General features: G+C 41.5%; 4 protein-coding genes and 1 pseudogene across 8 annotated transcripts; 4 read left to right on the forward strand and 1 right to left on the reverse strand.

Moving 5' to 3' along the window:
- Positions 1–10,552: 10,552 nt before the first annotated feature.
- On the forward strand, positions 10,553–25,445 carry LOC129727881 (prosaposin). Of its 2 annotated transcripts, none has more exons than XM_055686141.1 (7): positions 10,553–10,748; positions 11,670–11,772; positions 21,842–22,513; positions 22,572–24,019; positions 24,085–24,444; positions 24,538–24,923; positions 24,991–25,445. In XM_055686141.1, exons 1-7 carry the CDS (start codon positions 10,709–10,711, stop codon positions 25,036–25,038), a joined length of 3,057 nt encoding a protein of 1,018 aa, XP_055542116.1. In that variant the 5' UTR covers positions 10,553–10,708; the 3' UTR covers positions 25,039–25,445. The 2 variants fall into 2 exon arrangements, with proteins under 2 accessions (XP_055542116.1, XP_055542123.1); XM_055686148.1 differs by having other exon boundaries at positions 11,673–11,772.
- Positions 25,446–26,072: 627 nt separating this feature from the next.
- On the forward strand, positions 26,073–26,839 carry LOC129718432 (nucleoside diphosphate kinase homolog 5). Its single transcript, XM_055669215.1, has one exon. The coding sequence runs from the start codon at positions 26,149–26,151 to the stop codon at positions 26,773–26,775; it is 627 nt and encodes a 208-aa protein (XP_055525190.1). The 5' UTR covers positions 26,073–26,148; the 3' UTR covers positions 26,776–26,839.
- Positions 26,840–29,542: 2,703 nt separating this feature from the next.
- Positions 29,543–34,901, reverse strand: LOC129718431 (uncharacterized). The gene is made up of 2 exons (XM_055669214.1): positions 29,952–34,901; positions 29,543–29,713 (listed from the first exon to the last, which is right to left on the reverse strand). The coding sequence occupies exons 1-2, from the start codon at positions 34,799–34,801 to the stop codon at positions 29,659–29,661; spliced, it is 4,905 nt and encodes a 1,634-aa protein (XP_055525189.1). The 5' UTR covers positions 34,802–34,901; the 3' UTR covers positions 29,543–29,658.
- Positions 34,902–41,883: 6,982 nt separating this feature from the next.
- On the forward strand, positions 41,884–63,798 carry LOC129721229 (probable serine/threonine-protein kinase yakA). Of its 4 annotated transcripts, none has more exons than XM_055673550.1 (7): positions 41,884–43,103; positions 54,273–54,431; positions 54,515–55,095; positions 55,176–55,597; positions 55,669–56,003; positions 56,120–56,236; positions 63,025–63,798. In XM_055673550.1, exons 1-6 carry the CDS (start codon positions 42,924–42,926, stop codon positions 56,123–56,125), a joined length of 1,683 nt encoding a protein of 560 aa, XP_055529525.1. In that variant the 5' UTR covers positions 41,884–42,923; the 3' UTR covers positions 56,126–56,236; positions 63,025–63,798. The 4 variants fall into 4 exon arrangements, with proteins under 4 accessions (XP_055529525.1, XP_055529534.1, XP_055529542.1 ...); XM_055673559.1 differs by having other exon boundaries at positions 55,176–55,588; XM_055673567.1 differs by having other exon boundaries at positions 55,176–55,573.
- On the forward strand, positions 58,990–60,990 carry LOC129721251 (ataxin-8-like; annotated as a pseudogene).
- Positions 63,799–72,089: the final 8,291 nt, after the last annotated feature.

Here is a 72,089-nt window from a genome sequence, read left to right on the forward strand (position 1 = left end):
GGAAGTTGGATGAATGGAAGAAAACCATACCATTAAATATGGAGGATTGGAGTACAAACGAGATATTTGGGAGTATCAATAAGGCACTAGAAATACCGATAAGAATATGGAAAAAAGGTGGATGGTTCAATGAGACGGGAAATGCGACAAAAACAGGAGATAGATGTTTGCACCTCTACTTCAACGGAATTAGCTACGACAGTTTTATAACTAATAATCAAATGAACTTACTGAAAAAAAATCCAGATATCAAATTGGATGTAGCAAACAAAATTGGAAGATTAAAAGAGAGAGAAAAAACGGAGGGTAACAAAAGAAGCGAGGATAATAGACTATATGCAGTAACAGAATTCCGCTCCGATAACATCTTAAGAATAAAGAAAATAGATAAAGATGCATATTGCTTGATCAGAGCAATTTTTGATCAATTTACTAAAAATAGCCCGTCAGAAATGAGTTTGGATGATATTCGGATGTTTAGGGAGTTGATCGTTAGTTATATTCGAGAAAATAGACAAAGGTTTGAACTGTTTTTAGTGGAAAGTCTTGAGCAAGGAGGATTCGAGAAATTTTTAGAAGAAGCTAGGCAAATGGGAACTTGGCTGGGACATGAAACATTAGTAGCAGTATCCGAAATTTTCGAGAAATATATAATTGTATACCAAGAAGATAATCAAAATATATATATTGGTTCCGAAAAGACAGAGGAAAGTGATATTATAAGAATTTTCTATACGGGTCACGGAGTGAAATATCATTACTGATATGAACAATAACACGATAGAGGAGATGACATGGTCGCCGGAAGGTAAAGATAAATGCTTGAGGAAAGGAAAAAATACTGAATAAATTATGGTAAATGAAATAGTTGGCTAATGAGAGGTGAGATAATGAGAAAAGGAAACAAGAAACACCAAAAGCACTCGAAAAAAGAAAAGGAGACATGAGTATAGAGGAAGAGAATAACAAATCACAACACACAGGTAGCATAGAAAATACGAATGAGAAGGAAATTAGTGCGAAAGTAGGAAAACATGTAGGCGTTAAAAGGAACTTGTCCATTGAATTAGGAAATAGTAAGAAGCATAATAGAGCAGGATCGCTAAATGTCAGGGGATGCAAGAAAGAAGAGAAAAGGAAGGAGATAGATGAGGTATTGAAGAGCATGGAAGTGGACATAGCTGCATTACAGGAAGTCAATACAGATGGAGAGCTAATTGATACCAAAAACTATAATTGGATTGTGGAAAGGGAAGGTCAAAATAAAGCAAGAGGACTAGCAGAATTGATTAGGAAAGAGACAGGATTCGAGATATCAAGACATAGAAGGATAGGAAAGGGAGCGATGTTAACTTACATAACGTGCAAGGGAGAATTAAAAATCATACTGATGAACGTACATGGACCGAACAAAAAAGCATATAATTTCTTATCACAAGTAGGGGCTACAGCAGATAAAACATGGATAAGAGAAAGATTAATATTAGTAGGAGACTGGAATGCACAAATTGGGAAGGAAGCAGTAACAGAAGAAGACAAGACAGTATTAGGAGATGAACTTGGATTTGATAAGTGCAATGAAAATGGAGAACAATTCAAACAATTTTTACATATTCACAAACTGCAGAATACGTCTTCTAAAATTGGAGATAACATCAAAGTAACATGGAAATGCGGAAACAAAAAAAGTCAAATAGATCATATACTCAAACCAGTGGATGGGAGAATTTATATAAGACGCATCACAGTTATCTGGACGAGTATTGACACAGATCATAAATCGATAGTTGCCGATATAAGAATGTCAATGGTTGAAAGCGAAAAAGAAACAAAACGGAAAACTACCCTATTGGATCCATCGGTTCTGGATAATAGAGAAGTGCAAAAGAAATACCATGATGCTCTCAAGAGGCATAAGTTGGAAATTAAAATGGAGGATTGCAGCGTTAACGAAGCATATGAAGCAGTAAGAGAGAAAATGCAAAAAGCAGCGAATGAAACATTGAAAGGAAATAAAATTCCAAAAAAAAAGCAGAAGAAAAGCAGCTTTGAACCGGCTAAACAAAGCATTGAAAACTGCGGATAAATTTCCAGATGTACAGCCTCTTAAATGGAAAGTAAGGACCTTAAAGAATGAGTTTTCAGTAGCGGTAAGACAAAATTAAGAAAGAATGATTCGAAATTTTTATAACAAGATGAATGATTATGATGTGAATGTACGAATAAGAAAATCATACCAGTTTTTAAAGAAATTAAAATCGAAGAAAAATTATAAACAGGCGTATATTTCGACGAGAACGTGGGAAGAAATTTTGAAGGAGAGCGAAGGACCTGAATTAGACTTTATAGAGGAAGGAGATACTTGTCCACTGACGGAGCCTCCGACGGTAGAGGAAATGAGAGAGATTATCCAGAGATCATGTAACGGGAAATCTGCAGGTCCAGATGGGTTAAGAATGGAATTAATCAAATACGCGGACAAGGAAACAGTACAGCAACTAAGGGAAATATGGAGGAAAATTTGGGTGACAAATGTACTACCAAAAAACATGGAAGAATCTATCCAAGTACCCATCCCAAAAACAAGCAGACCCAGAGAAGCGGATCACTTCAGAAGAATCAGTTTATGTTGCGTCGGATACAAGCCATATGCGAAATGGATTAAAACCGACTTAAAAGGTTCACTGGAGAATTGGACAAATGTCAAGCAGCGTTTACTGAAGGAAGGTCTACCGAGGATCAAATTTTCATAGCTAGACGAATAATGGAGGAGTATTGAAACTCAGGAAAAAAGCTGGTGACAGTTGCACTAGATATAAAAAAAGCATTCGATAATGTAAAGTTAGAGCACCTGAAAGACGTATTATTACGGTTGGAGGTACCAACTCACATCATAAACCGGACACTGAGGTGCATTAAGGAAGAAAGGACTAGAGTGAGGTGGCAAAATCAACTATCGAAGGAGGTCAAAAGGGGCAAGGGTATCAAGCAAGGATGCCCATCGTCCCCATTCTTGTTCAATTTGATTATGCAAAGCGTGCTTAGGAAAGAAGCAGAAAAAGTGCCAAGTTTAAAACCTATTAGTACAGGAAGCTCGAGCTTCCTTGTATACTGGCATTTGCGGATGACCTTTTAATACTAGCGAAAAAACAAGAGGATCTGGAACGAATAATTGAAGCAATTGAACAATGCTTAGGAGAAGTGGGACTAGAGATTAATAACAATAAAAGCCAAGTCTTATTAAGGATCCCAAAAAGGACAGGAAACGACGAACAGGAAATGATGCTTAATGGTAAACCATACAAAGTGTGTGATATTATCAAGTACCTGGGAATATATCTAACTGACAAACTAAATCGACCGGCAGCGACAAGGCAGAGATGCGTTAATGCAACAAGAGCATCGAAGACAGTAGTCGAATTCTGCAGAAAATTCAATCCACCTTGGGATATTGGCAAACTAATATACAATACGGTCATAGCACCAGCAATGGAATATGGAACTAAAGTAACAACCTTGACGAAAAGGAATAGGCAACAACTGGCAAGATACGAAAAAATTTTAAGGGATATTTGGAAGCACTGCAGAAAGGAAAAAGTAAGCGAACTAAATATGAGAAAGGCATTATCAGGTAGAACAATAAATCGAAGGATTAGAGTGGGTCGTTTCAAATACTATGGTCACATTCAAAGGAGAGAAAACAACCATCCACTAAAGTTAGCATACAAACTAAACTTCAGAAAGAAAAAAAAAGGGAGACCGAGTTTTACATTGAAAAACTCACTAGAACATGATTTGCAGCAATACAGCAGTGACACAGAATGGCACCAACTGATAACAAACAAGGAGAGACTAAAAAATGAAGCAGAGGAAATATATGGGAATGAAAATCTCGAAATTTCAGACGGAGAGTTAGACACGGACGAGATTGCAGGAATGTGAGAAGTGAGTTCAGCAGCAAGGGAAAAATACATGTATAAAGTACATTCGTCTACATACATAACAAAAAAAAAAGAAACAAAAAAACAGTAACACACTAGGCCCGCAAAACGTGCACATACAGACAAGAACCTAAGCATTGCATACATACATTCATATACGGGACACATATATAATACATTCAGAAGCATACATTCACACAAACGCGTACAATCACAGACCTTAACACAAAACATTAGTAGAGATGCGTTTCGCGATTGGAAATTACAATAACGGAGTTTAGAAGTCGACTTGGGAAATAATAAGGAAAAAAACAGATTAGTATAGAGTTACTGGAATAGAGATCAGCACTGGTCGGTCGACGTAAACTCGATTACAATAAGTGTCTTGACGCTGGCTCAACATAATAAGAAAAATAAATGTAATATTTGAACAAAAAGAATAAAAAAAAATACACAGCAAAATATAATGTAAATATTGGAAAAAAATCAGATTAATGATCATAAAAAAACAGTTTTCAACTACAAAACATTTAAAGTAGATGTAAAAAGTAATAGGCAACTGTCGTAGAAAAGAAATACTTTAATTTATTATAAAAGATGAAAAAAAAATAATTAGAAATTAAAACCAAAAAGTATAAATAATCAGTAAGCAAAAGTTAAAAAAATAATAGTTAAAAAAAATTAACAGAAATAATGTTCAAAGTTAAAAATTCAATATAAAAGTAAAAAGTAAAAGGTAAACCTAAGAAATTAAAAAAAAATCAAAACTAAAAATCCGAAAATGAAGATTTAAAGGCAAAAATTAAAAGTTAAAAGATAAAAGTTAAGCTTTGAAATGAAAAATTGAACAAAAAAAAAGCTAGAGCTCAAAATAAAAAAAAATTAAAGTTGCAATCTAAAGCTAAAAGCAAATAGTTAAACGCAAAGAATGCAAGTCAAAAGTGAAAGCTAAAAGTTCAAAGTAAATCAAATTAATACTATTAAAAGGCATATCCTTGTATATTTACATGAGAAGTGAGCATCGGAATCATAAAAGGCCAAGACAGCGGAGGATAAGTGTAGAAGAAGTTAAAGGAGGGAACTAAAACAAGGCGAGATTGGTGAGTAGTATGGATACGGAAACCTATGAAATACACGGAGCGTAGGATTCATGCAAGTAATTAATGATATTTCAATACTAAGGTATGTTGTTCTCGCTGAATTATCAATTTATTATACTATATTATATTGTATAAAGCTTAAACATATTTCATACATCATATAACACGGTTGGGAGGGGCATCAGGGTATTAATCAAATTGATGGCTGGAGGACGGAGGTGGTGTGACAGCCCGAATCACCTGGGAGAAACTGTTTTTCTCCCTAGAGGCCTGAGAAATGTTTAATGCACCCTTCTAACAAACAAACCATCAGGCAAGTTCAGTTTGTACGGCGAAGTTGTTGATTAGGTAACTGGATGTTTATGTTGGAGGGGAAGTCTTCACTAACCGTGGAAAGCGCGTAAGAGAATTTGCTTACGGGTCCACCCAATCCTTTTTGGCCCTTCGGAACAACATAAACGTGAAGGTTGCCAGATTAGCAAATTCGATTCTACAGTCAATCTTCTTAGGGACGCTGCAATACCGTTAAACATCGATACTTAGGATCGATACCTGTATCGAAAGCACGTACTGATATTCCGATAGTATCGAGGCTAACGTATCGATACCTGAATGTATCGTTGTGCGATACCAGTTCATTCAAAATATAAGTCATAATTTTTTTTGATTATTTATTCCTCAAATCGTTTAATTCAATGAAACCATTTATATAGACCATTTCACGAGACGTTTCTGAACTCAATCTATGAATGAAATTTTGACAGAAAGCTCGGAACCGCTGACATAACGCACTTAAAAGCAACATCATCAACAGCAGAATACGTGACACCTGTCAGTTCGTAAAATGGTCTATAAATTTACTGAATCTAGAAACACCAGCTTCTGCAGAAACTTAGTCGAAAGTCGATTACTCTTTTCCTTAATAATTGATCCTGTTTTCGGAACGAGCCGCTTGCATGGCTCTGTAGATTTTACCTTCGGATCTGCATGACCGTAGAAAAGGATCGTTCCCGTGGGTTAATCTACAGAAATTTCTGTTAAATGGGCATTACCGATGAGATGGCATGCATGCATACGATACATCAAAATGGCACAGGATACAACATATTTTCTGCTTCGTTCGTTCTTCTTTACAGGGTTGTTTGGAGTCTTTTCGATACTGAGAGGTTTGTATCGATATTGATAAAGCATCGTTGGTAAAACATCGATACGAAATATCCGAGTATCGGAAGTAGAAGGATCGATACTGTATTAGTATCGGTGGTATCGCAACGTCCCTAAATCTTCTTGCATCCGTAGGCATAGCCTTGAACTGATGGTGGCTACTACTTACATACATACATACATACATACATTTTCGAATTTTCGATAAAAAAATAAAGCCAAATGGCGAACTTTATATTAATCATCACTAGCAATTCAAACAACACACTCGAGTTTCTTAAAAAAATATAAGAAAAACATTCAACTTTTTTTGTGTAAGTCAAAATTTAGTGTTCGTTTGAAATTTTTTGCGCTGAAAAAAAATCTCCAGCGTGTGTAATTTTTTACAAAGTTTATACACTTTTGCGCCACCGTCATAAGCTAGGACAAAAATTGTTTATACAAAAGTTAGTTAGCAGGTAGTAAGCTCACATGGTGGCGCATAGGTGTAACGTTTTTATACAACCCAAGAAACATTTTTTGGCTAAATAAGTGCTTTTATAACTAATTTTATCCAGCTGACGGCTGAACATAGGTCGAATAATGTATTTCAACGATTAAACACTCTTAATCAGTCGGTTTCGGAGAACTAAACCAGCTATTTGTTACATTCGACTTCCTAAAAAGCCGAACAAGGGCTTGATAAGAAATAATTCAGCCATTTGAAAAACTTTTATACATGCTGGTCGATTCTGTAGAAGCGATTATTCATACGTTGTATAGCTTGTAGAAAAACTCTTTTACAGCCAGTCTAAACAAGCGCCTATATGGCAGTTCCATGACTAAAATTGTACATTCTGTCTTTCTGAAAAAGTGCTTTTTCAACTTCAGCAGCCAACTAAATGTTCTTGTTCATGATGTCCTGGCAAACCATCTTTAATACCATTGAAGTTCCTACTTAGAAGGTACATTTTATTTGCTCAAGGATTCAATTTTGAACGCATACGAAAATACATTAGAACGCTGCAAAATTTATTCTTTAGCTTCTGAAGTTGCTGCACAAATTATCGAATAATTTTTAAGATAAGTTTGTTTTCAAGTTTTAAGGTAACATTTAAAACCGAATGTTACGAGGGAGTAAGCTGGGGGAGGGGAGGCGATTAGGTAGTGTGAACATCGCTCAATTTCTAAGATGGTAAGAGATGGTAAGAATTCCTGCTGATACATCCAATTTTGAAATACATTAACATTCGTGTGAGTATTTTTCTAGCTAAGATTTTGCGGCAATTGTTGGCCACAGTTTTAGTACGATTGCTGTCGGAATATTTTCCTCATTTATTCCGTTTGTTTTCTTTGCTACCAACAATTCGCAGCAGTCGACTACCTCGCCTGGCAACTCAGGTGAAGCTTCTGATGTTCTAAGTTTAATTCCCTAATGTTTGAATATTGATGATGAAATTTAATTCCGCTGTCTTCAGGCATTTATTTTATTACAAATATTTTTACAACACCAATCGATTCCAGCCGACTCAAAGTAGATTGGAAATTGCTCGAAACCAAATTTATTCAGTTCGAAAGTCAGAGATCGCAATCTGATAATAAAAATAAAATAAAAACGAATAAAAAAATTGCTTTTATTTTCAATATTCGTTACCGATCATCAGATCAGAAATCAACTTATCGGCCATATTGAATTTTTGATTTTTACCATAGGAAATTCACGTACCTAAACTTTATTAATCTTTTTCTCTCAACTGTCACTTCTTGTTAAAAGTACACGTTAAAAATGTAGTTTTCATGAGATGAGATGAGATGGGGAGATGAGATGAGATGAAATCAAAATATGCGATTACCCTTTCCATCTTCTTTCTATTGATAGGTTGGTTTAGGAAGTTTTACAAAAAACATCATGTGTTAGAGCAATTTTATTGAGGTGTAACACAACAAAAAACAAACGGTCAAATCAAACAAGTCTTGATCATTTTTATATAACTCTTGTTTTAGACTACATGCAGGGGGTAGACAAAATGATTGAGACAGGCAAAATTTTGTCAATTTTCAAATAGCTAAAACCTCACGAAAACTGAATCAATTTTGATTAAACCGGCTTCATTTTAATGGAAAACTATCCTGGTTTCCTAGTATTACTTGAGAACTGACGTTACCAATGGGCACCGGAAATGTTCCGGATTTGAGGACTATGTATCAAAATGTGCATTTTTGTAACGGGTAGAACTTTTTCTGACATCTTGTTTCTTGTGGGTTTATATATTTCCAATAAACTAGAACTCATTCTGAGTTCATTGGTATCCAAAGGTTAAAAATCTGTCAAGGAACCATCGAGATATGAATTTATTAAGTATGGCTGTTATTTTTGGCAGTTTTTTCTCTCATTAGATACAACTTTCCACGAGCACCCTAGCAGATGTCAATGAAACTTTGTAGATGTGTAGGCCTTATTAAACCAAGCAACTTTGCAAACTTAAAGTATGTCTGACAGGGAGATTACGGGTTCAAGTCCCGTCGGGATGCGGTATATTTTTCTAAATCTGTATCATATTTCCAGTTCGCTTATTTTTCGCTCTCTTAACTTCACAACTTGCGTGTTAACGGGAAAAAGCCGTTGTTAAAAATAGAAATTTAGTTCGAAAAATAAGAAGATTTTTAGATAGACAATTTAGTTGCCTAAAACTCTTCAGAACAAACCACAGTGGAAACTCTTGAAGAAAAATAGTTTTTTCAACAAAAACTTTTTCGTGTACTTTGTAAAGCAAAACAAAGCCTTGGTGCTACATTCCGATTCGGAACTTGACCTTCTGTTTATTTATACACAGACTTCGTAGCCGACTGTTTAGTGTACAGGACGATTGCTGGGCTAGCGCTATGATCCTACTGACACTAACAGTCTCTCCCGAGCAGAGACTCGAACCTACGACGACTGGCTTGTTAGGTCACCATCTCGGAGATCATGTACTATGTACCCAACAGCAAAAAAAACTGCAACAAAACATAACTAATTCATATCTCGATGGTTCCTCGACGGATTTCCAACCTTTGGGTACCAATGAACTCGGAATGAACTCTAATTTATTCGAAACATATAAACACATACATAAGACATACGTAACACTGGCATTTTTTCTGGTACACGTTGCCCCATAGTACTCCGTACCTCGTCCTGTCCAACTGCTCGACAAATAATGAACAAAATGAATTTTCTTTTTCTCGGCTTTATCGAGCTCCAAAGAAAATCCCATAAGGAACTGTCAAAAAGTTATTTACAAAATCAATGCAGCATTTTTCGAGTAGGAACGAGACAAATGCAGGACTGCGCAGGTACACTGCCTCTAAAAACAACTCAAACAGTGATATAATTTAGAGTGTGGTACCATTCGAGTAGTTCATTTTGAACCAACTTTTTTGTAAAATTTCTTCCTGAGTCTTATGTATGGGATATGAATCTAATAGAAACTAGATGTCAGAAAAAGTTATTTGCGTTGCAAGAACGCACATTTTGACACACACGCCTAAAATCCGGAACATTTCCGGTGTCCGTTGGTCCCGTCAAATTCCTTGATATCTTTTGGAAACTACAATATATTTTTCCAGTAAAATGAAACCTTTTTAGTCAAAATTGATTCATTTTTCGTTAAGTTCTGATTACATATTTAAAAATTGACAACATTTTGCCTGTCTCAATCATTTTGTTGTATATCTCTGATTTCAACATATTTATCAGCTAGCTGGCATCTCTATCTTATTTGCTTTGCTCCGTTAGGAGCTAACATCACTGCGGATCCGCAATTTGCGGGCCCCATTGACAGATGCTATGTTATGCGTATGAAAAGTGGCGGTGATATGCTATCTCGTTTACACACACGCTGAGATGTTAATCCTCGAAACATGGCGGGATGCCAGCTAGCTGATATTAATGTTAAAAGCCAAGGAGTTGATTACCTTGATAGCTCAGCCTAACAGCAAAACTAATCTAAAACTGGTTCAATTCGAATAAAAACCTGTAAACCTAGATTTTTGTATTGGAAACAATAAAAAGCAAAGCTCAAATATTTCACTTTTATTTGAAAGTTCAAGCTTTCGCTAACTCAATTCGAGTTATTCGCGTTGAAAGAGATTTTGAAGGCTGTTCGCACCTATGTGAATACTCATATGTAATTGTCACAATGTGCGTGATGACAAAAGCAAAAATATTTCCTTCCTTCTTTTTCGCATGCAATAACTAAACAAATATCAGCAACACCGTCAACGCGAATACAGCGTGACAGTGGTGACAGGTTGTAATCAAAGCTTCTGCAACCCCCTCGGTGTGTAGACTTTCTAGCGACTTTGTTCGTTCGGTCAGCTAAAAACGGAAAACTCCCGTCATTCGTTGTTAAACAATACACGAACTCGGTCGCTTGTTGGTTTTTGTGTGTGCAGTGCATTCATAAATCCAAAAAATAGTTTTAATTAAATTACTGATCCAAAAGGTGGATTACGTGATAGTGTTCGCGGTCTGATTTCGTCATGAATGGCCTACTGTTCGCCCTGGCCAGCGTTCTGCTGGGTAAGTTTCACCGCAGGATAATGCATTGGTTCCGGGTAGAAAATCGCCCCATTACCCAAGGTTGATGGAAGCAAAACAAAGACTATCAGAGTTTCTCCATCTTTCTCGACTGATGGCGATTTGCTTTGGCTGTCGCTTCTGTCGAACGCTGATAATGCGTCTTAACGTCCTGTGAGTCATACGGGTGACGAAAAATATGTCGTTCCGTTGACACATCCATTCTAACTCGCAGAGAATTTTTCATTTTCGTGGTCTTAGCTGCTAGTTTTGGTTAAATAGTAAGTGTATCTACCTGCCAGACTAAAAATGTCTAGGACGATACGACTCAAGGTCTGTCGTGACCAGCGTTGCCAGGGCATTTTTTCAAAAATCTGGAAAAGGCAAAATAAAAATCTGGAAAAAATCTGGCAGTCATTTCGTGGGGTGAAAGGTTAATTTTTCGAATAAAAGTCTTGGGGTACGCAAAATTTGAGGTGACAAAATTGCAAAATTTCGCGAGAAAATAAAATCTGGATAAAATCTGGATCATCCATGAAAAATCTGGATAATTGGACATCAAAGCTGTCTACCTGGATACATGTTCAAAAATCTGGATAATCGGGATAATCCAGCTAAATCTGGATACCTGGCAACGCTGGTCGTGACATGTTAGGATAAAAAATACTGTCATGAGTAGACGCTATTCATTTGAGCACTCGCTGTAATTGAAACGATTTATTAGAGAAATTTTAAAAGAAAAAGCGTGTAAAATAATAAAATTATTACAATTGCGTTTCAATGCATTCAACAAATGCGAAAGTAAATAGTTAGACTCTGTACCAATAAGTCGTATGAGTTAAACAGTGTGTTTCACTTTCCTCTGTTAGTATACACCTTTTACTAATGTTGGACGTTTATGTATTTTTTTTCTTTTCATGGCAGTAGCGGCTTCGGTTTGGGCATCTCCGGTCGAAACGAGTGGACAACAGCAGCTTGGCGCCAAGGAATGCACATGGGGTCCAAGCTACTGGTGCTCTAATTTGAAGTGAGTGTTTATTGATGCTAGGAATTTTTATTTGCAAAATAGTTGTTCTAAGCGTATGTGGTTTGTATTGAATTGTTCCTACATGGCAATTACAATGCAAGCGTAGTTTTCTGCCGCAAAAATTGTAGCATTTGATAGTGCAATCATATATTCTAACGACATCGTATTAACACCATTAGGACCGACCGAAGTTGATTGAACATCTGATTCTGGTTCCGTGAGTCTGTTCTCTACGCTGATTACAGCAATAACTCAAACGATCAGATCGTATCGTCACTAATTTCCATTTACGATGAAATGCCGGGCTAGTAAAAAAGCTACAGTTGTTTCTTGTGGAATGTAACACACGAACTAAGCACAGGCTCGCATGTGAATTTGATGAATGTGCGAACATGTGATGCGTTTCGCAGTTGTTTCTGATGTAGGTTCAAATTAAAGTGCCTTTTGCGGTGTTCTTGGTGATATGGCTAGCGAACATGTTGTGAAAATATATGATTTCTGACCTAGATTTTTGTGATTTTCGTGCGGTTTAATGCGAAGCCCTGTAAATGTCCATCGCAGTCGGGTTGATTACACATAAAATGCTATTTTCGTGCTGTATTGCTGATATTTACAAACAAAGAGAGTGATAGAACACGACCGCTACAGTGATAAGTTACGTCTGTAGATGTGATTGTGCATATAGAGAAAAGTAGCAACATATAAAGTCGTTTCAGTGAGGTTATCTTGCTTAAAAAACAATATTGATGTTTTCTACTTATTGAGGAGTGACGCATATAATGAAATGCGAGAAGCAGAACAATGATTCATAAGCGTTCTGATTATAGCCATTCTAGGTCGCATGCTAGTGAAACTGGAATTGAATAAAAACAAGCTCGAGTCAGTATCTTGTAGGTATTATTTGCTTTGCTTCTGTCCAGCATGTGATAAATTTATAGAAAAATATATTCTAATACAGGTTCAAGCCTAGAATGTCTTCAATAAGAGCTTGATGTGCGTCTAATGATCTCTTCTCTCATTAAATTGACTAAGCAAGAAGTTCGGGAGCAAACAGTCGGTATGTTGGGCATCTTGCATCTTGATATGTAAACAAGAAATTGTCTGACATGCACTTATTTGATTTTGTATGATTACTCACTCTTGCACTCTTTTGCAAAGTTTATTTCGCCAATTCAATCTAGAGCAATTGATGCTAAACGATCCAGCTGACATGGAATGATAATTTTTGGTTGTCTCGTTGCTATGGGCAAAGCTTAGCAGTTAAAACTTCTGAGGTTCATGGTTGTAACATAACAGAAATTGAGCATTGTTAACGCTTCAAAGTTCCCTATCCACTGAGTCAGTGATTTATCTTAATTAGCTAAATCTAATTCTATACATTTAATTGGTTTAATTCTAATTGCTGTAATTTGTATCGGTTGCAGTTTGTCATTTGATAGCTTGAATAAATCGGACAAATATTCTGCTGGCAGTTTCGTAACTGGTTTTGAACGAAATGTTCTATCAGTCTGTGTTGGGTTTTCTCAGAAATGGAAAGCATAATTGAATAAACCACGATAAGATAATTCGTATTTGAAATCGTTCTGCGTACAGACCCTTTCGCGTTGAATTCGCTTTCACTATCACTTTGTATAGCGAATTCAGCACCGCAAGTGGTCAAAATTACCGCTGGCTAAAGTGACTTGGTGTGGTTAACTGTCCTATCAGCACGAAATGCATTTGAACGTTTTCTTTGTTCAAAGTTGACGGTACAGTCAGCGTGTGGAGTGGAAGAGGAACGGTAATTTATTGCTCTCTATGACTGAACAAATTTCGAAGTAAAGTTCAGATATGTGTCGAATTCGTCACAATTCTTAAATGTGAGGATTTCGACTTCATCAATATACAAATTGTATCAATATTACGAAAGTTCGTGAATATACAAAAATGGTTGTGTTCTAAGATCCTATTGGTGACATCATGATGGCGTAATTAGTATTGTTATTGTTATGGCTGATTAGGTACGGATGGCATTAATCTTTCATTCCATATGCGGGATTCGGATACGCATTGATGCTTGTTTAAGAATGTCTAGTGATTGACTGCAACGATGAACCAGCATATATAAAAAGCGATAACTCTGGTTGATGAAATGGAAATATTCTCTTATAATTGATTGTGCCATTGTTAAGATTTGAGGGACTAACACTTTCGAGATTGTTAACAAGTTTCTAATGACAAGAGCAAAAACATTTCTTTCCCTTCCCCTCCCTGGGTTAGGGTTTTTATAGTGCAGCTTCTGTTTTGATGAAAATCTCATCATTAGATAGATGCTTGAAAAATGCAACGATTCCGTTGCATTACCGAGGCGAATGTCTGAATGAATCGGATACTATACTGTAGCCAGTTTGAATATTGCAGCACCCCTTAAAAAGTTCAGCATCACTTGCTATGGGTAGATATCTTGTGTTTCCGACGACCTGAAAAGTTACGGTCTTCAGAAAATTTGTTCAGAAGGTTAATGAACAGCTCAGTGCAGAGTTGTGTCACTGCAGGGCGTTACTGTGAACGCAATTTTTCATATTTTTACTCTTTAAATCATCCTGAACAACTTTTCTGAAGACCACAACTCTCTAGGTTTCCGGTATCCGAAAAAGAGTTATTGTATAAGTTTCGATTTTTATACTAGGTGATGACAAACTTTTCGGAGGGCAATATTCAAACTAGGAAGAGGGTATTTGAAGATAGATTCTACTTTGCCATCATCGTCAGAGGTTAGTCGAGCCTACGAAGAACAGCTCCCGAGTTTAAGAAACAGATTGGAATACATGGATCACAACGCATGGTGGAATCATGCATTTAAGGCTAAAGTTCGCAGTTTGTACATATCTGAATTCTGGCGTTATCGTTATCAAGTTTATCAGAATAGTAAATATATACTTTTTTTTGGGATTCCAGAGTTGCGTTAATCTGCGTTGCACTTTTTTGTGCGGAATGCTGAAAAATATCAGGGAAATTAATGTTCAGGAAATATCAGGGAAAATCAGGGAATTTCATCTTGAAAATTTTTTTGCCACCCAATCAATAACATCACCCCAAACCCAATCAATAACATCACCAATACAATCGAAGATGAGGATGCGATTAGATTAGTTCAACCGATCACCGAGGAAGAAGTTCATCTTACTCTCAAGAAGTGTTCGAGGAAAAAATCTCCGGGGCTAGGCGGCCTGATATATGAGTTCTTCAGGTTCAGGTTCTGATACACGGCAGCTCGTGTGATATACTTGTTTACGGAAAGTTTATCAAAGTCGTAGCATATGCCGATGACATCATTTGTCGAAGACCAGAATGAGCTCGATTGGGTCATGCAAATCTTTGATTCGTTCACTAAATATGCTGAAAAAAGAGAAAATTTAAAAAAGTCATCGTTTCTGAGGCTTAATACTCCAATGTCGGGTCTACAAAAAATTCCGGAGGTTGATGAACTTACAGTTTTAGGTGTTGTTATTACTGGGTGTTGCCGAAGATTATAGACAAGAACTACTCGAATCTTATCTGGAGTATAAATTTGGGTATGGGTTCTTGACACATTCATATTATTCAAATTTTGGTACGTCGCGCAGGTTTTCCCTCTTAAAAATTGTCACTTGGCCAAATCAAAAGTATCGAAATTTTTCTTTGGTTGGATCTATATTTAAAGTTGCAAGGAAACCAGCTGTGTTCAAATCACAATACAGGGGGTTTACGTTTGGTTGACCCAGAATTAAAGTGCAAAGCACTGTTTCTAAAAAATATTTTATGTTCACTTATTATTAGAAACAATAGTGGAGAAAGAGCATCTACTTCATTTTCCGAATAGTGCACGACTCACTAGGAACGCAAAAAAACGAACTGGAGATGCGCGAGTTATTATACAAGAGACAGATGATGGACCTCAAACATCCAAACATTTGTACAACAAATTTTTGAATGACGCTGCAGTTTTAGTTCAAGTGGAAAAAAGATTACCCAGATGAAAACTGGCCGACAATTTGGCAAAACATACATTTTAATTTTCTATGCCTGAAGATAGATCTAATGTTTTTCTACTGCTCAATGATGTTATTTCTAAGAAAGAAAGGTTGATAGCATACTACGTTGGAAGGCTTGTAGATGAAAATTGTGAGAAATGTAAGCAACCGGATACAAATTCACGGAACTAAGGAACCTCGTGGTTGGACAGAAAAAATATTGAAAATGCGGGGGCCTAGGGTGGTTGGTAATATCTCCACCAACCACGCTCGACGCCTGGGTTCGAATCCCACCGCCGACATAGGTGTCGATGGTTGTGAGGTGGTGTGATCCACTCACAACCAACCAAACTGGTCTAGATTTAATCCTAGCCGATACCGGGAGATTTTCTGAGGCGAAAAATATCTGGGATCACGCCTTCCATTGCATAAGGGACGATCCATTAATGATGTCACGCAAAATTTAGAAAAAAATAACTCCCTCCTCCCCCTTGTCACAAGGTGTCACAACTTCCTTGACCCTCCCCCTTAATTACGTCACGTTTTTATATCCCCCTCCCCCTTCTTTGGTAATAATTGATTGAAAATCGAGAAATTTGTTAGGAATGCATTTTTTCCTAATAAGAACGATTTTACTGAAAGAAAAACTGAAACTCAGAGGAAAAGATTATAGAAGATAACTAGAAAAGGCGTTTAGTTCTTGGTCCAAGGATGCTGCTGATGGAGTCGCATATCGACGACATAGAAAGCCGACACAGTAACTTCAGCATCATGGCTAATTTTTGAAAGACCATCAATATTTAGTTCCTCTTCTTCAATCAATTCGCAATCCAAATCTTCTCCACATGTTAGGGGCCATCCACATACCATGTGGACAGCTTGGGGGGGGGGGGATGTGGAATGTCCACGGTCCTTACAAAAAAAAAAAAAGAATTTATATTGGCATTTGTCCACGGGGGGGGGGGAGTAATAATCGTTAAAAATCTGTCCACGTGGTATGTAGATGACCCCTCATAATAGCCAAGCATTGTTATTTACGTTTTGTCACAATTTGTTTATTGATTGGATTGAGAGACACTAAAAATTAATGAAATTGCGCTGTCCATCATAAATGAACATGCACGGAAAAACAGAATTAACGAACATTATGCTTTTTTAGCGAGAAAAAAATTGTCATTTATTTTATCTAAAGCAAATCTTAAGCAAAAAAGGGATCATAGAACTATAAATGAATGATGCAAATATCATAAATAGTTCTGAGTTGATCTCTGTGGTTAGGTACAGTCATGCAGCAAATAATAAATACACTTGCAGTGTTGGATAATTTTTCATATTTGCGCAGTGGTTTTAATTGTTGTATGATGTTATGTCACGTCATTACGATCTGCAGACACTCTTTTCAAAAGAGCAACGAAGATATAACTGGAGAAATTTCTTTGTCGGTGGCTCCGAAATTTTTTTGCGTGAGTTAGTGTTTTAACGTGGTGACAAAAAAAAAAATACACTATTGAAACATATACACAAAACAATCTAAAAAAGCTTTATTTCTCTACATATCATTAGCAAAGTGACCTTTTACAAAACTCACTTTTTATATTTTGTGGCTTGCCCTTTATTTTGTAAAACCATATTCAATCCTAGTGGTATGTTTACCACCAGGTTTTTCACGAGCAGAAGCTGGACTAGCATTTCACGCTGCCTGTACGACGTTCCATAAGTCTGTTTTATTCTTTAGATGATGCCTTGCAACCTAGACTTTCCCAATTTTCCATTGAATTTCTAATGGTTTTACATTAGGAGACTGCACTGGCCAAACTAATAATTTTATATTTTTGTTTGAAAATTATCTTCTTGTTTTCAATACTGTATGTTTAGAATCGTTATACTGCTAAAGATTCAGCTAAGTGGCATGTTTTCTTCGGCATACAAAAGCGACACATTTTGGCAAGAACTGAATTTTCAAAAAAGTTCTTAGACTAAGGTTCAACTAAATAGCACATCGTGTTCTGGTCGGATGAGTTGGAATTTAACCTTTTTGGTTCAAACGGATAGCAGCTGGTGAGGAGACCGATGAATACTGCCTTCAACGCACAATTAACCAAGAAAGTAGTAAAATTTGGAAGTGACCACAAATGGGTGTGACGCTGTTTTCTGATGCTGGTGTGGAACCCATTCATTTTATAATATAGACTATGAATACTAACGACTATGTAGAAATTTTACGTAGCGTAATGCTTCCGTATGCCAAAGAAAACATGGTTCTTCGTTGGAGGGTAACAATCCTAAACATACAGCATTGAAAACTTGAAGATGATTTTCAGAGGAAAATATAAAATTGTTGGATTGGCCAGCATAGTCTCCTAACTTAAGCCGTATCAAAAATCTATGGAAGATTGTTAGGTCATACATTGCAAAGCATCATCTAAGGAATGAAACAGACTTATGGAACGACGTACAGGCAGCGTGAAATGCTAGTCCAGCTTCTGCTCGTGAAAAACCTGGTGTTCAACATACCACTAGGATTGAATATGGTTTTACAAAACAAAGGACAAGCCACGAAATACTGAAAATGAGTTTTGTAACGTAAAAGGTCACTTTGCTACCGATATGTAGAGAAATAAAGCTAATTCGGATAGTTTTGTATATATATTTCAGTAGTGTATTTATTTTATTCGCCACTTTAAAAACACTTAGTCACGCTCAAAATTTTGGAATCATCGACAAAGAAATTTCTCCAGTTATTTCTCTGTTCCTCTTTCAAGAAGAGTGTCTGCAGATCATAATGACGTAACATAACATCATTACAACATATAAAATCACTGCACAAATACGAAAAATTATCCAACACTAGAAATGTATTTATTATTTTCTCCATGACTGTATGTGACTTTTTTATTTATTTTTTTTTTTAGTTGAAATGTGATGTCACACTCAAGCTAACCCCCCCTACCCCATATGTCACAAAATGTCACAATGATTGAAACCCCCTCCCCCCCTAAACGCGTGACATCATTAATGAATGGCCCCTAAGTAAGTAAAGCCGTTGGAGCCGGTCCGTTAATCAACGGGTCGTGAGTTGGGGTCCTGGGTGGAGTCGCCTTCCGGGCGTCGGTGATTGGTACAACAACAGTGGCGGAACTAGACCGACGGAAAACAAGCGAGAATAAAAAAAAATATTAAGGGAAAGGTTGAATGTGAACTCCAGTATTGATGAGATATTAAGCAGACCCATTAATGAAAACGATCCAAAGCAGAAAGCTGCATTATGGTTAGCGATTCATTATATAAGCTGAAAAAAAGTTGAAAACTGGTAGTCTATTTTGTTATCACAGGAGCATTTGAGAAATTCGGTGGGCAAATAAGAAATATTTTGTAAAGCATTTTGATCACAATTAAAATATTTGTTAAAAAGTAAGTTCATTTGAATATGTAATAATAAAAAACGATGTTGCAATATTCAGTGAAGCGATTCCTAACTTATAACGGGTAGTGAATATGTTATTAAAAAATACAGAAATAGTCATGAGAAAATCACTACATCAATAGTTCTAAAAATATGTTATTGATTTTTAATATGTTGCATTAAGCTTCGATTTGTTAAGTTGACTGTGCGAAAAGCCTGGAAGCAGCGTTGTCATATGAGAGAGAGCTGACTAAAGCGCCTCTGGAGGACTGTGAAAACAGCCATAAACATCGCAGCGGAAGGTGCTGTTGGATTCATCGAGAGAAATCGACGTAACGGCAGGTTCAATGAAGAGTGTCAAACGGTTCTAGACGAGAAGAATGCACCGCGGGCATTGATGCTGCAACCTGCAGCAAAGGACTGTTATAACGTGAGTCGATAAAACCAAAAACGAAGACAGCAGACTCATTTTTTTCGGGACAAAAAGTCCCACCTGGGAGAGCTGGAGTGTGAGGAAATGAAGCAGTTGTATCGATTTCAAGAAACACGTAGATTCTACAAGAAACTAATCGCATCCCGCACAGGCTTTGTGCCGCAAACTGAAATGTGTCGGGATAAAAATGGAGGAATCTTGATCTGGTGTTTGGCGAGCTACAGGTGGAAGCAGAGGCAGAGGACCAAGACGGTGGGAGGAACGACTTCGTCAGTACAGCGGATCATCAAGCAGCTCAAGAACAACAAATCAGCTGGAAAGGATGGATTCGCAGCGGAGCTTATCAAGCTGGGCCCGGATAGGTTTGGTTCCTGCCTGCATCAGCTGATAGTCAGGATCTGGGATAAAGAACAGCTACTAGAGGAGCGGAAGAAGGGGGTGATATGCCCAATATACAAAAAGGCGAGTTGGAATTGGAATACCAAGGGATCACGATTCTCAACGCACCCTACAAAGTGCGCTCCTAGATCCTTAAAAAGTGTCACGCATACCAAGTCCCCACGCACAACCTATTCATTGATTTTAAGACCGTTTACGATACTATCGACCACGTAGAGCTCTGGAAAGTTAGGGACGAAAATGGCTGCCAAATGTCGATGTCGATTTGATATTGATGGAATGAGAAACCCAGAGGCTTAAGCATTTTGAAAAATCGTGAAAGTATTGGGCAAATCATAATTGTCTACATCACGGGTTCTATACCTCTTTCTTAAGGTCAAACGGTATTGAATCAACAAATGGTCGACTCCGAGCCACCAGCTCGAATTTTCAGAAGCACAAGACTCGATTACAGTTGATGCGCCACCTGTGAAAACACTATTTGCTGCGGTGAAGTAAACATAAAATAACATTTTCACAGGGAACGCAGTCTTGTGCTTCTGTAAAAGCGAAGTGCTGGCTCGAAGTCGACCGTTTGTGGCTTCAATACCGTTTCACCTTAAATGAGGAACTACTTCCGCGGACACATGAACTGTTAAGACTAAATAAAGAACAACTGATGCTTTCACATCGACATGGTCGTAGCATGAAGATAGCTGACGGCTCTTTTTATTTAATCCAGACGACCAACTCCTACTCCTCATTCTCTGCTATAGCAGGAAATAGTTCGGTTCCTCCTTTTATGTTACTTGTCCCTTGTAGGTCGAAGGATTCTCTTCTCTATAGATACTCTTCCGGAAGTAGGTTTACGAACAAGAGGTCTTTGGCCGATTTCATTTAAACCTGATCGTCTTCGGAATAACTTTTCTGCCGTGGAGCTTTCGAATTTTAAGGCATCTGAAAATGAAAAGATCGGGTTTATAGCGGCTTTTGTTGGCATTTCGGGTACTGGAAAAAGCGTATAGAGCCCGAATATAGATATTTTCGGTATCTGGATAGTGCTCAGAAGCACTCAGAATCAACTCCAGATGTATGAAAAGCCACTCCCAGGTTTTGAAATACAACCTAGAATGGCAAAATTTTATGGGGGGCTCGTAGACTCAAGTTCAAGTCTGCTTTGACAAGAGAATGGTCATGAGTTAGAATTTTAGCAGAATTAGACCTTTCGATGTCAGAAGAACTGTTACGCATGGGTATATTCTCAGGCTGCCTATTATCCCTATACTTGATCTTTTCTTCACGCTAAATCCTAGAATATAAAAAGTCACATAGTTGAAATAATACCCCTCCAGGCAGTTATAATGCCGATACTTGGCAGGGAACGGATCAAAGTATGAAAATCCGTTACTGACCACGGCGAAATAGGAACCTTCTTTTCCGATATAGTCGTTAGAGGTGCAGAGGTAAACGTGGTCTCTGGAATCAACGATTGTAACACTTCCTTCTTTCCTTCCCTAACCGGCCATAAGGATGTAGTCGGCGCTAGAGGAACATTTAGTTGAAATCTCGGGATATGGGCCGAAATGATGCTTAAAAGACGGGAATCAACTTCAGACGTCATTTTGAAATCCGAACACTCGTTTGCAACAAGTAAATCGTGCTTCAATAAGTTCTCACATTCTGTCGAGTAGGAACATAGCTTACATCTATTATAGTTTGCTTGTTTTCCGTAACAACACGTATAAAACGTTTCACATAAATCACTGATACAGAGGTTGAACATTTCAACCACTGGTCTGCTGCTTGTTAGACTTCAACGGCCAGCAAAACTAAACGATGACTATTTTTCAAATATACTTCCAGAAACGCAAAAGGCTGCAATGCGGTCTCCCATTGCATCCAAACCGTATGGGAGAAGCAAACGTACCCGGTAGACAACGATGAGATCTGCAACATTTGTCTGGATATGGTTAAGCAGGCCCGCGACCAGCTGGAGAGCAACGAAACCCAAGCCGACCTGAAGGCAGTTTTTGAGGGATCGTGCAATCTGATCCCGATCAAAGTTGTCAAGAAGGAGTGCAAACGGCTGGCGGATGACTTTATTCCGGAACTGGTGGAAGCGCTAGCGTCGCAGATGAACCCGAACGTGGTTTGCAGCGTTGCCGGCTTGTGCAACAATGCAGCGATCGATAAAATGCTCGAGGAAATGCCGGCTGTTAAGCCGATGGACGAAGATGATGTAGATGTGCAGCCGGAACTGGTGACCGACGCAAGTGAACAGGAATTCAGCTGCAACAAGTGCAACAACATTGCAGAGTTGATTTCGAACCGTTTCCATTCGAGTGATCGTGACCAAGTTTTGGAGGGTTTCCTACGATTCTGTGGCCAAATGGGATCGTTTTCCGATGGCTGTTCCAGCATTGTGCTCTCCTACTTTGCTGATATCTACGATCATATGACTAAGCAATTGAACGCGAAGAATATCTGCCACATGTCAGGAGCATGCGCTGATCAGTACCACCAACATGAAGAAAGGTAAGTTGGTTGATGGTGATAGAAAATAGAAATGTTTCTAATTGTGTTTTATATACAGTGAAAACATCGAAGTTCGTCCGATGGGTGGCGTCGGAGTTATCAAAGTCGACGGTGGTGATGACATTCCGTGCAAGCTGTGTGAACAGTTGGTTGACCACCTGCGAGATGTTTTGATCGCTAATACCACCGAACTGGAATTCAAACAAGTTTTGGAGGGTCTCTGCAAGCAGACTAAGTCGTTCAGCAAGGAATGTCTTAGCTTGGTAGATCAGTATTATGAAGAAATCTATAACACACTCGTCCATAACCTCAATAGTAATGATGCCTGCTTCATGATCGGTGTTTGTCCGAAAGGTTTGGGGGCTGCTTCAACAGGTCCAATCATGCCCATTGTTCCGATAAAGGTAGCTATAATGCATGACCAATCTGTTGCTGAACAGAAAGATGCTCCCAAAAAGTTATTGGGCGATGATGAACCCAAGCTGTCTGCTGTTGAAGTACAGCAAGCCCAACTTCCCATCGACCGTTTGATGGGCGCACCCCTATCCTTGCAATTGGTTGAAAATGGTCGCTTTTGCACTATTTGTGAATACTTCATGCATTTTGTACAGGAAGCGCTGAGTGAACCAGCAAACGAAGACGAAATCAAACGAGTTGTTTCTTCATCCTGCGATCATTTGCCAAAGGCTATGAGCGGCGAATGTCGTACATTCATTGATATGTACGGCGATGCAGTTATCGCGTTGTTGATTCAATCCATTGACCCGCGCGAAGTGTGCCCACAGTTGCGCATGTGCCCGGCGGCTAACGAAGACATCGAAATTTTCTCACCGGCAGAGATTGACGTTACAATCGACGCCAACGCCGGTAAGGACAAGCCTACATGTCCACTGTGCTTGTTCGCCGTGACTCAGCTAGAAGAAAGCATAAAAAATGGTCGCACCAAGGAAAACATCAAACAAGCGTTGAGTAAACTCTGCTCGCACCTCTCCCCGAAGCTGAAGTTAGAGTGCACCGATTTTGTGGATACCTATTCGTCGGAACTTGTAGAAATGCTTGTTTCCGATTTTACTCCCCAAGAAATTTGCGTATACCTGAAGCTCTGTGTTGACCAACGACCAGATTTGAGCCTTCTTAACATGGAATTCGAACGAGAAAATCGACACCAGCTAAAGCATTTCGATGTTGAAACCAATGAAATTCCAGATATCACTGTTAACGGTCAGATTACCGTGGATCACCAGTCCGGTGTCTCTACGCCAGAATGTTTAGTATGCGAGGAGATGGTCAAAGAGGTTGAGAAACGCGTCAAAAACAAGAAGAATAAGGAACAAATTAAAGAAGCACTTGAACATGCTTGCGATCGTTTGCGCAAATATAAAACGAAATGCGAACGTTACGTTGAACAGCACAGTGACCAAATTGTTGATTTGCTGATGAGACAATTGACACCGAAGGAGATTTGCCGCACACTGGGTTTCTGTATTGCGAAGGAAATTGATGAACGTAAGTAGATTGTATAAATTGTTTAAATCATATTGGTACTAACTAGAAATATGTAATTCGTGCAGTGGAAGTCGATGAAGCCCTTCTAGACTACGTTGTGGAGCCGGTAGTTGCAGAACCACCGAAGGAACTTTTGTCTCCCATCGAGGTTAAGGACAATCAGCCTCCGCAGTGTGCCATCTGTGAGTTTGTAATGGTCAAACTAGAGTCGGAACTTGCCGACAAGAAAACCGAACAGGACATTGAGAATGCAGTTCGGTCGATTTGCTCAAAACTTCCGAATACGGTAACCAAACAATGCGACCATTTGATCGACCAGTACGGACAGTTTATAATCAAATTTTTGGCTACCGTACCGCCGAAAGAAATATGCACTCGATTGGCATTGTGTCAGAAGCAATTGCAGCTACTAGAAGACAGCAGCCGTAAGTATATAGCTAAGGAAACACGCACCAAGCTTGATAACAACTTTGCAAGCAATTTAACTTTAGATGAGTTATTTAAAATGTACTTTTCAGTGGAAATAATTGAGTGTGCCGTCTGCCAAGGTGCTGTCGAAGCGGTTGACAAAATAATCGCCAACGAGAAGATTGACCATGACATTGTGCAGGATGTAGAAAAGATTTGCAATACCGTGCCAGCCAAGTTCTACGAAAAGTGCGAAAAGATGATCGCAGTGTACGGCATTAGTATGGTGCGCCAGCTGCAAAACTACGTCGAGAAAGAGCAGGTCTGCGTTAATATGGGTATGTGCAGCAGCCCCACCGACTTCGTGCGTTTTGAAGATGAGGTCGAAAAGAAAGACCGCGTCGAGAAGAAACAGGCATATTTGGTGGGCAAGCAGGAATGTACCTGGGGACCGCAGCACTGGTGTGCTAGTGAAGAGAATGCTCAGAAGTGTAATGTAAGTTGTGTGCTGATTGTGGTCTTCTAAACAGAGTTTGTAATTTATTCTGATTTTTCATTCGCAGGCCAGCAAGTTTTGTTCAGAAAAGAAACTTGGTAAGTGGCAGCAGTAATTCCAAAAGTAACGAAAAAGGGAGCGGTGACCGTTCGTAGGCGAACAGTAGCTTTGAATAATGTAAACGATACCAAGAAGTGCTATAGTAGATCGATTTAGGATGTCATGAAGGAATATCTTTCTTTTTTACCCGATTCGTTTTGCGTTTTATTAATAACATTACCAATATAGGAAAACACCGAGAGGTCAGTTTTTATCTGGTGATGAATCTTTAGGATTTAATCATATTTGTCAGCGAAAAGGGGTAAGTATTGAACGTTATTCGAGAGAAAAAAACAACAAGATAGCCCTCATCGCCGACTCAAAAATTAGGCTGTTGATATCGGTTAATTCACATTTACCTGTATAAATATGTTGTAAAAAAAAGAAAACGAGTGAATTTTAATAAAAATAAATTTATATTGATCTGGTGGATCTACTGGATTTTTTCTCTAGCATATCCCATGACAGCTCAATCATTCTCTAATTTTTTTGTTAACTTTAGGAGATTGAAAATATGGTTTATGGGCACTTCCTTTGTTTTAGTACGGAAAACATTTCGCATAATACTTGTCATTGATTGTTTATCCTTTCTAAAGCTCTTTATTGAAATTAAATATATCTCGCGCTCATTGCTGATAACCGATGCTGTGATCTTACTAGCGAATGAAACTGCTTTGTTAGAAGTCGATTGCCTCCATTCAGTATATTGTTTCAATTGTCAATTGTGTGAATAGGTGGGCCTAAGTTTCGTTCGTTATTATGAATCGACGCGAAAATGCGGTTCTGTTTATGCTCAACATTGCCAAACAATAGCTGGCAATAAATTTCAGCATGTCCTTGCAGTATCATCATATTAACTTTCTCAGATTCAAATTTAAAGTTAATATGCCCTGCGAAAAATACATTTTTCTTCACAGACCAGATACAATCAAAAAACACATTATTTTGTCATCAATTATTAAATTCAATCAACCTTTCACCTTTTCAATAAACCTTTCATATTTCTAGCCATGTTTTGCCTCGTTAGTCTCAGTATGCTTAGCTATTTACTGGTAGAGCGTTGGAAACGATCCGAAATACTTCAGACTGTTCGTCAAAACTACCAAAAAAGTTAGCACCACACATCATGGAACATCACGAGCGCACGTTGGCGTTGATAAAACCGGACGGGATGAAACATCGAGACGCAATTACGCGACGCATTGTAGATGCCGGCTTCTTCATCGTTCAGTCACGAGTCTTGAAACTAACGCCAGAACAAGCTTCGGAGTTTTACCTTACTAAAAATAACGACCCCAACTATCGTGCCATGGTAGTGGCCTTATCAGAGGGCCCAGTCCAAGCGATGTGCCTTTTCAAGCAACACGCCGTAAGAGATCTACTATGGTTGATTGGACCCGAGCGGTACCAGGATGCAGTGCAGAATGCTCCTGGATCTTTGCGTGCCTTGTTTGCCGATAGCTGCGATGATCTGCGCAATGTTGTTCATGGAAGTGAAGATGCAGCTAGTGCTCAGTTCGAGATCCGATTTTTCTTCCCATCGTTGATCTTGGAACCGATTGGCAGTGATGAACAGGTGGAACGTTATCTATCGGCCATGGTTAATCCGACATTGATGCAAGGACTGCATTTGTTGGCAGAGGAACGTCCGGAGCAGCCTTTGATATGGTTGTCGGAATGGTTATTGGCAAACAACCCGTACAAACCTCGGGTAGAAGTGGGTGAATTTAACTCTAAAATTGAGAAAAAATAATTCTATCAACATTTGTAAATTTTAATTATTAGAATTTTAATACATTTAGTTGATGACCACTTAACTTTGGATGGTTTTCCCGTAAATATTCCTATCTTAGATTCTTAACATGGTGGAATTTGACGTTCAGCCTTTGTTGGACAAACGCGTTTCAACAAGAATGTTCGCCTGAATTAGTTTTCTTATGCTCTATTTTATATTTTTTGTGATCAACAGTACTCTCGATTATCGAAATTTGAAATTGATTCCCTCACGTTAAATTTAGTAATAGGTATTGGGGCTAAATTCGTTTTTAAGTCGTTGAGTAGTTTTGATCATACTCCTGAAGTGTTGACGGGCAGTGCTTCTAATCAAGTTGGTGCATATCATCTTAACAGAAAATTTGGTTGAGTGATGGCTTATTAAGCTTTCGTTCAGCCAAAATCCGCCTAATAATAGCATAATAAGTTATAAGAGAGGAGATCGATCGGCTGAAAAACAGCAAAGCAGCTGGAATTTAATAATTCACCATCGAATTATTGAAACGTTGTAGCAAAGCACTGGCTAGGGCGCCAAGGTTTTTGTCATAATCTGGGAGAAGGAAGCAGTACCTAGGAGTAGATAAGGGGTACCCGTTTCCCCCTTCTACAAGAGCGACTAGTTCTATAGCTACAACTACTACTAATGTAATCACGCTGTTGAGCGCCGCCCAGAAGGTGATGTGCGTACTGCGTAATTCGAGTTTTGGGGATACCCTCGAGCCCCTTTTAAATCTCTAAGAGAGTATGGACTGTTGTGCTTGCTATAAAGACCCTATGACAGACGACGAACCGAGCAACTTGCCTCGCTTTCAGTCACTAACGAGACGAGCAAAATGTTGTATTACGGAACGCGAGTGAAACTTGGCTGATAATAGCTGGGTCACGAACGAGTCACGCAATCTAAATCTAACCGGTTGCCAGAAGAGTAACTAGCCACTCGCCTCGTCTTATGTAATAGGCCCCTAAATATCACCTAGAAAGGAGTGATACGTAGGGTAGGTATCGACACAAGTGGCATGATATTCAAGAGGCCCGTTCAGTTCTTTGGCTTCGCTGATGATATTGACATCGCAGTTCGAAGAACTAGTATATGAGAGGAAGCGGTTCTAGAAAAGATAGCGTCAACCTCCCACCAAGACCATCAATCTAAATGATGGTTATGAAATCGAGGTGGTTGACTAGTTTGTGTATCTGGGCTCATTGGTGACTGCCGACAACAACACCAGCAGAGAAATTCGTCGACGCGTAATGGCAAAAAAAAATATGGAACATGAGACTCCGGAGGACAACAACAATATTGCACGCTAGCCTGGGCATTAGCCCCCCAGGTCTCGGTCTCGATCAACTAGATTTTAGTTGAGAGAAGTTCGTTACCGATATTGTTTTTGGCACATTTTGCATGTTGTAGGATAAGTACAACGATACACCGTGCCCCAGTGCTAAATGGAGAAAATTTCCAGGTCGAAAAGATCTTCGACCTTCCCTTTTAGGAGCTTATGATTACTTCTACCATTAGTTAGATATATTGTGGTAAAGTCCTCGACCTTATCGGGAATCAAACTCGATATTACAACCGTGTCGGAGAGCTGGCCGATCGACATCCCTAACCACAGAGCCACGAGGACTCCGGAAGGCGTTCTTTTTTTTTTAAGGTGGCGGGGAAATCTGCGAACAGACACCTGAGAAGAGAACTCAGGGTGTGGGGATAAGACTAGGGGAGAGATGCTGGGGTAGTTACACTCCCCCAGACATCTACTGATCCCTGTCCCGACCCACTAAAACCCCTCCAGTCTCCAGCCCTGGTCTTCCCGGAACGACGGTTAAGTATTACGTCGGGGAGTGGCTTTTGTGCGTGATGCACCCTCTTTACTCATAACCTCCTAGCTAACTACCTGGGACTGGTAATTAGCTACCACTGGCGTGTTGGTCACGTTGCAGCTCCAGGACAATCTGAGAGGCGGCCGCACAGACCGCGTTCCAGATGTTCGGGTCGTCGCACATCCTCCGGACTAGATAGTGCCAGGCCCGCTCACAGCCATCATGTCGTTCCTCGCTCTTACGAAACGGGGGCATACGAAGAAGACATGCTCAGCGGTCTCCTCCTCCTCCACGCACTCGGGACACATGGGGAACCCCGCGTGTCCGACCCTGTGTAGATATTGCCTGAAACAACCATGGTGTTCCGGGGGTGAATCGACGAGGAATTTATCCGGACTGGCGGCGGATACTTCCCGGCGCTGTAGCTACTTTGACCGACCAAACGAAATGCAAAAAAAGCGAAGATAAAAATGGTTTTCGGACCGACGACTAATAAACGAATGTAGGAATGCGAACTTTACTCTACGATGGTTCTATTTGTTCTGTCTCATACATTGTTAACAATGATCTCCGTTGGTCTCTTGTCTGCGTGTGTGCATTTTATAGCGAAAGTGGATCAAAGTGAGTAGATGTAGGTAAGTATAATTCTGGGATGATTTGTGTTGGTTTATAATATTATAGTAAATTCTAATTTTTCTTTTCAGGCATTTAAATACAAGTTGCTGTTCTCAACATGCCGGCCGCCATTGAAACCGTCCGTTTCAACCGACAACCACTTCGGAAGTTGATGTTGATGTTGATGCGTCTACCTCGTCGTCGGAATCGATTGGAAGGACCGCAATCTCCGTGACCGCTCGCTTGAAGTCCTTCGAAGCCGTTCTGACTACCACGACTCGGACTCGCCCGTCCGAACCGGGGATAGTTTCGATGATACGCCCGAGAGGCCATTGTAGTGGAGGGTAGTTGTCTTGCTTCAACAGCACCAATTGACCCTTGCGGACGTCTACTGCCGGGCGCCTCCACTTGCTACGCTGGTGCAGCTGGCTCACGTAGTCCCGCGACCAACAACGCCAAAGATCTTGGACCGAGCGTTGCATGTCCTGCAAACGGGTGATGCGATTAGGGGACTGGTGAAGTAGATCAGGCTCAGGAATAGAGACAAGAGGCTCTCCAATGAGAAAGTGCCCTGGGGTCAGAACGGAGAGGTCGTTAGGCGAATCAGAAATGGGAACAAGAGGACGGGAGTTCAGGACTGCTTCTACTTGAGCAACGACCGTTAGGAACTGGTCCATTGTGAAAGCCTTTTGTCCCATGACGCGACGAAAATGGTACTTAAACGATTTCACTCCGGCTTCCCAGATGCCTCCGAAGTGTGGAGAGCGGGCTGGAATGAACCGAAAGGTGATGCCATTGTCCGCACAGTAGAGACCCCATTCCGCCGACTGGAACTGCCGCAGATACTCTTTCCGCAGCTGACGCAGCTCACGATCTGCTCCGACGAAAGCGGTTGCATTGTCACAGTGCAACTCAAGAACCCGACCGCGTTTGGCGACGAAGCGTTTGACGGCGTTTATGCACGCGGCGGACGACAGATCAGCGACGACCTCGAGATGCACGGCCTTCACCACCATGCAGACGTACAACGCGACGTACACCTTAACGGACGAGCCTTTCCCAATTAACGGACGAACGAGAAACGGCCCACAGTAATCCATTCCCGAGTACGTAAAAGCTCGAGCTGGTCTGAGGCGAAACGACGGATAAGGTGCCATAATCTGATTTCCTGTTGTAGGATTGCACCGGAAGCAGGTGACGCATCGTCGAAAGACCTTACGAGCCAACTCGCGACCCCGGAGTGGCCAGAATCGTTGACGGATGGTAGCGAGCACAAGCGACGGTCCACCGTGAAGTGTCTGAAGGTGAACTGACCTGGCGATGAGGATGCTCAGACTATGTTTAGCTGGAAGCATAATCGGAAAGCGAGTGTCGAACGGTGCGTTTAAGTTTTTCAATCTTCCGTCCATCCGCAGTAGTCCGAAATCGTCCATGAATATGTTCAGGTTTTGTAGTGCCGACTTCGATGCGACTCTGACTGTGTTCTCGGTCTGCTTTTGACTAAGTAGTTTAACTTCTGTTGGGAATTCCTGGCGCTGGGCGAGGCGAACTAATGATTTAAGCGCACAGTCCACTTCTTGAGGCGACAGCGGGGACAACACGCGTTGATCTTTCGGAAGCTTGCAGTTGTTCCGAAACCGAAAGCAGTACGCGACGAAGCGCGTTAGCTTGGCTAACTCCGAGAATGCACTAAAGATGCTTCCGTTGTCTTGTAGTAGATGCAGGGAAACCAACGTACGCATCTCCTCCTCCAAATCCGTTTTATTCGGCATCGAAATCGGACACTTTGGCCATTGCTCGACGGGGAATTTGAGATACTTTGGCCCATGCCACCACAGCTTGTCGTAGATGATCTGGCTTGCAAGTAATCCTCGGGAGATACAGTCGGCAGGATTTAGATCGGTCGGTACGTGCATCCACTGCGCATCCTTCGTTAAGCGTTGGATCTCTGCGACCCGATTCGACACGAAGACTTTCCAGGAATTCGATCTGGATTTGATCCAGTGAAGTGCGATAGTAGAGTCGGTCCAAAATGTGACTGGTCCAGTGATGTTGGTGTCAGTTCGTAAGCAGTGGACCAGTTGACTCCCGAGAAGTGCTGCGCGGAGCTCCAAGCGTGGAATTGACTGTCCACGAAGAGGTGCGACGCGAGATTTCGACGTGAGCAGGTGTGAATGACGCTGGCCATACTCATCCAAAGATACGATGTACACGCAGCATCCGAATCCCTTCTGTGAGGCATCGCAGAAGCAGTGTACTGAGTACTGGCGTTCTGTATCCTTGTTCCACAGGACCCTTCTTGGAACCTGCAGCAGGATAAGCTCCCTAATGTCTGCACGATACTTCTTCCACCATACGGCTGCTTCTTTTGCAAGCTCAGAGTCCCACGACATATGTGCTGCCCAGAGAGATTGGATGAACATTTTGGCACTGACCACCACAGGTCCTAGAAGTCCAAGCGGGTCGAATAGTTGGGACATCTCCGAGACGACAATCCGCTTGGTGACGACCTCAAGCTCTGGAAGAGCGGGAACCTTGATTTTGAAGACGTCTTGCTGGTGAGGGAACCACAACAACCCCAAAGTTTTGACGGCTTGCGAACGATCGAGCTCCAATTCTGCTGAGGTCTCCCAGAGTTCTTCTGGGACTTGACTGAGGACTGTCTTGCAGTTGGATGCCCACTTGCGAAGTACAAAACCACCGGATTTCATCATCTCCCTCAACTGCTTGCAAGTTTCGACCATCGTGTCATGGTCATCATGTCCGGTGAGAACGTCGTCTACGTAGGTGCCTTTCCGTATCACTGGCACGGCCAGCGGAAAGCGATGTCCTTCGTCTGTAGCTAATTGATTTAAAACGCGAGCGGCATGGAATGGCGAACTTGCAAGACCGTAAGTGACGGTTTTAAGTTGATACTTGCGGATTGGTTCTGACGGATTGTTGCGCCAGAGAATTTGCTGGAACTTTCGGTCATCTGGGTGAACCCACATCTGGCGAAACATCTTCTCCGCATCGGCGGATATGGCGAATCGTGGTAAACGGAAGTTGATGATGGTAGCAAACAGAGCTGGCTGAACTGTTGGTCCGACGTAGAGGGCATCATTCAGCGACAAGGAAGCAGCTCCACGACATGCACCGTCGAATACCACTCGTATTTTTGTGGTCGTACTCTCTGGACGCTGGATGGCATGGTGGGGAAGGAAAAACTGTGGGCTACGCGACGCGACGGGACTCAACTCCATATGACCCAACCTCTCATACTCCTCCATGAACTCAGAATAGCTTTTACGAAGATGTTTATCAGTGAAGAACCGTTTTTCCATTTGCTGGAACCTTCGAACAGCGGCGGGGTATGAATCTCCTAGCATTTCCACCTTGTCTTCTTTGAGTGGCAGACGAACAACATAGCGGCCCGTTTCGTCACGAGTAACAGTCGATTGAAAGTGTTCTTCGCAGAATTGTTCGTCTGGCGTAAGAGCTTTACCGTCATCGAAATTCTCGATTTCCCAGAATCGTTGAAGCATGGTATCAAGCGTACCTTCTACGCAGAAGTGGCAGGACTGTGTGTCAGTGACCTCTAAGATCGGCTGCTCTATCTTTCCACAGACGATATAACCCAGAACCGTTTTCTGCAACATGGGATAGCCAGCGGCAAGAGAGAGTTGCTGGTTTTCGAGAAGCTCGAAAAATAGACCAGCTCCGATTATCATGTCCACACCTTGGCTTATGTTAAATTGCGGATCAGCCAGTGGAAGATTTTTAGGGATCCGCCAGCGAGAGATATCGATGTGGTGACTAGGCAGCGAGACGGTAAGCTTCGGCAGTACTAAGCAGTCCAGTTGGGTCATGAAATTTTCGAAACGAGATGCGAGCGAGACGGTTACAGCATAGCGAACGTTAACTATCGATTGTCCGATCCCACTGACTGGCGAATTCAGTTTCGTTCGTGTTAAACGAAGCTTTTGGCATAGCGCTTCGGAGATGAAACTTGGCTGTGAACCGCTATCCAGGAGGACTCTGACGAGGACGTATTTGTTATCAATATCTTTCACTTTGACCACTGCTGTTGACAAAATGACTGTTGACTGCCGAGGTTGAGTCACTATTTCTGCACTTTGACAGGCAGTGTGAGGAGAAACGACATCGACCGACGAATGTGGGATAGAATTACCGCGCGACGACTGCGATCGAACCGACGAATTGATAGGTGGTGAGGCAACCGCGAGCTCCTGCGACGAAGAGCCTCCGAGGAGGTTTGGAACAAAATGCGACATTTGGCACGACTGTGAAGTAGATGCTGCAGCGGGTTGGTACACTGTGGGCTGCTTGATTGTTGCCACTGGTAGTGAACCAGAAGCCGACGAGAGAGGTGGCAGGTGTAACAATGAGTGGTGCTTCTTAGAGCAGCTTTTGCAGGAACCGCTGGAACAGTTTTTCGCTTGATGTGTTCCCTTGAGACAGTTAATGCACAGCCCGTGCTTCTTCACGACTTCGAACCGTTGTTGTGGAGAGAGTGAACGAAACTGGTCACACTGGAACAGGAAGTGAGCGTGCTTACAGTTGACGCACTGGGTAACGTTGTCGGAAGCGACATGGGCAACAACTGATCGGGGTTTGGGATGCTTGATCTCGAACTGGGTGTTTGCCGATTGGGAGAGCTTTAAAGTTTGTACGATTCGCGATCTTCTGTGGATAAACTCGAGTAATTCTCGGTAATTCGGGTATTCATCGCCTGCGGAAACATGTGTCTCCCACTCACGGAGTGTAACGCTATCAAGACATTGACTCAATCGCTCTACTAGAAAGGCGTTCCAGTGGTTTTCAGAATCTTCGAGTTTATCCAACAGCTGTACATGACGATCGAATTCGTCGGCGAGATCTGCAAGTCCCTGTGCAGACTCTTTTTTCAGTGAAGGAATTGTAAGTAGGGCAGAAACATGCCGTTTCACCAGCAGGATGGTGTTTTCAAAACGTTCCTTCAACAAATTCCATGCAACAAGGTAATTGTTGGCGGAAATCTCGAGCGAGGAAATAACACGAGCCGCTTCGCCAGAAAGCGCTGCTCGCAAGTAATGCATTTTCTGCACTGCCGTAAGTTGCACACTCGAATGAATAAGCGAGATGTATAGATCGCGAAAAGAAACCCAATCATCGAGATTCCCAGAAAACTCCTTCAATTTTATTTCCGGCAGACGAACGCTCGACGAGGTGGGAACAACGGACGAGAGTGGTTGTGCCGGAGCGGGGGGTGGTACGGGTGGTACGGTTTGTACAGGGATTTTACTTTGCAATGACGCTTTAAGTTCATAATAGATGGCTTGAAAGTCTTGCCTCTCTTCTGCGAAATCTTCTTCATTATCCTCAAGAACCTCAATTTCATCTTGAGTCTCCTCAAATTCTCGCCATAGAGCATCAAGACGTTGAATGCGAATGACAACTTGGGCAAGTTTAGTGGGATCGAATTCGTCGTCAAAAGTTTTTATTAATTTTGCAGAACCAAAAATGTTGGTCCGCCGACGGTATAAAATTTTCAACTTTGTTTGTTTAGACGCTTTTTGCTTTTTGGGCGTCATTTTTGCAAAACCAAACGTAACAAAATTCACGTACCTGTACTTTCTGCTACTTACTAACACCTTGCCCTGACCTCCCCTGAGCTGTTCTAGATTCGATCGATCCGCCGATATAAATGCTGCCACTGGTGGTCACCAAATGTTGTCGAAGATGGTGATAATTTGCCGCCGACGGGGTAGAAGAAGCGACTTGGTTGCGATCCACGGGCGTACCACTATCCACTGGGGAACACAGGTGCTGCTCGACGATGACGAGCGACGGCGATAATGACTGTTGCCACCCTTACTGATGCTGTTGGCTGGCCGAATATGATCGGCGATGACCACGACGACGACGACGCTGATGATTGCTGCTGCTGGGCAACAAATTTCTGCTTACCGCTCACGAACGGCAACTACAACGATGTTGCTAATTTAGCTTATCCGCGGCACGATTTGGTAGCTGAAAGATGTTTCTGCTGCTACTTAACGGGCGGACGACAATCGATGACGAGAAGATTTCGACACACGTGGCAAAGAGGTTAGCTTCGCTGATATAAGGTTGGCCAATCTGCGGCGACGATGGTGGCAGCGGGAAGATGCTTCTGCTGCTAACAGTCCGACTGAATAGCTAGTTCCGTACCGCTGGGGGACGACAATCGATGACTGGAACCGTCCGACTCACGTGGTGATGAGGTTAGCTCCGTTGCAACTTCACTATCCCGGGTTTCGGCACCAATGTTCCGGGGGTGAATCGACGAGGAATTTATCCGGACTGGCGGCGGATACTTCCCGGCGCTGTAGCTACTTTGACCGACCAAACGAAATGCAAAAAAAGCGAAGATAAAAATGGTTTTCGGACCGACGACTAATAAACGAATGTAGGAATGCGAACTTTACTCTACGATGGTTCTATTTGTTCTGTCTCATACATTGTTAACAATGATCTCCGTTGGTCTCTTGTCTGCGTGTGTGCATTTTATAGCGAAAGTGGATCAAAGTGAGTAGATGTAGGTAAGTATAATTCTGGGATGATTTGTGTTGGTTTATAATATTATAGTAAATTCTAATTTTTCTTTTCAGGCATTTAAATACAAGTTGCTGTTCTCAACACATGGCCTGACAGGATTTGTGTCAGATGGAAGTTCACTTCACCATGTCGTCTCCCGACCCAGCCGGATATCTCCGGTATAATAATCCATCTGCCCTTTGTGGAGTTGGACCATTCCCGCTGCCAGTGGAGCATCTGGTACTTGTGTCACGTTGGTCGAAACACTCTCTGTTCTCTTTGATGGCGATGCTGATAGGCATCATGCCGGACAAGACACAGATTGCATCGTATGACACCGTACGATACGCACTCGCAACTCTCAGGCACATGAGCTTGTAGGTACTCTCCAGTTTACCGCGGTACCTGTTACTACCTAGCGCTCTGGACCACACTGGCCCACCATACCTAATTATGGACGATGCCATAAACCGCTGAGCTATTGGACATCATACGAGATAGTGCTGCGATAGCCGATGAGGCCCTCTTACGTGAGACTCCCGAACGTGAGCTTGTCGTCCACCATAACCCCCAAGAGCTTCAGAGATCGCTTCGAGGTGATGGTGCAGTCTCCGACTCTGACAATCGCCTGTTGCTCCGATTTACGGTTGTTCACAACCGTGACCTCCGAGCGCATCCAGTCCTCGACCTTGCGTATACAGTGCGCGGCCGTCAACTCGACCTACTCGATAGACTCGCCGTAAACCTCCAGCGTTATGTCGTCTGCAAAGCCGACGATCACAACCCCTACAGGAAACTTGAGTTTCAACACTCCGTCGTACATGACATTCCACAACACAGGACACAGGATAGAACCTTGCGGAACTCCTGCGGTGATTGGGACGCACTTCTGACCAGCGAAGGAAAAAAATCACTTCTAGCGAATAATGAATACATATAAACCAAGCCTAAGATGCGTTGACATCGTCGTCAGTATGCGAAAAACAAAGTATCGGTGCTGGTGCACTCTCTTTGCTTTCCTCCTTATGATATATTTCTATTCATTAGTGTACACCACAACACGTGGTTCTCAATGTGCGCAACTCGGTATACGAAGTTATTCGTCTCTGTTACACAGAGCGAACAGAACTTGTTATATCCTTATTCATTTGACTCATGAATATGTTTTTTTGTGAGGAAAGGAAAGAAAATGACAGTGTATGCTCTCCTACTCTCGCTTAAACTCAAGCGCTGCCGAAGTAGTCCCTTCCCCCATACATTCCCTCTCATCGCACCGCACCTCTGCTGCTGTTCAGGCGACATGATATTCTCCTGTTGCTATCCTTTCTTCCCCTAACTACCGACAACGCAACGATCGAATCGCTTCTCAGAGCTGATGTAGTCTAGTCATGTGTTTGTTTTCTCCCAGAAACCTATGCACCATATCATCATTTCATTATGGGTTGAGAGGATTCAAGTTTAGTCGTGGCCTGTACACTTCGTGAAGTGCACATGTGATGAATAAACGACGATTGCATCATATTCGTTTCGTTCCAATCACTGCTTCTGACCCTCCTCCGTGTTGTAAACAAGTACTCGATTCTGGAAATAATTTTCCAGAATCTTGTACAGCGACACCGGTACATGGATGCTCCTGAGCGCAAGTGCTACGGAGTCCCAACTGGCGCTAATGAACGCATTCTTCACGTCGAGCGTGACGATTGCGCAATAACGTATTCTCCTTCTCTTGCGCTGGAGTGCTACCACCGCCGTCTTGGTGACGGAAGAGATGGCATCCAGCGTGGACCTGCCCTTCCGGAAGCCGAACTGGTTACTTGCCAGACCGTGTACACCCTCCGTGTACCTCACCAGTCTGTTGAGGATGATCCTCTCAAGCACCTTGCCCGCGGTGTCCAGCAGGCAGTTAGGCCTATATGCCGATGGGTCCCCTGGCGGTTTCCCAGCCTTCGGCAGTAAGACCAGTCTCCGCAAAGAGACAGTCATCCAGGCACCTCTGCATGACTGCCCTAAACAGCCCGGGGGCCGTTTGTTTCGCCAGCCTGATTGCCAGGTTAGGGATACCATCCGGTCCCGGTGCCTTGCTCACGCACAGCGAAGGTCGGCTATCGCGTCCGTCCACCAGTAAACCGGTGGCTTCCCATTCCTAGGTTGGCACGCCCTAGGCATGGTGGCGTCACACGCCCGCGATAGCATGGCAACTAGTTGGTCAGTAGTCGAGCGGAGCCAACAGCCCCCCTCGCGCTCTCTTCTCATTGCTTTATTATCCTTCTTTATTTATTAATATCAATCCGGAAAAACCAAACGTCTGGTTTCCAATTCCAGAGAAGTAATTTAGAACGACCAAGGTTTGAAGATTCTATCTTATGATATATTAAGTGGTTCTGCCACTTAATCACCTTCCGTGGGGGCTTTCTTTTAGTTACACTTTAGTTACAAATAAATCAACTTAACTGGTTGGATGCTGGAAATGAACTGACGCTCAACTTCACGTCGTTCGCATTTATTAGAATCTCTTTTGAAACAGCTGCTCGAATCCGAACAGCACTCTAATTTGGTTCCTATATATTTTAGGTAAAATTGAAGTATCGATAATCGATACTTGTATGCAACAATTGCCTCTTCGAATACCTCGGTATTGAAGTGCGATGTCTTCCACCCGCGGACGGTCAGAGTGTTGGCTCTATCTGTCACTCGCCGCCTCGCGTTGTTTTCTACACTATAGCAAACCGACTGGTGGTCGCTATTGGTGTAGCCATCGTATACCCTCCAGTTCTTGATCAGTCTTGGGCTGGAGAAAGTCACGTCAATGATCGATTCCGCACCATTTCTGCTGTATGTACTTTTGTCCCCAACGTTGGCCAGATCTAGGTTGAGCTTTGCCAAAGCCTCCAACAAGATCCGACCCCTCTGGTTCGTGAAGCGACTTTCCCACTCAACAGCCCAAGCGTTGAAGTCGCCCGCCACCACCAACGGCGTTAGGCCCGTTAGCTCCATGGATAACAGGTCGACCATCTGGGTGAACCTTTTGGTAGACCATCAGAGCATAGCAACTGCAGTAGAACACTCCGTTCACCTTGGCAACTACGTACCCTTCTTCTGAGGTTGAGACAACCTCCTGAACCGGGAACTTGCTCGTCGTACATATGGCCGTCATACTGGACTTATCCGCAACCCAGTTACCGTTTCCGGGAGGGATGCGGTAGGGGTCCGATATGATGGCAATGTCCGACAACGACTCAGTGGCTGCTCGGTGTAGCAGCTGCTGGGCCGCGAAGCAATGGTTCAGGTTCAGTTGCGTCACCCTCACGCCCGTGGTTTCGCAGCCGGCTTACCGGCTGGGCACCTGGGGCCTCCCATGAAGTGTTTGGCGTCCCGTTTCCCGGAACATACCATACACGTTTGAGACTCCCCGCAGTCCTTCGCTTTATGGCCTGCACCTCCGCAACGCCTGCACAACTGGCTCCTATCGGGCCCCTTGTAGGTCTAGGACTTATGTCCTCCCTCAAAGCACCGTAAGCAAATGTCCATTTGGTCGGAGTTAAAAATCAGGACAACTTTTTTCCGGCACAAATTTTATCTAAGCTATTTTTTTTTGAGATATCAACTAATAAAACGCGTAGTCTGGTTTTTGCACTACAACATACACCAAAACACTTATTTATTTATTCAACGTATTTCTCGGACGATTCAATTCTACAATTTTGATTCATCAGGCGTTAATAGATACCTAAAAATGTAGCACACGTAAGCTCAGCTAAATCGACTTCGGACTTCGGGATGTGGAGCCTCGAAGCGGTGAAGTGTAACCATGACTTTTTTTTATCGAAGAAAAAATGCACAGATTGGTGGGTTATGCAATTGCCAAGTTCGAATTTTCATTTGAAATCGAATGTCTTAGGAATATTTTTTTTTTCAATTTTCTTTCTGGGAGAGTCTTTTTGTTCGAAAACTTTCCGACTCCAAGCAACTCGAATAAAAAAATTAGAGACAATACCGAATCATTTAAGACATTTGGCATTAAAAAATTTTCGATATCGAAAATTTGGTGGTTTTTCGTATCGGTCAAAACAATGAAACTGATCGCTTTTAAACACGACTTCCGGAAACCTGAATTAAAAGGCTAAGGTAATCTTTTAGACCTTCACCAGGGACTTGTGATACATAAGTCTCTGTACGTGCTGAAAAAATAACGACAGCTCGAAGTCAGGTTTTTCTTATACAAATTTCACTAGAAGCTTTACCACAGACAAACAGATAAGCCTTTTGGAAGAAAAATCCACCATCCTATGACACCAGCCGCAATACCGCCTACTAAACAAAAGTATGAAACAATCGTTATTTTTCTGGACGAAGAAATCGTCATCGAAAGTCACCTCTGTTCGTCCCTGGCTTAACTGGAACCCCCCATGTCCATTTCTAGTTTCTTGATTCTGGACTTTGTCTATGTCACTTTTATCGCTGCGCCTTTTTTGCCTGCTTATTTTGCTGCCATGCATCCGTCGTTGTTTCTCTCATGGGAAACAAGGTGTCTACTATCAGCACCTCATTCTGATAAAAGAATATCGGGAAAATATACTATTTCAGACTATGAAACGGAAGGTTGCATTGCATGTCTGTCTGAAACGTCATACAATGACGCTGTAACGAATCAAGGGAGAGAGGAGAGAATCATTTATTGTTACTCAAATCCTTCGGAAAAGTTACGCGTAAATTCATCTTCTACATTGTTCTCTAATCTTTCCTATTCTCACTCTTCAATACTCTCCCACATTCATATCCATACTACAACGCAACTCATATTGAGAGTGTGTACATTTTTTTACAAAACGTTTATTTAACACGGCACAATACATAAAATGTTTAACGGAGCCAACTAAATCTTATTTCTAGGGTATAAACTAAATGTAAATTTTGTATTCTCGCTAAATCTAGAACTAAAACTAGCATGTTTTTTTTATTGGTGGTTTAGTTTGTTGGAGTTTTTAGATGGGCACAAGAGTGTGTACATGATAGTCATTTAGGTTGCTCTTTTAACCTGCCTCTCTTTTCAATATTATCAAAATTTACAGTTTTTCAAAACCCCCTCAGAAAAAAATCCTAACTACGTCACTGCACTGGATTATTTCCTTGATGAACCGGTTTTTTTTGCTGACATAAATTAAACTTTGGGTTTATCTCCTGCGCCGGGTGTTGATAACAATATTTCTAGCGTTTAAACGGTTTGTTTAATTGGTATAGTGTCTTCGGGAAGGTTGTTGATAGAAAATTTATCCTTTTAAAAAAATATACACTGCAATTTTTTGTTCAAATAGCTACGCGGCCGGCTATGAGCCCAACTGTAATATCCCTCACCAACATCTTTGTGGGCGCGATTCAAGTCTTGTGGGTTTTTACTGTCAATACGTGCTTTTGAAAATTGTAATTTTTTGTCAATCACATTAAAATTTCTTTTGCTACCGTTTGCAATTTAATGAAAGAAAAATATTTAATTTTGACTCAAATGCAGTAAACGTTGAGGAAAGGTTGGTGACAAAATTTTCCGATGATTTATTTGGCCGTATCTTTAACAGCAATTTTGTCTTATCACTTTTTGAAAAATTTACAAGCGGTAAGAAACACCTTCGGCGGTCTTCATACAAATAATTTATTTTATGTATTTTATGGAGAATCGATTGATTCTCAATTACGGTTATTGATTGAACATTTGTTACGAATTGCAAAATAAAGCAGAGATTTTTTAACATCAGTGGAGTTACATTATTAATTTAACTCAAAGATTTTCACAGTCGTAAATTAACGAATTTTCTGAATATTCTGACATTATTACTCTTATTTGTACAATCTTGCCACTCCATCTTTTCATTTACAATTAAAATATGGCTCCAGCATAAAACCAGCTCATGTCCTGTTTTTTCCTATAATTTAATAACTAATCCGAAAGATCAACTCATCATAATTGCACATGGCACGGCAACAATTGACCGCTTGACAAAAGGCGTTGTTTTCCCTTTCATCGGCGAAGCAGGAGCAGGATTGCCGCCCAATCGGTCACTCAGTGGGTGGTGCCGAATGCGGTGTGTAAGGAAAATTCTTCATTTTATTGTCGCTATCGTCGCATTTCAGAAACGTCAGTCACCTGCATTAGTTCGTGGAATTTTCTCGGGTGATTTACAGGTCCTCTGCTTCATGGGAGCTGGTCAATAGAACAGAAATATGTTGGCAGCTACTTTGAACTAGTGAAAAATGTGAATAAAAAGTTAATGGAATGATTTCTGGAAGATTGTTTCCGAGAATAGTTTTTTGGTTAAGCAAGAAAATATGCACGCACAAGTAAAGTGAATAAAGTATATACCTGAATGGTTGAAGAAAGTGGCAGATTTAGGGTTCACACGAAAAATGTTCTTAGTAAGAACGTGCTAAGGCAAGAGGCCTGTCCAGAACATGAACAGTTCGATCAGCTAAATAAGGGAAGAAAATTTTCCTTCAGTCACAGTGCGATCGATAATTGTGCCTCTCCGAGCCAGCCGTTCCGGCATACGTGTGTACGGAAAAGATAGACGTAAATCTCTTCAAGTTGCAGTCAGCAGCAGCAGAGGAGAGGGTTTCGTGTGTTCTTGGGATCTAACTCAGTCCGGCCTGTGTTGGAATGTTGTATCCTGCAGTCAATGGAGGAGTGCAGTGAGTTACTCAGCGTGCAAGGTGGGATGTTGCACAATGATGCATGGAACGACGAGGAGAGATTGTGAGTGAGCGTGGAGGGTGGAAAGCTCATGATAGTGTTACTGTAGGAAAAAAAACGCGCGCGAGAATTCGCGGAGGATTTTTTATACGTTGGCTTTAAAAATGAGTCCTGTGTTTACAAATATTGCAATCCGTCAGACCGATATCCCAGCTTATTGGGAGTTTGTTTACGGTGCCTCATGTGCGTGGGAGTGGTAAATAGAAATGTTCGGTTTTTGAGCGGCAGTTTAGTGCAGAAGGAATGCAGAAGGATTGTTTCGTGAGTTACAAAACATTAGTGTCGTAAGGTGACTATCGAAGGCTCGGTTTTAGAACTGCAAGCGTGTGCGTATGCGTGATTTTAAACTCGTTTGACCAGTAGGAAAAAGCAAATCAACGCCACTAGGAAGGGAAAAAATGTCTGACTTGATGATTACCAATCAGAGCGAACAACTAAGTGACGAACTCAACTTTACCGCATTCATTGATTTGTGTCGGTTCTGCTCGATCAAGAGTGGACCCCGGTTGAATATCTTCGACAAGGAGGCAGAGCAGCGACAAATATTGTACAAAATTCGAACAATTTTGCCGATAGTGGTAAGCAGTATGGTTCACTTTTAAATTAATCATAAAACTATTATTACATGAAAGCATGATTCAGGAATATCTACGAACTAAATGAATTACTCGCTCGATTGTTACTGTTTCGGAGTAATAATAAAACCTGTTCAAGCTTCTAACGTTATATTGTGAGATCTTTCACACGCTGGGAAAGTCGGACAAAACGACATAACAAAAATGCTCTGACAAACTGGAATAACTCATTTTTCTTACGCAGCTGAATAAAGCTTGCGCATATGTGATAAAAATAATTAGGGGGGCTGAACAGTAAACGATGAATCTGTAATGTAGCGTTGATTTGGCTTTTAGCTCTGGTGGTCAGTAGTTTTTCTTTGATTTCTGAATATATACAAATTATTGCAACTATTGTGCGTAACCAGATATGAATAGCGCTTTTCTAATGTTTGTTCAACTACGTATGAACCTATTCTTAATCCTGTTTGGCTTGTATTTCTTTTTACAAAACTTCGCCGTGTTCGCAGAAAAACCGAAGTGCTTTTTGGCCTTTCTATGGTGGTATCAATGGTACGATAATCTCTAAATTTTAAAACTTGGATCTTTTCACAATTCTTCAAGACCTTTGCAAAACAAGCTTCTGACGCAGTAGTTTTGAACAATTTACAACATTTACACGGCTTTGCTAATACTATTTTTACAATATAACTGTTTTGACGAAAATATACCATTTTACGAACTGGTAGAAGGCAATGTAATTGGTCAAGTACACGCAAAAGTAGAATGGTGCAATTTATGATTATTTTCAAAACCTGGATAAGGAATTTGTGTTAGCCATAACACAACTGATGTTCTAGCGCACCAGAATCACAAAATTCTTGAGCAACAATGAACGCTGTTTTGATTACAGATGGTTATTAGAGATGGGCGAACAACGCACGAGCCGTTCATATGTACCGGCCTACGAAAATAGTTCCTGGTTATTTGAGCACTCCAAAACTGACACAATAACGAAGTTTACTGAAACATTACGAATTGTGTGTACGTATATAATATATGTCGGTTTCGATCTGTTAACGTATTCACTGTACAAATCTTGCGTGATCTAGTTTACACAATTGTTGTGCGGAATCAAATAAATGATTGTGCGAAAATTTACACAATCAAACTAGGCTCACTACTTGGGTAAAGCGTACACTTCCTGCTCTCAAATTTCAAAGGTGACTTTTACTTTAGTTTACTTCTATAGCGGCTGGTCGTTAATGACCCACTGCCGAATCCAGAATATGTCTCCACATCACTTGATCTTGGACTAATCTGCTTTAACCGCCCCTAACACCCGCCGATCCTCATCCGCATCACACATTAAACAAAAACGGGGTCTACCAAGAAGTTGCCGACCACCGTTGGGCTGTTTGCTAAATATTATCTTGGCTAGTCGCTCTTCTGACATTCGTGCCCCGTGGCCAGCCCACTGTAGATTGTCGTATTTTTTCAGCTTGATAATATTTGCGTGTTGGTATGCTTGATACACGTTGGGATTCATGGGCCGGCGTCAGCCTCCTTCATCGACCAACAGAAACAGGGCCGGCGTCATACTATTTTCCCAAGTGGGTAGTACAGATTATTCACCGGAGTTATCGCCATTGAGCAAGATCGCGCCAAATGACCTATGGTCGAATATCGACCATTTTTGATTTGAATGAAACTTTGCACACGTATTTGGCTTAGCAAACTGAGCATTTTTCACAGATGGAGAGATTTTTTACACCCATGAGTTACATTCTAAAAGGGCGTATGCCTTTTGGCATAGGTTTTATTCGAAGCATTGTAGCCCAGAAACCGTTGGTTGTATAGAAAAACTGTCTGAGAATGAGCTCTAAGGAATTAAAAATGCACCATTAAAAAATATACACCGTACAAAAAAAATTTTTTTTTTTATAAAAATTCTAATTTAAACATTTTTCAAAATATTTGTATTCTCGTAGTAAACATTATTAAGGCATCGGTTTTCGAGTTATTTTGAATTTAAGCTCGAAAAATTATTAATATTTCGAAAAATACACGTTTTTCTTAACTTTTCCATGGTTCTCCAGCAAAAACCATACGTTCATTGGAATGCTTGATCAAAAATATACAAGTCATTCTTTGACAACAAAACGATTGGATAAATAGCGTATGCGTGATTTTAAACCTTAGGCTACCTACACGCTCCCCCTTGCCGAATGTTTTATAAAAAAATATGTTTGTCGTGCAACACTACCTACTTGTTTACTAATAATAACTGTTTGTAAAGTACGCAACCAATAACTAATGGGTTACCTATAATATCTGTTTTCGTATATAAATACGCACTACTTCAGATGTGTTAGTAACAGTTTGCATTTTGTGAAGATTAATAAAGTGAAAATGGAATACACCAAGCCCAAATGCTGTAAACCCTTTCCTGATCATCGGTGCTCATCAAGCTTACGCAAATTAAACGAAAACGTTATTGCAAAATTAAAAATATTGAACAGTCAAGCTCATTTTAAGACGTCTTTATCAATTTGTGATTCGTGTAGTTATTGGAATGATAGTCAAGCCACCATTCATCCCTTCGTTGTTTACTATTCAGAATCTGGATCACTCAAGAATATCAGCTTCATCATAATATCGGAAGTACTCCATCATGATACTGTTGCGGTTCAGGTGTTCATTGCCAAATTAATGAGTTTTTTGAAAACAACAATAAAGTTGAAAAAAGCGATATTAATGTCTGATGGAGCTGCCTCACAATATAAAAATAGAAAAAACCTTGCAAGTCTTTGCGAGTTCAAAACAAAATATAACGTCGCTGCAGAGTGGCATTTTTTGCGACTTCTCATGTTAAAGGCCGATGCGATGCAATTGGTGGCGTATTAAAACGAATGGCAGGAAATGCAAGTTTAGCTAAAGAACATGAACATTAGACTGGGACACGGTTATACGAAAAAAAGCGATGGTGTTATTTTTTCGCTCCCATGCACTTTTCGTGTTCCTAATGGGTCCCATAACAACTGTGTAACTTTTCAGATCGATCGGTGAAACGCCCGATTTGCGCCCGATTTTTAAAGCTTCCATACGATTTTATATGGGAAAAACCACTTTTCCGAAACTTATTCTCTAGAAATTTCCAGTTGACTCCTAAAAATATATCAATACATGATATACAGAGGAAATTTTCCTGGGAAAAACTCTTCTGAAGATCGCAAGGCGCTACCTTGCTTGTGAAAAAAGATATTCACCTCAGACTGATTGAATATCTGAAGAACGGCTTACCATTGAATTTTACTAGCAATACTGCTGCAGCATGCTGCTGTTGCAAATTCAACTATGTGATGAGAAATGTTATCGCTTACATTTATCTTGGAGGCTTCCCCGCAGATGCTCTGAGCAAAAATGACACTTTGAAAATTAATTCCACGCGGAATTATTTCTCATACTTAAGCAAGTCTGCAATAGCAGCATGCTGTAGCAGTGTTGCTGGAAAATTTCAATTGTGAGCCGTCCGTCAGACATTCATTCAGTTTGGGGTGAATAGCTGTTTCTACAAGCATCGTAGCGCCTTACAGTCTTCAGAAGAGTTTTTCCCAGGAAAATTTCCTACAAATATCATGTGTCGATATATTTTTAGGAGCCAACTGGGAATTTCAAGAGAACAAGTTTTGAAAAAGTGGTTTTTCCCATATAAAATCGTATGAAAACTTTAAAAATCGGGCGCAAATCGGGCGTTTCCCCGATCGATCTGAAAAGTTACACAGTTGTTATGGGACCCATAAGGAACACGAAAAGTGCATGGGAGCTAACATTTATTTTTTGTCCCACCCTAATGAACATCCCATTACAAGCGCAAAAGAATTGTATGATTGGTCTAATCAGAAATCAACAAGGAGTAACAGAATGGAGCAATATTTTCAAAAAGTCTATAATAATAGCTGCCACACAAAAGTATTACTCTTTTGTTCCGATTTCAGAAAATAAGATACAAACGAAGCTGTTTTCAAAAGATGACGAATCATTTACTTATGATGTATCTAAAATATAAGTTGAAATTAGTTCTGTAAAGTATCTATGTCATAAAAAATATGTTCCTAAGATAATGAAACTCGAAAATAAATATTTGATTCTTATATATATTTATATCACTTAGAACATTTAACTCTTTTCTTGAGAACCGTTTGCCCAATCGTTTTGTTGTCAAAGAATGAATTGTATATTTTTGATCAAGCATTCCAATGAACGTATGGTTTTTGCTGGAGGACCATGGAAAAATTAAGAAAAACGTGTATTTTCCTAAATAATTATAATTTTTCGAGCTTAAATTAGAAATAACTCGAAAACCAATGCCTTTATAATGTTTACTACCAAGAGCTTCTTGATTCAAAATTACTCTCTGCATCTTTTAAAATCATCAGAATACAAATATTTTGAAAAATGTTTGAATTAGAATTTTCATGAAAAAAATAATCTACCATAAAAAAATTATTTTTCATTTCTCCATCCTGGACTTTTTTTAAAAGTTGCGTATTAACGTCAAGTTTCTTTAAAAAAAAATTAAAAAAAAACAATTTTTTTTTTAAAATTGAAATTTATAGTTTATTTTTAATTTATTTTGATCAAAAAAAATTTTTTTTTGTACAGTGTATTTTTTATGATGCATTTTTATTCCCCTACCCAACTTCTTCGAATAAAACCTATGCCAAAAGGCATACGCCCTTTTAGAATGTAACTCATGGGTGTAAAAAATCCCTCCACCTGTGAAAAATGTTCAGTTTGCTAAGCCAAATACGTGTGCAAAGTTTCATTCAAGTCAAAAATGGTCGATTAAATTTTCGCGTATTTCCAGGCGATTTGAAATGATTCTGCTCCATTGCGGATGAAAACATGCGTGTAGGCATGTTTTTGAATTCTTTCTTCGTTTTATTTATCGATTTTTGCGACGAAATTGTTGGAGTAGATCTTACGCTTGAGTCTTAACCTGAAACTCTCGATGGGGAGAGCTAGGGGATGCCCCATCTCCTCCAACGATTGCTTCGAGTAGTGGGCCGATGGCAGATCCCGCCAGTACACCGCGTCTTTGCCTTCAATGGTATTTATTGATGAACGATGCAACTTTTGGCAGGCACTTCTTACTATAAATTTCCCCGTTCACGGCCAGTCCGGAGCGTGAGAAGAGCGGCTTTGACATCCCCTGCTCGCTGATTGTCAGCCCCATTCGCATCTTCTTCGGAAACTTGGTGTGTCCAATGAACTTCACCTCGGAGCTCACTTCCTTCGTGAAGGAAGTAAAATACGAAGTGCCCTACCAGTCATTGCCATCCATGTTCGCCAAGTAATTTTCTCAGTTTGGCCTGTGGCACCAACCTCCGGACCAAGCGCTCGCAGCGATGTAACCTTCTGGTAAGGCTTCACTTACAGTAGTGAAAATCTTACTTTTTTGACCAATGAAAAAAATTCACAAGAGCAGCTCTAGAAGTTTTCGAAATGGAAATTTTGTTTGATAGTTTGAGTCGCTCAGAAATGCATGAAATATGTAGCTTCAGAAACTCTCGCTCAACGACATCCATTAAAAATCGGTCGCTCGTACATGTGCGTGACAGTTATAAGTTTCGAAAAAATTACTTTGTTTTTGGTTTTGTCCGATAATTCCGTCTGGGTAAGTACCCACAGGGATATTTTCCGAGTGCGTTCTACTACCCATAATACCCACATCAACCGCTGGCCCTGGTCAGAGAATATTGCGGATAGAATGAGTGTCGTACTTACTTACTTACTTTACGTTGTTGGCTAACGGACCGTTCACCGGTCTATGGCCGAACAAATTAGAGATGTCCAGCTTCTTCTTGTGTCTTGGGCAGCCATTCTCCAGTTTCCTCGTACACCAGCAGATCGTGCATCTTCTTCCACCGCGCACATCCACCGCGTGCGAGGCCTACCACGGAGTCGAAAGCCTTTTCGTGGTTCTCTACTGAAGATAGTTTTGGCGGCTCTCTCGTCAGAAATTCTGGCTACATGTCCAGCCCACTGAAGCCTGCCTTGCTGTATTACCTTCACTATATCAGCATGTTTGTATACCTGGTACAACTCGTGATTCATGCGTCTGCGCCACACCCCATCTTCCAGTTTACCGCCAAGCCCATTTTTATTACTGGTAGCATGGAAGCTTACCTTACCTATCAAACCTGAACCGTGGCGGTTCGTGCTGTATCAAAAAGATTCCCAGGTGTCTTATTATCCTCTAGTTTCTTTCGATCTGGTCGAGTCATCGTTCACGCAGCGCCTCACTATTTCTAGTACCGGTAGGGTTGCTGGAAAGAAGCGATTTCACTGGGTTTTCGCTCGGCTGGGTTCTCCGCGAGAAGCTTTGTTGTCTCGACTCCGTATCACGGTGACTATGTATTAAAAATAGGACGGAAGAACTGCTCTCATCCAACTTGTGCGTTTGCGTCCTCGATGACGATATTTAACGTTTGCCCGGCTCGGAACGGCCGATGACCCTGAATGACAAGAAGCTCCAAAGGGTGTTGAAGCGGAAGACCGAGAAACAGTGGCTACATAACTGCCTGTGCTAACGAGGTGGATTTTTCCGGCGAATCGCGACGTGGCGGTGGTAATGGACGACGAGACCTATCTAACCCTGTATGGCAACGACTGGCAGGGCATTTCGTATTTTACTTTCACCATGAAGGAAGTGAGCTCCGAGGTGAAGTTCATTCCCCACATCAAGTTCCTCAAGAACGTTCTGCTGTGGCTGACAATCAGCGAGTAGAGGATGTCAAAACCGTTATTTTTTCGCTCAGGACTGGCCGTGAACTGGGAAATTTGAAGAAAAAAATGCCTGCCGGCAGTTGCGTCGTTCATCAAGAAATACCATAAGGACGAAGACGCGGTGTCCTAGCCGGATCTAACGTCAATCCACTGCTCGAAGCGATCGTTAGGGGTTATGGAGCGGCTGAATGTCGATGTAGTATCAAAGTTGGCGAATCTGCCCAACGTCCCCCAGCAGCGTCCCATCGAGAATCTCTGAGCAAACCTGAAGCGCAAGATCTACTCCAACAGTTATGTCGCAAAAACTGAGGAGAAATTGATAAATAAAACGAAGAAAGAAAAAGAACTCAAAAACATGCCTACACGCATGTTTTCGTCTGCCATAGCGAATGATCTGGTTAACTGCCGGAAAACCGCCCGCAAGGGCGCAGAATTTTTTTGCAACAAACTAATGTAATTATCTCTTATGGAAAATTTATCAAACTCAGTGTGTTTATCGCCATTCGAAAAAAGTCCTCTTTCAATGCAAACGTTATACCATGTTTTAGACACCCACCGCATGTTTTATCGAGAAGTTCATAAAACTCCTCCTTCACGTCATCGGGTTTGTCATTTTTCGGTGCGTATACGTTGATCAGGCTGTAATTGAAAAGCCTGCTCGTGATTTTAAACACGCATAAGCGGTCACTGATGGACTTCCACCTAATGACACGCTTGATCTATTTTCCTTGTACGACGAAACTAACGCCTCGTTAACCTTTGTCGTAGTCACTGTAGTAGATGTGGTATTTGGAAGTCGTTTTCGCGATTGGATCTACCTTCGGAAGTCTCGTTCATCCGTCTTCCGCCATTGCAAATCCTTCACTTGACTAGTCGCAGTTCCAGCTGGTCGTAAATGTGCTGCGATTTTATCTGGTCGTACCCAAACGGGTTTGAACACCACTTCCTAGTGGTGCTTGGAAGAAAAGCTTTAACCCCACTAAAACAGTCATTATACTCTTCACCAAGCGAAGGAGGCATTCAATCACTCCTCCGCTACTTTATTGCATTGGGCTCCATTAATGAAACCAAATATCTTCGAACTATTCTGGATAAAGAGCTGAACTAGACTACTCAACTAGACTGCTCTATCAAGAAGGAGACTTCAGTTATATGGGTTCACTGTTTGGCAAAAGCAAAAAAGTTTGGCAAAACCACAATGGCCTAAGATAAATTAAACAACTGTTCAGGCAAAACTTAACAAAGTTCAACGGATTGTCTGTACTTCAGTTACGATTGTATTGCGCACAACACCGTGCTCTGCTTACTGCCCTTACATCTCCATGTGAGGAAAGAAATAGCACTTGGTGCTCTATGTCCTGACCCAACGGGTCTTCTGAGCATCCTAAGGGAGCTCAAGTTGTGTGGTCCTCGTGGTTCTATGGTTAGCGATAAAGGTCGGCTAACTCTCCCACACGGTTGTGATGTCAGGTTCGATTCCCGATCAGGTCGGAGATCTTTCCGAGCTGGAAATTTTCTCGACTTAGCACTGGGGCACGGTGTATCGTTGTACTTATCCTACAACATGCAAAATGTGCCAAAAACAATATCGATGACGTATTCTCAGCTCATTTTCTCAGCTAATTTAGTTGATCGAGACCGCTATTAGCCCCTCAGACTAGCGTGTGATATTGTTTCAAGGGAGATCAAGCTAACAACTATAGAAACAACAGTATTTGACCGATTGGATGCGAGGTCCAATATGGATACAGATCGCTCAATGAAGAGTTGAGTTCATCCATCGGACATCATCCGTTTCTAAACAAATTGATCAGAAATTGGATCCCACAGGGGTCAACAAGCCTGGTATAAGGATCTTTCGATATGTGGCCAACCGTCTTTCGAGCAAAGGTACACACAATTTACATCTGTGCGGCGATTAAAGAGCTGAACCTGCGAACCTATTCGGTAGTTACCTCTTAACTCCAAAGCACTATAATTTAAAAAACGGTCACTAGTTACATCAATTGTATTACATCGAATTGGGGCACAGGCTTGCAAGAAACAAGCCAGTAGCGTTTTGAAATTACAAGTACTGAATTTCCAGTCGTTGTCGTTCACCTGCGTTGATACCGATTATTACGATTCGAGATCTGGATCGTTCGTGAAGGGCTGTCATTCGCCGCCCAAAAAATACTTAATTTATCTCGGCAAATTTCCCAACAGCTGATCGAGCTCGGCGAAGTTTCTACAAATATTAACAACATATTTCGACGAACATTCAGCAAATACATCGATCTACCGTAAACCAGCAGGTATTGACAGGAGCTTACCCCTCTCAGTTAGTGAACGACTAAGGCGGAGTTGGGGCCGATTCTTACTCAGGTTACTCGGATTTTAGTAAATATTGTTACGTGTTTCTCACGTAAAGTATTCCCAGAAATTCGTTGATAATATTAAAATCAAAATAAATTTAGCTGCATTTGCTTCTGGTCAAAAATAATATTTTTTTTCTGGATACCTTGATTTATTCTCTTCAAAACTCACCTACTAGTATTTTTCGGACGTCCTATGGCTAAAAATTGCAAAGAAAATTGATTAGGAAATGTAAAAGTATTTTCATAAAAATGTCATAACTTGAGGATGGCTCATATTACCCCATGATGATAACCCGATCAACCACTCTTTATGCACCTTTATGAAACGACAACAACTGAAATCAATCGATATAGGTTCAAAACTAATCGATAGCGATCGTTCTCGTTTCATGAAGAAACTTAAAGAGTGGTTGGTCGGGAAGTGTTTCTCATGTACAATTTTCCGAGGAACATGATGACACTATTAAATTTGAAATAAAATGACTGCATTTGCCGAAAGATACAAATTTAGTTTTTAGACACAAAAATAATTTATCTGGAAACATTACTGGTCAAAAATAATTTTTTTTTCTGGATTCCTTGATTTATTTCTTCTAAAAATCACCTACCAGTATTTTTCAGATGTCTTACATCTATTAAATGTAGAAAAGAGAACGAAGAGGTTTAGACCAAAAACTGCGTATTCAAATTTCTTATGAATGCTCACGTTGGGGAAAGGGGGATTCAAAGGGGGATTTATGTAAGATTGAAAAATTTAAAAAAACTAAAAAATTTTTTTTTCAAAGCTTCGAAAAAAGTCTTTACATTATTTATGGATGACGCCTTGATATTTTGAGCGACTAAATTATTGAATGCGGTTAGAGAACAGATCGATCTACAATACGCAACCCAGTTTGTATCAATTGTACATGTAGTTGCTGAGTAATAAGAGTTTGAAGATCATTTTTCGAGGTAAAATCTTATTTCTCTCCGCCGGGAATGGGTTAATATGTGTGGAACGATTACAAAACTGTTTTTTTTTATTACAACCATCTTTTTAAACTTCAAACATGGCGCGGCAGAAAGTATTCGAGTTACTGACAATTGGTTACAACTCGAGCAAATATTCACGTGAAAAAAAGGCAATAACCTTTCACTCATTACTAATACAGAGAATGTTCGAATAAAAAACAGGCAAAATTGTCAGTCATTCGAACGCGAAACATTGGTATAAAATACTAAAGCAGATTTCTAGTGGCTAATAGCTTGAAGTATTTGTCATTTCGTAAAAGTCGGTATTGTCTGATGTAGACTTCGAAAATCAAATCATAAGCTCTACCAAAAATAGTAGCAGTATAAACAAAAGAAAAGCAATTAAATTTTGCAGTCTTTGATGGAAAGGAACTGAAATTCGAAGTATGTTATCATTATAATGTTTTATCATTCAATTTTGCTACAAGAAGCGTACTGGCGAGATACGCATAAAAAGGTATCGAAACCATTTCTGTGTTAGGGTACAATATGAAATAGCGAATAATTGCCGTTTAATTGGGGTATGTCATATCTGAACATTGCCTGTCTAGGCTGTGCTTGAGTTGAGACATGCTTCGAGATTATTGTATCGACGAAAGGAGTTCTCCTGGTCGTACGCATGCACAGACCGAAAATGCACCGAAGCAGGTATGTGCAAACAAATATAACACAGCCACTGTCTGAGGAAAATAGCCGATGCAACCTAACGCACTGGGGGTGTTTTGCAATCGAGCAGGGGTGAGAAACCGATCCAAAATGCATTCGTCTGCAGGATTTGAGTTGATTAATGTTAGGTGTTTAAATGCAACAAACGATGTGCTATTGTAAAATCTGAAACAAAGAACGGTTTAGTTTATTACCCATATCTGAAAAATTATTTTCAATTGTGGATCTCATGAAATAATGTTCTGAGCAAAATCATAATTTAAAAGTTTACTGAATTTCTGAATCAACTGATTTCACGATAGCAAAAAATTACTGAATTAATGAGCTTTTTCTTTTCTTTTACCTACGGTAATAAATCGCTTGACAGATCAACAAAGAAGATTTCCTGCCAAAGAAAATTTGCGAGCGTTGCGTTAATAATATCGAGCAATTCTTCGAATGGCGAGCGAATTGCGTACAAACCGATGCCGTTCTGCGGAACTACGCCGATTCGATGAGAGTGGTGACGGCAACCATTAATTTCCAGGTGAGTGGTGGTAAGATCACCCTTTGTTTGCTTTCTCTAGTTGGTCGATGTTGAAAGACTAATTCACATCTATATCTCAACAGGACGGAACCGTAAATATCGATAAAATGACACCGGCACAAAAGAATGCCTACCTCGAGGCGCACATGGCAGTTCAACAGCAGATGATGCAAGCTGCTCAGCACCTGCATCAACAGCAACAGCAGCAACAACAACAACAACAACAACAACAGCAGCAACAGCAGCAGCAGCAACAACAACAGCAGCAACAACAGCCACAGCAGCAGCTATTGACTATTCCGAGTCACCATCTTCCAATACGCTCGGCGAAAAAGTCAAAGCTAAACAACCACGAAAGTCAGCATGTGCAATTTCAACAGCAACAGCAAATCCAGCAGCACATTGTTCAGGTACCACAGCATCAGCAGCAACACCACAGCCAACAACAGCCGAACAATTCGGTTTCCGTCACCACGACTACTGTTCCGATTAGCATAACGCACTATGCGAACACCATCAAGGTACCGCAGATAAACACTAGCTTAATATCTACCTCCACCAATACCAGCGCCACGGGCGGAGACAGCAGTACCTTCACTGTACCGGATGACGTCGGTATGGGTTTTGAAGGTGGAGTACGCGTTCTTCAAAGTTTGGGGAATTGGTACATCGACAACCGCATGAATTCTTGATTATATCTAACCGTTTCTTTTACCCTTTCTTCGTTTTCCACACGTCGGGCAGGTCTCCGGAGATACCTCCGAATATTCCTCGACCGAACTTAATTCCCTTTACAGAACCCTACGCGGAAGGTGGATCGATGCATCCTGGCACGCGGTTGAAGGCACTCCAGCAAGTTCAACAGTCTTCGGCCAAAAAGAGTAACACAAAACCCAAACATAGTAGTAGCAATAATAACACGGGTCCACCGAAGCCGGTCTTCGAGTGTACTATCTGTGGGAAGGGTCTAGCTAGGAAAGATAAACTTACAATCCACATGCGAATACATACCGGAGAAAAACCGTATATCTGCGAGGTTTGTGATAGAGCGTTTGCAAGGCGAGATAAGCTGGTGATTCACATGAACAAGTTCAAACATGTCACTGCAACGAATATCGCACCGTTGGGCAAGCGCCAAAACCGTACGCCAACACTAGGTTTGAAATGTGACCAAGATTTCAACCGCTTTCCAGCCTCTGTTGTCAAAAAAAATTAATATTTTGATTCTTATTTGCAGTGAAAAAGGAAGAACCAAAGAGCGAAGACAATAAACCGATTCTGATTGACCATCATGCCTTAGCGACGCAAACTTTAACCACGGTAGTTAATAGCATTTCGGCTCAACAGCAACAGCAGCAGCATGGTCAGTCATCGACACAGCTGTCCCAGGTGCCTTCTTCCGGACCAGGACAGCACGAACAGCAGCAGCAATCGAGCGGGCCTGCCATTGCAGGGATGAGTATAGCGCAGCAGCAGCAACATCACCATCAACTTTCGTGGACCTGTGAACTGTGTGGTAGGATGTTCCCGAGTCGGGAGGAGTGGACATTGCATGCTAAGAGCCACCTGGAAGTAAGTTGAGTTTCCTTACTTTTGTTGACATTCCGATCTGTCATTCAATCTGTCATTTGGAATGTCGTTCAATGATTTTGAGTCACTTAAATTAAGCGTATTTTCTATGATTTCAGTATTGACAGCAACCTAGTGCCGTTGCAGTAGGAACAGGAAGTAGCGCTGACAGTAACACTAGCAACAGCAATAGAGAAAAGAATCTTCAAGCATCGCAATCGGTTGCTCTAAATCAGGTGCGTATGGTTAACGAAACAAGGGTTTTCAACAATTAAGCGAATCACCGGTGGGTACAATTTTGACACGGCAGCTTCCAGGCATTCTAGTCGTATGCCCTGTCCAGCTTCGACCACTAAGGAGAAACGGGGTTTGCCGTAGAGTTTGTCAATATCGTTGACTTCGTACCACTCTATCGCCGTTTTCGCGTAATGGCATGATGGCGAATCCGACCAAAACAGAGTGTCATCTGCGTGAGACCAGAGAAAGGCCAGTGAGCGCTTTTGGTGTCATTTTTCTGTATACATTTGGCCGTTGATGGTGCCGGTCGTTATATACGGATTGCTTAATTCGCCACACACATGGATCACTTGTCACACCAAGTACTTTTTGGTAAATTTATTGACCTTTTTTTCCAGAACTAATCCGGAACATCCAGGCGGGACTAGCCGACGGAAAACTCCAGGCCGAAGATTTTCCTGCCGTCCGCTTTAATGTACGTCTCGTCGTCCATTACGATGAATTACAGTTTCACCTTGCAGGCGTCTTTCTTACCTTGAAGACTTGAAGTCCGGCTCATTTCGTTGACCTTATTGGCCACGTCCCGAATCAGAAAGGTCGGATTGTGCTTGAAGTAAACTCTCACCTTCCTTGCCTTCACGTGGTTGGTCGTCTTCGCTTTTCTTCCGCTGCAGGGTCGTCTGGGTCTCCTTGAAAGATTTTACCACACCGGACATGATCGATTCCTATTTGCTTCATGATCCATCTGTGGGACTGGACTGGCTGATTTAAGACTGCGCTCATATTTTTTTGACAAGACACTTGCTTAGCAGCTATCTCGATAACCACTTGACAGATTACGACAGAATTTTGCACATGCAAAAATTGCACGCTAAACTAGTATTCCCCAAAACTTCATATAAATATATATTTAGCCATGCAATAAAAAGTTACACGCAAAAGAAAATGCTTGCATCGAGTACAATCTTTATCATATGCTGCTCTAAATTTGACGAATAAATGCTTAAGGTCCGATGTAAACCAACCTTCGACGAAGCCAGCTAGAGGCGACAGTCGACGGAAATAAACTTAAGACAGCACTTGGCAGGTACCCTGTTAATTTTAGCATGCTATTTATGACATACTTTTCCGGAAAGAGGCAACCATCTAAGTATTTTTGCATGACCACCCCGAACAACCTGGAGGCTCCTTTTATGGCCAGGTTCGGGATTCCGTCTAGTCCCGGCGTCTTGTTTACCTTCAATGAGTTTGCGATATCAGCGAGTTCCTCATTTGTAACCTTTACCGCCTTCTCAACCTCTGCGCGGCTGCCATCACTCACAGTTTGTGGAAATAGTTCCTCAATGATCCGCGCTAACATCACTGGTGTTGGGTCATCCGGTGCCGACCCTTCTCTAGTCATAATCATTACGATCCTGTAGGAGTTACCCCACGGATTCGTGTTGGCATAGTCTGTCAAAGGTGGCTGATTTGCTTGCTGTAATTGCGCTCTTGAGCGTAGCTTTCGTAAACTCGAAAGCGGTTTGACGCTGCTCTCTTTGCATGTCGGTTCGCGCTCGCTACAATCTCCCCCTCGCACGAAGGCACGCTCTGCGAGCGATGGTCTGCTATCGTATCAGTCCAACAATATACCTGCTGCCTCAAGAATCCTAGCCATCCTGTTGTCGCACACCTGCGATAGTATAGCAATTAGTTTATCAGCACTCGGGTAGGACTCCCCGTCTTCGTGTTCTCTTCTAATTGCTTCCCCAAATACATCAGCATCAAAGTGCGATGTCTTCCAGCCGCGGATGATTGAGTATTGGCTCTACCTATCGCTAGCCGCTTCGCGTTGTGGTCTATATTATAGCGCACCGACTTGTGGTCGCTATTAGTGTGACCGTCGTCTGCAGTTAGTGATCAGTCCCGGGCTGCAGAACACAGCTGTAGGTGCACTTATCGCTTATCGGACTTATCTCACTAGATCCAAGTTGAGCTTCGCCAAAGCTTCCAACAGGATCCGGTCCCTCGGATTCGTACAGCGACCTCTCCACTCAACAGCCCAAGCGTTAAAGGTGCCTGCGACAACCGACAGCGTTCGGCCCGTTAATTCCATTGACACTTGGTCGAGCATTTGGGTGAACCTTTTGATACTGCAACTGCAGCTGAATACTTCATCCACTTCGGCAACTACGTACCCTTCGTTCGAGGTAGACATGATTTTCTGCACCTGTCCTCCACCGCCTTAATAGACTTGTCCGATATCAGGTTACCTTTTTCGGATGGGATGCGATACGGGTCCGATACGACGGCAATGTCAGACTGCGACTCACATGCTGCTGTGCCGCATGTTGCTGAGGCTTAGTAACCGGCTTGCTTGCAGGGCACTTGGAGCCCCCGTGGTGTGTTTATCGTCCCGTTGGTCGATATCTACAAAACACTTGCGGGCCTCCTTGCAACCTCTCGTTACGTGGCCTGCACCACCGCATCTTTTGCCAAGCTAAGACTGATGGGGCCCTAAAAACACTTGAAGCAGACATTAGGCTGCTAGACGGTACCCAGGGGGCATACCGACTAGCCAACCTTCAGTCTGGTCATCTTCAAGGCTTGGTTCCCTACTCTAGAGGAAGGTTTATTTTGGCTTGCTGTGCCCTTACGGAGGCGGATGGTCACGGTGGTAATCACGTGTCTTTGTGAACTATAGCAAGGATAACAACAACAACAACAACAACAACAACAACAACAACAACAACAACAACAACAACAACAACAACAACAACAACCACAACAACCACAACAACAACAACAACAACCATAACCACAACAACAACAACAAGAACAACAACAAGAACAACAACAACAACAACAACAACAACAACAACAACAACAACAACAACAACAACAACAACCACAACAACAACAACAACAACAACAACAACAACAACAACAACAACAACAACAACAACAACAATAACAACAATAACAACAACAACAATAACAACAACAATAACGGAAGGCAATAGCCCAAAATTACATTTTTAGTTCATAGAAGTATCTGTTTAAAGCTTCAGCCAGATCAGCTTTTTCTTCCGGAAGATTCGGATTTCCTACCTACTTCCAAGTTTTACTGGTAGCTCCACGCAACACCAGTACCCACTCTTGAAGAGTTTTGTTCGTCCTGCGTCCAGGAGCTTCTTCAAAAAAAAAAAATAACAAAATCAGGAAACTAATCGTGTCTCTCTTTGTGTTCAACCAAATCGTTCAGTCGGGTGAGACCAGCTGTACATATAGTGCCAATACCGTGTACCAAAGTCTCTCCCACATCTTATTCCACAAGCTGAGGCCGTTGCAGGAACCTTTTTGTTGGTGAATACGAATGTGGTTTTCGAGGGGGGCGGTTCACTACGTATCAAATGTTCACCTTGTGAAAAATCCTCCGTAAATTTCGAGAATTCAACCTACAATTTGTTTATAGAATTCAAGACAGCGAACGACTCAGTTAAGAGAAATGAGTTATGGCGTATTACGCTAGAACATCGTTTTGCAACAAAGCTCATAAGAGATTCGTGTCACCGTTGAAGGTTCCATATCATGCGTCAGGGTAGCCGGTGAGCTATCGAAAGCTGCCGTGACGTTAGATGCAGGCTGACGTGCTGTCAAACTTATTGTTCAACATTGCATTGGAAGTGGCTACACAAAGAGCTGGCGTGCAGAGAACTGTCACCATCATTCCGAAGTCTCGCATGCTTCTTGGTTTTGCGGACATCTTTGGTATTAACGGTAGAGCGGTGGAAGCAGGCTTTGGATCTCTCAAGAGGGAAGATGTGAGAATAAGGCTGTCATAAACTCTACCAAAACGAAGTACGTGGTGACTGGTAGAGAGCGTGGTAGTCCGTCGGATGTTGGTGCTGCGGTAACGATAGATGGAGAATCATTTAAAGTAGTCGGCGAATTTATTTACCTGGGTACATTGCTGACATGCGACAATGAGGTTAGCCGTCAGATGAAGAGGCTGCAAACAGGGCCTACGGATTGCGTTACCAGCGGAGGTCCCGCAGCCTGCAAAACTAGCACTCTATAAAACACTGATTTTATCGGTGGCTCGCAATGGTTATGAAGCTTGGACACTGAAAGTGGCTGATCGGTGGACTTTTGAGCGTAGAATAAGGCGGGTCAGTCAGTCAGTCAAACGGATAAAACAAGGGAGAAGTGACCAGCACAAATTACAGTCAGGTTTTTTTTAAGTGGGGGATACATACCTCGTAAAAAAACCGCCGTAATTCGCGTAAAGCGAACCACCAAGAAAGGCTTTAGAAAAAATCCAAGGCGCTCTATGACCAGTATTCAAAATTGTCCGCTTTGACGATTATTTCGGGTCTTTCGGAGGGCGGAGGGTCTTTTTTGACTAAGCCTCTTACTCAATAACTCTCCCAGCTGGTCTCGAGGTACGATGCTGTCCTTACAAGCCAGTCGTCATAGGTTCGAGTCTCAACTCGGGAGAGACTGTTAGTGTCAGTAGGATCGTAGCACTAATCCCGCAATTGTCCTGTACACTCAACAGTTGGCTGCGAAGTCTGTGTACAATAAACAGAAGGTCGAGTTCCGATACGGCGTGTAGCACCAAGGCTTTACTTTGCTTTACTCTTACTCAATTAACACTTACACGTTTTTGATATTCACCCCGTGTAATTTGGACATCCGCAAAAAAAATTTGAATAAGCGCGGTATTGCGTAAAAAAGCCGCGTTAATAAAAAATCCGCGTAAAAAAACCTGACTGTATATTCAACATGACTCCCGATAGAGATCGTCGACTTTAGTGTAGACCTCGCACTCGATGAATGCTGTGCTGTCACCGAGGATGCCCGCTTAATAGGGCAAGAACGAGTGATACGGCGACGTATTTTGGATTCGGAATTGAATCGATAATTGGTGTCAGCCGCAAAAAGAAAAGAAAAGAGGATCAAAATCATTACGGTTGAGCTGTCTAAAGATCGAATATATTGTAATCAAAGGCAATATCTAAATAATATTATGTGTTGTTGATATATTAGTAATATAGTATTATTATTAGCACAGACTAACAGAGGTAACACTGGAACTCAACTCCATCGCCACAAGAAACGAGTATGTCAAATTGACAACCAATTGGATTATTTAGCTACTCACGGATTTCTGATTTTTATTTTTTTTTATTCTCGCTTATTTTCCGTCGGTCTAGTTCCGCCACTGTTGTGGCCAATCACCGACGCCCAGGGAGGCGACTCCACACCCAGAACCCTCACTCACGACCCGTTTATTAACGGACCGGCGCCAACGGCTTCACTTCCTCATGCGATGGAAGGCGTGATCCCCGAGATTTTTCGCCTCAGAAAATCTCCCGGTGTCGGCTAGGATTGAATCTAGACCAGCTGGGTTGGTTGTGAGTGGATCACGCCACCTCACAACCATCGACACCTATGTCGGCGGTGGGATTCGAACCCAGGCGTCGAGCGTGGATGGCGGAGACGTTACCAACCACACTAGGCCCCCGCTCGTCTGATTTTTATATATCAGCAATCTGAGCAAAACGTGATTTTTCAACCTTGATATCATTGTCATTCGATTTTAAAATGAATAATGAAAATCGCTCCAAATCGCTAGAATGACAGATAGTATATGAGCGAACTAGAGCGATTTCGAGCAGTTTTAATTCGTGATTTAAAAATTGAAGGACAACGATAGAAAATTTTTGAAAATCACGTTTTGCTTATAAAATGCAGCTCTTTCAGATGACATAAAAAACTTATATAGCTATACAAACCAATTGATAGTCGTATCGCGAGAACACCGTTTGGAGGCTGTCATGCAATCTTACACATTTTTTGTGGTTTCCAGTTTGACACATGCTCGTACGCTAGTGATGCTGTTGAAATACAGGATGCAGGGCGAACACGGCAGCAGATGGTGTTAGATTTTTTTCTATATAAATTACTGTTATCATCCGAACGTTGATTTTATTAAAAGTTTGTTCAAAGTGTTATGTGTGTTTGTCTGTGGTATAAGGTTAGTGGTGTGCATATCCTGAAGATAAGAGATACGTTGCTTTTTTCATGCTGGTTTCATTTGAATTTTTTAGGCAGAAATCGATTTCAGCTTGGATTTGTTTTCACCAGCAAGTTTTGTGCCATATAAAGGGCATTTCTCGTTTTCTTATTTAAAAACTTATCTTCACATTAATGCAAAAGATTATTTGTCTGTGTCGAAACAAATTGAGAAAAATCATTTTTTGTACAGCAGACACATACTGACAATATTGCGTAACAAAACAATAATCCCACTTTTATTGTTACGCTACTATGTAATTATGAACCTTTTTATTGCAAGGCGGTACAATAAAGTTAATGTAAATAGATGTAAGTGGATGAAGCCATCACTGTTTAACGTGACCTAAACTATAATAAAACTATGGCACAGTCGCAACAATCATAAACTAAATGTTATGAGTAGCCAAAGCCGACCTAGTCAATGGTTCGAATCTAATTTCATCCAATTGAAGATTATAATAAAATATTCTTAAAGGTGTAGGTTGAAATTATACAGCCGAATCCTTTCATAGCGGCATCTCAAGGGATCGTCGTTATAGAGAAATGTCGTAATAAAATAAAGATACCCGTAATAGTGCGAAATTGACTGCATTCCGCCGTGAAGTGAGTCCCTTAACAAGTTTTATAACCCATTTTTGCGTTGAGAAAAGTTTTATGTACTACTTTCACTGTTGTTTACAGTTCAAACACAACGTACCTCATACCAGATGCATTCTCTTTACAGACGTTCTACACCAGCAGCTCCGGCGAAGCCCAACCGATTGCCCATAACATCATAGTGCAGCAACCGCAGAATAGTGCAAACTATTGCTTCCTGTGTCGGCAGGATTGTGGCAGCCAGGCGGAGTTCGCGGCACACATACGAGGTCATTTTGTCGATGGAAAAATTTCCGCTACTACTGTCGATTCGGCAACACTTTTCACCAGGCACATTGATGTCAACGGCAGTGGATAGAAGGCTTTGTTTCAGTCATTTAAAAATTAAGTATTTGGAAAATGACCTGTCTTTATAAAAAAATATTGACAATGTCAGCAAGCGGTTCCTAGTATGAGTGTTACATGCTACAATGATACTTTGTAAATTTGGTTTGTTGGTCCTTCCATTACGTGAAGCATTTTGAGGTTATAAAACTAGAGTAGCAAGATATTCGCTTTGGCGACCGTATTTTCTATTCTTGCCGCAATTGTGAGTTTTGGTGCACTTTTGAAACCGTTTTGCCATGTACAGTTCTGAATAATTAGTTAAATACAATTTCTATTGGGCTTGCCAAGTTGCCGCCGTTGGAATTAAAACTACATATCGATTTGTACAGTGATCTCTCGGGTATTAGTTTCGTTAGGTAATTTATTTTGTAGAATTATTCGAGAAAAACATATTATTGAATTGATCTTAAAAAGATCAAACAATTTGTCACCATAGGATGCCATTAGACTATAGTGTAACTAAATCAAAACACTAGAATGATTTGAATAAAATCGTATACTTCTAAACGGAATAGTGATTAGTTGCTTTGTTCATCAAACATCATTTATCATTCTTCTCCAACAGCAGATGATTTCAACAGAATTGACCGGAAAGCAGATGATCTGATATGATTCAAAAGAAATGTTTCGATAACTGAGTGAAACGAACTTTTGGAATAAATTAAATTATTCTGCGTTGTCTTTAGTAAAACAATCGCGGCTAGTTAATTGCATGATTCTTTCGCTGGCCATAAACCAATTATTCATGTCCGTAGCTCTTTGCAGTGTTTACCACCTTAACGCTAGCGGTCGCCATCTAATTCACATTTCTATCAGTGCGTACCAACCCACACTCTGTCGAGTGCAACCCGGGGGCATCGTGTAAACCTTTTGCGCTTAAAGCAGTTTTCGACTATTGCGCGGGCAACGTTCCGTTACGCTGGCTAATCGTCTTCAGAGTTTTGTAATCTTTCGGCAGCATGTGCCTGATCGATCTCGTTTCACTTTCTCGTAGGTTTATACATATGTTATATTTTGTACCCTCTACGCTGACCCGCGCCGTCACTGGGTTGGGAAAAGTTTGGCATAGAAAGCATTGCTGTAATGTGCTAGTGAGTAATTACTTGTGAGGTCTGCCAATTTACATTTCTAAGGGAAATGTAAATTTTGGCCTTTCAATGTGATTCTGTAGCGGGAAGATAAATAACCTATTTGTAAACATAAATTAGCTAACGTTCATTGTTTGCGTGGAGTTTATTGGTTTCATTATATAGACCAAACATTTTACCAAAAACGGCTTTTACAATCGAGTTAAGGTAAGATTTATTTTATTGGTCAGTATTATAATCAGATAAATTTCTTCTTAAAAAAATCAATGAACTGAACCTAACTCATCGAAAACAAAACTAGTCGTAGCTCATCGTTAGAGTAAAGCTTAGTAGCGAACTAAAAAGTAGAAGGAAGTGACCTTGGAGATTCAGCCGAAGTCGACTGGGTCGATCAGCCCCGATTTCCAAGCGAAGTTGGAAAAATAACAGAACCACCGGTAATGATGGCCTACCAAGTGAGCTGTACAAGCATGGTGGAGAAACACTTGCTAGTGCACAGTACTGGGTTATCTTGAATATTAATGAGCCGGAGAAATTATTGGAAGAGTGAATGGAGGGAGTCATCGATCCTATTAGTGGAAACCAGACACATGCAAAAGTTTGTTGCTGCGAAACCTTATGTGCGAAATTAGAGCAATTTTGATAGATTTTAAAATAATAATAATAGTGTGTCTTAGCTAGGACGCGACTTTTTTTTTTTTTTTTCTTCACATAACATTTATTTGACACGGCACAAATACAATTTAATGTTTAACGGCGCCAATTATATCTGATGACTTAAAAACTAAAGCAAATTTTTTATCCTCGCTGCCGACTACGAGCTGAAATTAAGTCTAACTTAAAACTAGCATGGGATTTCCAATCAGTGTTTTGTTGTTCAATGGTCGTCTGATAATCGTCGAATGGCATGTATGGATTCGTTCTGCTGAGCCACGATGTCGTGAGTTGGGACAGAGGCTCGTAGTCCTTGGGTCCTGGTTCTGTTGTGCGGGGTCTGGTTGCTGGTTTTGTGCTTAAGGTTCAAACGTGTTCTTGTCGTTTTGTTGGGTGTAGACGGAGGGGAACGGGACTAGACTGGGGCGTGGATGGATTTCAGGAAAACGTATATAAGGGACATGTAGGATAGGTCACGGCTCGCCAAGACATCACGAACAGGAACAGCCGGCTGTCTACCCTCGGCCTGCAGGGAAGCTATTAATTTAGACCTGGCGTCACGGTGTACAGGGCATGACCAAACCACATGCTCTATGTCGTGATAACCTTCACCACAGGCACAGATACCACTTTCCCCGAGCCCAACACGACGGAGGAGCGCGTCAAATCTATAGTGATTGGACATAAGCCGGGACATCACGCAAATGAAATCCCGACCTACATCCAACCCCTTGAACCACGGGTTCGTCGATACTTTGGGGATTATGGAATGTAACCACCTTCCCAATTCCCCTCTGGTCCAAGCATTTTGCCAACTGATGATCGTATTCTGACGTACAAGTGCGAAAAATTCATTAAAGGCAATTGGTCTTTCATAAATATCACCGTTTGTTGCGCCCACCTTAGCCAAAGAGTCCGCTTTCTCATTACCCGGTATCGAGCAGTGAGAAGGGACCCACGCTAAGGTAATCTGAGTAGATTTTTCGGATAAAGCACTCAGATGTTCCCGTATTTTCCCCAGGAAATACGGAGAGTGCTTAACATCTTTCATCGATCGGAGAGCCTCAATGGAACTGAGACTGTCCGTAAAGATGAAATAATGGTCCGTGGGCATTTTTTCGATAATCTCTAGGGTGTACTGAATTGCAGCTAATTCTGCGACGTAAACAGAAGCAGGATTATCGAGCTTATAGGAGACGGCTAAATGATTATTGAAGATACCGAAGCCAGTGGACCCATCCAGAAGTGATCCGTCAGTGTAGAACATATTGTCGCAGTTGATGTTTCGATATTTATTGGAAAAAATTTTAGGGATCTGCTGCACGCGTAAATGATCCGGGATTCCACGAGTTTCTTCTATCATGGATGTATCGAAAAACACAGTAGAATCAGAAGTATTTGATAAGTCGACACGATTTGGAATATTCGAAGAAGGGTTAATATTTTGGGACATGTGATTGAAATACAATGTCATAAAACGGGTTTGAGAATTAAGTTCGATTAACCTTTCAAAATTTTCAATCACGGGACGGTTCAAGACCTCACATTTGATTAGAATACGAGAAGACAGGCTCCAGAAGCGGTTTTTCAATGGTAGTACTCCAGCTAAAACCTCCAAACTCATCGTATGGGTCGACTGCATGCAACCTAAGGCGATACGCAAACAACGATATTGTATTCGCTCCAGTTTGATCAAATGTGTGTTTGCTGCGGAGCGGAAGCAGAAACACCCGTATTCAATAACAGACAATATCGTTGTTTGGTAAAGCCTTATAAGGTCTCCTGGATGGGCTCCCCACCATTGTCCGGTTATTGTACGAAGAAAATTCACTCTTTGTTGACATTTTTTCATCAGATACCTCACGTGACAACCCCAGGTGCCTTTAGAGTCGAACCAGACACCAAGATATTTGTGTACCAAAACCTGAGAAATCGTTTTACCCATTAATTGTGTTTGAAGCTGAGCAGGTTCATGCTTCCTAGAAAAAACTACTATCTCAGTCTTCTCCGGAGAGAATTCGATACCTAGCTGTAAAGCCCAAGCAGACAAATTGTCCAAGGTATCTTGCAATGGTCCTTGCAAATCGGCAGCTTTGGCTCCTGTAACAGAGATTACACTGTCGTCTGCAAGTTGTCTTATCGTGCATGAATTTGCCAGACATTCGTCGATGTCATTTACATAAAAGTTGTAAAGAAGGGGGCTTAAACATGAGCCCTGGGGAAGACCCATGTAGCTAATGCGAAAAGTTGCCAAATCGCCATGCGTAAAATGCATGTGCTTTTCGGACAACAAGTTGTGCAAAAAATTGTTCAAAATTGGAGAAAATCCTTGTCGGTGAAGTTTACCCGAAAGAATGTCAATAGAAACGGAATCAAAAGCCCCCTTAATGTCCAAGAACGCAGACGCCATTTGTTCTTTACGAGCATACGCCAGCTGAATATCTGTTGAAAGCAACGCAAGACAATCATTCGTCCCTTTGGCACGGCGGAAGCCAAATTGAGTTTCTGATAGTAGACCATTTGATTCGACCCAGTGGTCTAAACGACGGAGTATCATTTTTTCCATCAGTTTCCGGATACAGGATAGCATTGCAATCGGCCTATAAGAGTTGTGATTAGAAGCTGGTTTCCCTGGTTTTTGGATGGCGATCACCTTCACTTGCCTCCAATCCTGCGGTACAATGTTTTGCTCCAGGAACTTATTGAACAAGTTCAACAAGCGCCTCTTGGCATTGCCGGGTAGATTCTTCAACAAGTTGAATTTGATTCTATCTAATCCAGGCGCGTTATTGTTACAGGACAGGAGGGCAACTGAAAGTTCTGCCATCGTAAAAGGTGATTCTATCGCGTCGTGGCCCGGAGACGCATCGCGAACAATATTTTGCTAAGGAACAGAGTCCGGACATACTTTCCTGGCAAAATCAAATATCCACCTACTTGAAGACTCCTCGCTTTCGTTGACCGTTACGCGATTCCGCATTCTTCGGGCTGTGTTCCAAAGAGTGCTCATCGATGTCTCCCTCGACGTCTCGTTCACGAACCGACGCCAATATCCACGTTTCTTTGCTTTAGCCAAGCTTTTAAGCTTGGTATCAAGCTCCGAATACCGTAAATAGTCGCCAGGTATACCTCCCGTCTGGTAGGCCTTAAACGCGTCGGATCTTTGCGTGTAGACATCGGAGCACTCTTGGTCCCACCACGGAGTGGGAGGCCGTTCTTTGATCGTTACGCCGGGATATTTCTTCGTTTGGGCTTGCAACGCGGCGTCGAGAATCAAGCCCGCGAGGAGGTTGTATTCTTCAAGTGGTGAATGATGTTGAATCGACTCGACCGCTTTTGAAATCATTTCCTCGTATAACTTCCAATCGACATTTCGTGTGAGGTCATACGGAATGTCAATTGGTCGCATGCGAGTTGACCCGTTAGTAATTGAAATAAGAATAGGCAGATGGTCGCTACCGTGAGGATCGAGGATTACCTTCCATGTGCAATCCAACCGTAGCGACGTCGAACATAAGGATAGATCCAAAGCGCTTGGGCGCGCTGGAGGTTTCGGGATACGTGTCATTTCACCGTTGTTTAAAATAGTCATGTCGAAGTCATCGCAAAGGTTATAGATTAAAGAGGAGCGGTTATCATTGTATGGGGAACCCCAAGCCACGCCATGAGAGTTGAAGTCTCCCAAAATCAAACGTGGCGAGGGAAGAAGTTCTATTAAATCAAAGAGCAGCCGTTGCCCAACCTGTGCTCTGGGGGGAATATATATTGAGGCAATACAAAGCTCTTTACCTTGTATTGTCATTTGACATGCGACAACTTCGATGCCTGGAATCGAGGGGAGGTTAATACGATAGAAAGAATAGCACTTTTTAATCCCTAAAAGTACTCCTCCATATGGGGTGTCTCGATCAAGGCGAATAATATTAAAATCATGGAAGTTGAGATCAATATTTGAAGTAAGCCAAGTTTCACAAAGGGAAAATGCATCGCATTTGTTTTTATTTATCAAAACTTTAAACGAATCAATTTTTGGTAAAATACTTCTACAATTCCACTGTAAGACAGAGATAGAATCCTTCATATACGCAGTTGAATTAGGCATCGAAGGATACAATCGCTGCAAGGAGAGGCCATTGGGCAGTCAACTGCTTCAAAAATGATCTAACTGTTGGGAGGAATGCTGTAAGAAAAATTTTAATTGGATCGGGTACATTGAAAGTTTCAAAAATCCAGTCCACAATGTCAGAAAATTTCACTAATCCAGAGTTTGTTTCATCAACTGGGAGTGTAAAAGGAGCAACTGGGGTTTTAGATGTTCCTGGCAGTGCTGGGAACTCCTTCTGGGACTTTAAATTTGCCAGCCCAGGAGGAGTTTGCTTCGGTTTTTCCGCAGCACTGTTTGGTTTGTTTGTAACCTTCATTTCACTTTGAGAAATCTTAGGACCTTTTCTGGGAAGTTTAGGAGAGGAAACACTTTTCCTCTTTCTAGACTCCCCAGGATTGGCGTAAGATGCTCCCGCTGGTGAATCGTCAGAATCGGTTTCCTCAGAGGGCAACAGATCGAAGGGGTTCGAAGTAACGGGAGAAGTGGTAACGGTCTTCTTCAGCATGTCAGCGTAGGAACGCTTTGAACGCTCTTTGAGAGACCGTTTTATTTTATCCCTGCGCTGCATGTACACCGCACATGTCGAGAGCTCATGCAGATTTTCTCCGCAGTGAATACACTTTTCAGCGTTAACACTGCAAGAATCTTCCGCATGAGACTCCCCACACTTGCCACAACGTGCCTTATTGCAGCAGTAGGCGGCTGTATGGCCTAACTGCTTGCAATTCAGGCAGTTCATGACGCGGGGCACGTAGAGCCTCACAGGGAGACGAACCCGGTGGATCGAGACGTGGCTTGGTAGTGCAGACCCGGCGAACGTAACTCGAAACGAGTCTGACGGAGTGTATACTGTTTTGCCACCGATGATCGATGCTGACCGCAATTGCTTGCAGTCGAGCACCTTTACTTCGGGACACGTTTTGTTCTTAAAGCACCCTTTGGCACTTTGCAGTATACACTCGACGGACAGACTCGAATCGGTTATGACACCGTCGATCTCCACGTCTCGTGCGGGTATGTAAACGCGATACTCGCGTGTGAAGAGCTCACAGCAAGCTATATCGTTGGCCTCTTTCAGGTTACCGACCACGACACGGAGCTTGTTAGGCCGGACCTTGGAAATTTCGGTCACGCCCCTGTACTCCTTCGTCAGGTCTTTAGAAATCTGCAAGAGGTTCAACTTTTTCGATTTCGGTCCTGCCTTTGGCCGAAAATAAACAGTATAGCTGCCCTGGGCTCCGTCTGGGTAAAGCCTGGGGCGAGGGGGGACTGAAGAATGAACAGGGGAGGGGGTAACAGAAGGGTCAGGGTCAGAGGGGTTCGGGGATGGTGGCGCGGGAGGCGAGGGATCTACATCCATCGCGCTATGTTCAGCGCACTAGCGCTGACAAGAACACGTACCTTTTTATTTCTCCCTTCCAGTAAGGTTGGTTGTCCGATCGTTCGAAGTAGCAGCCGTTACAGCCAGCAGCACCAATACAGCAGCACCAAACAGCCACCAGCAGCGAGCCAGGTGTGAGATCACTCCACACAGCGATACGACTCGCTGACACTGATGGCTTCTTCTTTTTCCTCGTTTGTGTCTCGTCCACTGCTGTAGCACAATCCAGCCAGCAGCCAAATCGGCTTACGCACCAGCTGGCAGTCACGATGCGAAACAGTTGCACAAAGGAACGACCTTGAACCCGGATTTATTTCACTCGACCAGGCAAACAATGCCAACACTTGTTCACACGTCTTTTGTTTTATACTCTATCGGACCGATCACCAAACACGTCCAGTACTGATGCGTGTTCGGCACAGAACGTGAGGACGCGACTTTTGTCAAACATTTATCATTATTTTTATGATGCATTGGTCGAAAATGAACCGGTTGAAAGTATTGGTGAAAGTTTTCATAAAACTGTTAAACGCTCAATTACGACATGATCAAATGTAATATAATTCTATTTTGATTTATTTGAGAGAATTTAATATGAATACGTGCTGTAATATCATTTGACCGTGCTAACTGTAAGTATAGATACTTATAATTTTCTATAGATTGAGTTGACACTCCTCTGAAAGTTTTAGGCTACAAAAAAAAAATTATCTGAAACCTGTTGTCTCAGATAGTCACTTCAAGCATGCCATTTTAATTTTTTTTCATACAAAATATTTATTGGATAGGCTTAATCGAATTGAATACTGTACGGGGCCAATAATTTATTCGTTCCGATTATCTAAGGTATCTTATAAACAACGGATAAATTATTTATTTCCTCGCTACCGACTACGCGCTACAACTGAATCTTAAATTGAAACTGCCATTGTATCATTGGTCCGAATTTGCAGTAAGTCATGATGCTTTAAAAAGACCATAAATCACGTAAGTTATGTTCCGCTTAACCAAGATGTCAGGAACTGTTCATCAGTTTTAGAAACCAGTTAGTAAATCATCCGCATGCTGTAATATTTTGTTAACCTGTCGTTAACCCTCTAGTGCCCAAATTAATTTCTAATCGGACTTCGATAAAATCATTATAAACCATTATAAACACTTTTTAAGTATTTATTAAAGCTTTTCGGAACTTCGACTGAAGCCTGCCAAATGGCGGCATTTATTTTTGATTGCTTTAGCTTCACTTTGAATTGCCGATAGCTAAAGATATCTGATTTTGTTTGATTATATAAAATAATCACCTTGAGGAGGTAAGGAACGGCCCAATCAGTGGCGAATATTTCAACAAGTCAAAAAAAAAAACGGACAACAAACCCTTGAATTTTGCTGAACATCGAAAATTTCCATGACGGAAACGAAAACTCTGGTTATCTAGCTGTTTTACGAATATATAAAATACCGTTCATCACAGAAAAATCTTTGACCAATTATCAATCAAACTAGATGAACCTAAATTGTAGCCATCAGGCGCCACATGGGTGCTGAAAAAATCCCCTGCCAAACAGATAAAACAATAT

The sequence above is a fragment of the Wyeomyia smithii genome, chromosome 1 (genome assembly GCF_029784165.1).
Source record: "Wyeomyia smithii strain HCP4-BCI-WySm-NY-G18 chromosome 1, ASM2978416v1, whole genome shotgun sequence".
Classification (NCBI taxonomy): Eukaryota; Metazoa; Arthropoda; class Insecta; order Diptera; family Culicidae; genus Wyeomyia; species Wyeomyia smithii.

What these genes read in the sequence shown, in the direction of transcription:
- LOC129727881 (XM_055686141.1), top strand. Translation starts at nt 10,709, where the DNA reads ATGAATGGCCTACTGTTCGCCCTGGCCAGCGTTCTGCTGG. An exon ending in TACCACCAACATGAAGAAAG is followed by an intron (nt 22,514 to 22,571) that starts GTAAGTTGGTTG and finishes TTTTATATACAG; the next exon opens with TGAAAACATCGAAGTTCGTC. An exon ending in GCTACTAGAAGACAGCAGCC is followed by an intron (nt 24,445 to 24,537) that starts GTAAGTATATAG and finishes TGTACTTTTCAG; the next exon opens with TGGAAATAATTGAGTGTGCC.
- LOC129718432 (XM_055669215.1), top strand. Translation starts at nt 26,149, where the DNA reads ATGGAACATCACGAGCGCACGTTGGCGTTGATAAAACCGGACGGGATG.
- LOC129718431 (XM_055669214.1), bottom strand. Translation starts at nt 34,801, where the DNA reads ATGACGCCCAAAAAGCAAAAAGCGTCTAAACAAACAAAGTTGAAAATT. An exon ending in TGGGAAGCCGGAGTGAAATC is followed by an intron (nt 29,714 to 29,951) that starts GTTTAAGTACCA and finishes ACCCGTTTGCAG; the next exon opens with GACATGCAACGCTCGGTCCA.
- LOC129721229 (XM_055673550.1), top strand. Translation starts at nt 42,924, where the DNA reads ATGTCTGACTTGATGATTACCAATCAGAGCGAACAACTAAGTGACGAA. An exon ending in GAACAATTTTGCCGATAGTG is followed by an intron (nt 43,104 to 54,272) that starts GTAAGCAGTATG and finishes ATCGCTTGACAG; the next exon opens with ATCAACAAAGAAGATTTCCT. An exon ending in CTTCAAAGTTTGGGGAATTG is followed by an intron (nt 55,096 to 55,175) that starts GTACATCGACAA and finishes CACGTCGGGCAG; the next exon opens with GTCTCCGGAGATACCTCCGA.